We start from the raw sequence: 72,089 nt of genomic DNA, 5'->3' as shown, positions 1-72,089 counted from the left end.
AAAAGGGTTACTATTCTCCAGAAAAAGAAAGCTTACTGATGCCTGTTATGCAATTACATATTATAAAAACATACTAGATTTTAAGGTTGCTGTAAAGTACAGTGTACTGATTGATTTTCATAATGTTAAGTTTGCCATTAAATTTTGGTGGTGTAATAGAATTCAAAACAAACCAGAAAAGAAAAATGACATATTTCATTATCATAAGAGAGATGATTTTCTTAAAAGTAAACTATAGTTTTCACATGTAGAACACTTATTTTTGATTTATTATTTTAATTTTTAAAAAATCTTTCTGGAAACACAGACATTGCTAAGCTTGTCAAAGAGGTAAAACAGAAGCAGATATACTCTTCTCAATGATTTATGCATTAAAATAAAGGCATTTAAACATTTGTCTTTTACATGTTGGAATTGGTAACAATATTATTTTTTTGGATTAAAATGAATTCAACTAGACAGATAGAATTGATTTCAAAGATGTTATATCTTGTACATCACTTTGTTTACATTTTTACCATCAAAATTTGTCCTTATTTGAGAAATGTCAGATGATGAGAAATGTCAAAGATATGTCAGTATGAAAAACTTCAATATACAATCAATTCTCAAAAAGTTTCAAGCATTTTGTAAAGATATTTCTTCATAAATCTAATAATTATTTAAGCATTTAAAGTGTAGCTCAGTGGCACAAGTCTTAACTATCATGAATGATGCCCTAGATTCAGTGTCTAGCAATGCAAATAATAATTATGGCAAACTACTTGTTAGAAGACAAAGCTTTAAAAGAAAATACATTGATAGGTTAAAGTTATTTATCAGTTGTCTTTCATTCATGTCATTACAATCCCTTAAGTAGAAAACTATAACAAAGTCAGTCATAGAAAAAAATATATATATATACATATGTATGTATATATATATATAATTTTGATGTCATTTGTATGTTCTAATTATTTGAAAATAATAAAATAAAGCCAAAGTTATGCCTATTAATTTCAAAAAATAAAAAGAGAATAAGTTTGCTGGTAGTTTGCTGTTGCCTCCTTCACATGTCACAAAATAAGGGGAACAATGTGAAACAGAAAATTAATATACCAGAAACAATAAACATAACTTAGGGGACTACATATTTTGTATATTTCCCTTATGTATTAACGAGATTGACTTGTCTTCCAGGTGATGGATATTAAAATTTATTTATTTTATATTTATTTTTATATTAATGCAATACATTTTATTATAACCCATCTTTCCAATTTTCAAGATTCCCTTGAAAATTCCCTGATTTTCCTTCAGAAAACAGCAGTCCTTTAATATATGCATATATATATGCAAAGAAATTACATGTAACTGAATATTTTTTTATTTTATTAAAACAAGTACACACAAATTAAAACAATAAAAAAGCCTTGAATAAGGAAATCTGAACATATATAGTATTAATATAACTCTTCATTTATCTCTCAGAAAGTCCAATATGGTATTTTAGGGATAACATGTAGTTGTCCAAAGCTTTTGGTAGAAAGTACATTTCACATAAGTTAGCCTAATATTTATCATTTCTGAATTTTTTTTGAAAACTAGGTCTCAAGATATACCAAAAAAACCCTACAAATACACCATAACAATGTAAAAGTTGAAGAAGTTTAAGAGTGTCATAAAACCTGAGCATGACAAATAATTTATAAAATAAGCTTCCAGACAGGGAAATCTAAATGATGGAGATCTCTCAGTAGGGTAACAGATCGGAGGACAACAGCAAGTAAAGCAACCTTAACCATTTCCCCCAGTTACTTGGCCATAGGCAGACATATCTTAACACAAGGCTTTCCTTTCCAGATGTAGCAAAGTCAGTTACTATGAGAAGAGATATGGAAAACACCCAGTATGCCTAGAAGTGAGAGACTATCACCCTCTACTAGATCACCAACATTTGTTTTCTTTTCATGCTTTTCCTAATTTCTCCAATAATATCTCGCCTCTCCTTGGGTGTAAAAGTTCAGTCTCAAAAATCTTGAAATATAAAATGAGTTTAAAAATCAATCTTATTGGAGAAGAGGGTAGGAAGCAATGTCGTATTAAAGGCACTTTTCTCTGAGATTCTTCTCTGTGAGATCTCTTATGTATCACCAGATCAATGGGAAGACAATGGCTAGCTCCTGGGTGAAGGTTTACAGAAATATGGACACACGTGTCCACCTGTTTAAGCCTCCAATAAACTCAATGCACCACTTTCAACCGCTTCAATAGAGTAAACTGAAGATACCACGTTTCTATTGGTCCATGTTTTCTCTTTACTGACTTGTCATACTATTAGTGATGATGAGTTCGTGTTCATTGAACTTCAAATATTTGTAGTTGTGAAGGCATCTGTTTATTATTACAGTAATAATGGAGTCTTCATCATTTCCATTGAACATGACCTGAGACCAATATCCCATGATTATAGTGATATAGTCAGAATTCTCTTCTTCCTGACTCCTTCAAAATTGATATCACCAACCAGCGAATCATTTACAGTGACAAGATATTGATTGTTTTTAATCTCCGATAATGATTGCTGCCACTACTTCTTTGACTGTATCTGCTTTGATCAAATTTGGAATGCTAGTGGCAAGTACTACAAGATCCAAAGGATCATATGGTTCTTTGGTTGTTCTTTGGAAACTTTGGGTGTGATATCATGTTAGTGTCATCACCTCCAGGATGTTTATGGGTCCCAAGTTTGTGCATCAATATCTCAATGGGCATTCCCACATTTTTTTGGAGAGGTCAATATACAACCATATTCATCACTAAGGTTAGAATGACAGTTTGCTAGAGTATCTGGCAACAAAGGCTATGTACTATTTCAAGCACTCTTGCCCAACCTTAATGACATGAAAGTCATTCATGTCGTTGTCTGGAACAGCATCATTGCAAATGTTTCACTAGTGGGCTTTGGCAGCAGCAGCTGAACTAGGATGCTGCCTATATTTTCATTGTTACTTAGTCTACTGATTAAATTTAACAGTTTTTCCTCTAAACTGGAAACTGGTTTCACATTTGTCTCATGGTTGTTTCCAGTGTCCACAGCTGCCCTGTTGCCAATGAGGATGTATAAGTAGTGTCTGACAGAATTCTTATCAACAAGAATCATGCTTATTGCCTGAGCCTACCACCATCCCATCTTTTGCCAGAATTCTTGTTGGGTCTGCCATGTAGTTTATTCTTCCAGAAATATCAACAACATCTTTTGAACTAAAACAAGGTACAAAGGCCACTGGTAGAAGTAGCAGGCAAGCATAAGATGAAGCATTCTCTGTTACACTTATATAATGGAATTTTATTTAGCCAATAAAAGAAAAAAAAAGTTGCAGCATTCTTGGGGCCAGCACTGAAAACAGGAAAGTAGCTGCCACAGTCATGGAACAAGCTGTTCAGGGCAGAAAAGTATTAATGTACAATTTTCCTGTTCGAAAATTTCAAAAGATATTAACTTATGGAAATCTATATAGGTTGATTATTAAGAAAAGCAAAAGCTAACAATGAAATCCATTATCAATTCAGAGAACAAGTGACCTTAGACAACTAAAAGTAAAAGCTACATGTAAGCATGTTGTCAGAAACTACAAGTGAAACTGCATCTTTTAAAAATCATTAGGCTCTGAACATACAAGTGGATCAAAAGTATGTGTACAGAAGCGCTCATTTTCAAGGTTTTCTACCTTTCCAATATAGAGACTCAAACACTAGGTCCCCCTGAGTCATATAAAAAAGCACTCTCAATTGTTTTTTTCCATTAGTCCTTGTAGCTTTGAATTGGTCTGAGAATAGAGATTAACATAAGAATACATTGCCAACTTTGCAATTTACTTTCCTTTGTGTAATCTTGAGCAGATTAATACCCTTTCTTGGAGTTTACCTTTGCAAATTGAAACAATGCCAAATAAGAGGACTTAAAAAAATTAATGAACAAATTTATCTAAAAGACTCAGCATAGTATTTGTAAACTAATAAGAACAATTTGCTACAGTTGGTGTTGTTTTTATTGTTATTTCTATAAAAACCACTGGCTTGCTTTGAAGTCAGTTGATTTTAAAGGGTCTGTCACAAATCGTGTTACTGAACTGTTTTAAAACTTAGAGTAAAATAGTTTAAGGAATCAAATATTCAGTTTACATAATGCATGGAGTCAGGGCTTGTACTGATAAATCCTTAAATTAGCAAAAATGTTGTTAAGTATAACAATATGTGATAAAAAAATATAAAATTAAAGTAATACATATATAAATAAAACTTTTCATGAGCATTTATTTATGTTGGTATATATACATATATGTGTGTATGTATATATATGCAAAAATACATAGTATAAACTTCTGATAATGTGTAATTTTTTATATGTATGTTTTCAAGGCTGACCATTTAGTATTCGATAAACATTTGGTGTGCTCTCCTCTGGGGAAGACATTTTCTCTCATTATCTTCAGCATTCGTTAGCTGTAGCATTTGTGTAAGGTTGCAGCCTCTTGAGCTTCCTTCTGTTCATATTAGAATGTCATTCATGCCATCCCTTTCAGGCATATTATCAGAAACTAGTGAAACCACATGTTTAGACAGTCCTGTTAGTTAGACTTTATGTGTGTAGCATCTGATGTTACTAGGACCAGAATATCACAGCAAATCCTTGTTTCTCTGGCTCTTATAGTATTTCTATCTCCTCTTCAACAAAGATCCAACAGCTTTCTGTGCTGGATTTATATTGTAGATATATCTGTTCACATGGGGCTTCATAATTTTGCATCTTGGTTGTGGTCTTCTGCAAAGGTCTCCATTTGTAATAGAGTCTCCATGATTCTGATGAAAAGATTACTCTTGTAATTGGGTGTAAGTACAAACATTTAGAGAATCATTGGAGGTTATGCTGTATTAGGAAATTGGTGGTTGTAATTTCTCATACAAGATCCATGACTTCATTAGCCCTTAGTAATTTCATATGTTTCCAATACTAGGCATAATTCTCTCCTGTTGAATGTGTCTTTGGTTCAAATAGAAAGCTAGTGGTTCACAACAAGTTAGGTAAGCCACAACTTCACACTAGGAATTGTTATGAAATGCTAGTCATTGTTGTGGTTCATAGGCTCATACCAGCTTATGTTTCATGGTTATTTTCAATTTGAATTGATCTCATTCAAGTTATTAGACCAAAGGAAGGAGCCAGATTTTTTCCATGACTTTGCTACAATCATCCCTATCACAATCCTTGATAGAGGCCTTATTCCTCTGTAAAGTATCATGGGATATACTTCCATGTATATTTCTCTAAACATTTCCATTTCTCTAAACATACTGATCTTCCAAATTTCTCAAAAGAATGATACATTAAGCACTTCTTAAACCATTCCATGTCTTCTTGATTTTAAAATACTGAAGTCTTCCATATTCATTTCTCAAGCCAGCGACAACACCTATTATTACCACAGTCAGATTTCTTACAGCAACAATCTCATTACTAATATCAATTTTCTACACCTCTGTGTTGATGTAACAAAAGGTCTGTCAAAAGTAACTAAAGAATAAATAAGTTATTTTGACAAAAAAAGGTATGGTACCAACAGTATGAAACACTTGTTATAGTATACTTGCAATCAATGAGGATGATACTATCCATATTCAGGATATGTATTTGCTGCTCCAAGCTGTCTGGGAAAATCCTCATAAATACACTCTGAGGTGTGCTCTTATGTTGCTTCTAATTCCCTTCAAGTCGACTATGGAGACTAGCCACCGCTGGGTCTATTTATCTGGGTGTACATGTAGTGAATTACTTAAAAATTAATCTTAGCTATGAGAATAATGTATAGGTTTTAAATACTTTACATAGTTTAAGCACAAGATTCATGTGTAAATGTACAGGTATAAATTGTATCATGTCCAAATTTATTACGTTATTCATATACACCATATTCAGTTTTATTTGCCTACTTGAAGGTTATGTTTATCTTTTTCATGACATAATATCAGAAACAGAATTTTTTTCTTCAGAGTAGATACATTTTTCTAGACCTCATGTCTTTCATAAATATATCCTATTCTTTGGATGGTGCTGTGAAACCATGAGAATATCCATTTGTAATTTGTAATTGCTATATGGCTATAGGGAAGCAGAGTTTGCTGGCTGTTCCACTACTGATTGGCTAAATGGAAAGAAACTTATAAGCTGAAATGAGAGCCAAGAAACACATGAATAGGCCAGAGAGACTTTATAATACAAGAGATATGAAATGGCAACTACAAAGGACATAATTTTTATAAAATAAAACAATAATAAAAATCAGATGTGCAAAGTGCATTGTTTTAGTTTGACAGGTAATAATATGTGATCACACCTGTGCACTTCATAAAATCTTTAAACATGAATTCTTCATGAATTTGTGTGTTGGCAGGTAAGGATGACAAGGTCCAGAGGTCAGTGAGAAGAAGCAATCTTTTAAGTCTATTCACCATTTTAATAACTGGTATGTGTAAGCATTTAAAATAAAAAATCTAGAAATATATACAGTCCTTACAATTTCTAACATTTTTGTGGAAGAACACTGAACCTTAACAAACACTGTACAGTTGAATTTAAGTCTTCTAATGGCACATCTGATAATGATTTTGACCACCAGGACAAGATATAATATTGCTTTCACTTTAATGGTTAGTTACTACACAATCTGATTATGAATGATTTGTCTGCCTACCTGTTTGTCTACCTATCAAGATCTATGTATATCTATCTGTCTTTTTATCATCTATCTATCTATCTATCTATCTATCATTTATTAATCATCTCTATGCCATGCTTCACCTCCTCTAAATACCTACACATTGATAGCTATATTATGGAATATATATCTTCATATATAATGGAAAAATATGTCTTAAAAATTTTAACATTTCTAACATAAAATTTTAGTGGAACCAAACAAAGAAAAAAGTTTGGAAAATGAATCCCTTTTAAAATGTTCAAACCATTAAGAAAGCTCACCATTTAGAAGAGATTACCAACATGCTTTGTAAACTAAATTCAATCCCAAGACATATACATTGGAGAGAGATAACTACTTCCCATCATCTGGGCTCTGACCTCTACATGCATGCCCTGGCACACAAATACCCACTCATGCAAAAATGCACATACATAAGTTGATACAATAATTAAAAAATACACAGAGTTATATAAGCAGGAAAACACTAAGTGGTTTAGTGAATAGTTAAGCTGTCTATTTGACATTTGAAAGAGACAAAAGGACTCAGCCAGAGATAATACCTATGGAGTACATGACCTATATAAAATATCCATAACACAAAGACACAAGCTCAAAGAAACAACAAAAGAATAAAGCAGCCAGGGAAACCAGACTAACAGTGGGAATAAAAATAAATCTTTCTTTAAACTCAGTGAGAGTGAGAAATTCTAATGGAAAAAAATATTACTTAGGTAATGAATGTGGCAGTAGCCACAGAACGCTCAAGAGAATAACTCACAGGTTAACAAGTGAGAGTCAGATATTTCAAGATTTTATATATTAACTTTGACTATAGGCATACTTCAATTACTAGAGAGAAGCATTTCATCTTACAGACTTTTGTATAAACAGACCCCAGGAATTATTTTTCCAAAGGCACTGCCAGAGTATTTACTGAAAAGAGACTATAGCTTAGGTATGATAAGAGGGTCATTTGTTTTTGTGTGTCGAAGACTTGAAGGCAAGACAGAAAAAGGTCAGATTTAAGGATAGAAAATGTCCAAATTAGGGACACAGTGGATAAAATCAAGGGACATGACTTGTGCATCAAAGAACTGTAAACTAGATTCATTGAAAGTCTCAACAATGTCCACAAAGAGACAAGAGAAAGGAGATGATGTCCATTTAAATTGTGAAATGTAATCAAATATTCCAAGAAATTCAGCATGAAAAAGGCGAGAAGAATGCCCTGGAAAAGTCCTGCAGTAACAAAACTATGATATTGACTAAAGGAAATAAATGAATACTTACATGGCAATCGGAAAAATAAAATTGTTTTTGGCTAGCAAGAAGGAATAACGCTTTTGAATCGACTGACCTGGGCTGTATTGCAATGCAACATCCTGTCATGGAAAAGAATGAAGCTAATTGCTTTTCATGGGTAAGAGACTTGGAGGAACTCCAAGGCATCACTGCATTATAAGGTCTTTCTTGTGTTTCCTAAATATTGTTTCAATTTTCAATTGTCATTTACCCCTATAAATGTTTTATCATTTCAAAAAGATAATAAGGAGATAAGACATTTAGAGGATGGTTTGATACAATTATACATATAAAAGACCAACAAACAATAGGCTTAGATTTTCCTAAACCTAGTTTATTTAGAATTCTTAAAAACTTCAACATACTTTCTAGTTCATCAGCCAGATGGAGAAGAGAAAGAATGTTAATAGGAAAAGAGAATGTTGGACTTGTTCGTTAGTAGTTCTTTGGGGGTAATTCCACTCTTCTTTGTCATGATACCAGCAGTCCAGTTCAATAGCAAACACCAAACATGAATCAGTAGCAGGGGTATGCTGCAGACGAAGCCACAAGGCTCCATTGAATCAGGAGGAATCAACAGAAGTGACCAGAATCAGCCAGAGAACCACATGAAGTTCTTTGGTGCATTTCTCTCTACAAGATTAATTACAGTAAAGACCACCAAAGACCAGCAAAGAAGTGATGACAGCAAAGCATTACACGGCATTGCAATGCAAGAATATCCTCGCACTCTTGCCAAACATCAGATAGCCTCTTAAGCTTCCATCCTAACAAGACATTACATGACCTCTCACATGTCTGCTTCATCAAAGCATCCTCCCTCATATTTGTTTCAGCAATATATCCTCTTAACGAGGAAAACATCATGTGACACAACTGCAGTTCCAAAGAAACCAAAAATTTCCACTTCAGCACACTATGGCTTGTTGACCACAGCAAACTGACTGTCTAATTTTAATTACCATCAACACTAGCAAAGACTTTTGAATTGTGAGATATTTAGGGAAAAGTCACATTATGTACTGTGGTGGTTTGAGAATGGTCCCATGGGCTCATAGATTTGAATACTTGGTAACTAGGGAGTGGCAGCATTTGAAAGGAATAGGAGATGTGGTCTTGTTGGCATAGTTGTGGCCTTATTAGAAGTGTGCCACTAGAGGTAGGGTTTGAAGTTTCAAAAACCCAAGCTAGGACCAATCTCTCTCTCTCTTCCTCCTGTCTCCAAATATAATGTGGAACTCTCATTTACCATGTCTGCTTAAGTGCTGCCATGATTCCCACCATAAGACAGTGGACTAAATTTCTGTAATTGTAAGAAAGCTACAATTAAATGCTTTCCTTTATGGAAGTTGCCATGATTATGGTGTCTCTTCACAGCAAAAAAAAAAAAAAAAAAAAAAAAAAAATGAGTAAGATATGTGCTATTAACCATTATGTAAAATTTGAACTTGAATCCAGAAAATATATAATACATTGTCCTTAACTGTTATAATGAAATAAAGTTGAATAGTTTCAACTCTTGGAAATTTCTAAATTAGCATGAAAATTTCTAAAATATATGTACTTTCAGCCCTTGCCCCTCACATGAACAAAATTTTATTTATGTATATGTATATGTAGATATAGCTATAGATACATATATATATATATATATGTATCTATACATATATATGGATACAGGTATACTATCTATGTATAGCCAATATGTATATTTTAAATGGTATAAATTGATCAAGATTTATTGACTTTATAAAGTACTGGTTTATTGTATGAGATTCCTATTTTCATATTGTAGATCACATTTTTAAAAGAAACTTAAATTTCTTCATATAGAAATGACAGTGTCAACAGATATCTCTTCATGTGAGAAGAATTTAATAAATCTTTTCTATATAGCCATCGCATATAATTTGACATTATTTTTTTAGTATTTCCTACCCAATGTCTAATTTTAAGTAAAATTTAAACATTTGTATATTGATGTGCCATGAAAAATAATGACATTATGACAACCTTTAAAAATAATTGTATTAAGAAGATAATGAATCATCATCTACATAATTATTCAAATGACATTTTAAATATTAAAACATTTATAAAGGGCATACATTTTATTGTAATAAAGGTAGATACAGTTTCCAGCATAGTAACTGCTGTTGCTAAGTGGTTTCTTTTAATAATATTTCATTCAACATTAGTTATAAATTGTCTTATTTGATTTTTGCAGTAAAATACTTGGTAAACAATTTTTCATGTTAATTTTAAATATAGAAATTATTTTTTTTTTTTTTTTTTTTTTTTTTTTGGCATCTATAGGCCTTCTCTGGCCCAGTAATCCAATATAGGTAACTCATTCCTAACACTGGGCTTCTTATTTGGTCCGTTATCCTCCAGAGCTTGAGGTCAAAACTTGTTGCTGAAGATAATACATGTTTGCATCATAAAAGTAGAAATCAACATGGTATTGACACAGAAGCATCATCCTTGTTGACTAGTTTTTATAGTTCGGAAACATGCTATGTATGCTGCCAGAGGAGAAAAATGACCATCAGTCTCACCCAGAAGTGAGCCCTGAAAGCAACAATAATGATGAGCTTCGTAAGATATGCTCACTTGGGCAAGAGTGGCAAATGTCATGAGACTGAGAAACCAATTTCTAATTGAATTTAAAACCCACTCTACTAGATGGAACTACCTGACATAGTTATGTAGTCCAAAAACCTGTGCCTACATAGATCATGCAGTAATATGATGGGCAATTTGATGTATTGTTATAGATCAAAGTATTGGGAAAACCTAGTACTTTCATTTTGCTAATGGGACATTTCATCAAATGGATTAATGAGGACTTCTTGTTATACCCATAGATTAGTGAATCTTTCAAACCTCATTAGAAAATGTTCCTTTTCAGTAGATGAAGATTAACAAAGACCTCCGAAACTGGTAAAGTTACACAGGACAAAAGACTATACAGTGTTCAGCCTTACTTGTATGTAGCATCCATAATACCTCCCACTTAAGTATAATTGTAGAAAAGGAGGCAGAATATATTTAAAATTTTTTTAATTGTATTTAAGAGTGTAACTGTCATCCTGATGACAGTTTCCTCCTTCTCCTCTTCTCACAGTATCTCAACCATAGCCCTTTCTACTATCCATTTCAGAACAGGGCTGAACTTGATGGGTATCAATCAGCCATGGCATATCAACCACACATAGCATATTGACTCAAAATGCTATAGACACCTCCTCTTTTATTATCAATTGATAGGCACGGCAACTGAAGCAGAAGTATTTTAAGGTGTAGAAGAATTCTGTGTCTACAACATAAAGAAACAGTGTTTTCTGGACATAATAGAACAGCTGTACTTAAGAAATCATAGCAGATGTGACAGTACCAGCAATACCTGATAAAGCTCAAGACAAACAAAATTCCAACCTGGAAGGGGAAGGTGGGTAGAAAAATCCTACTTATAGTTGAGGAAGTAATGATGATTAATAGCTCTAGGGAGATGAATAGTTAGTTTCTTCAAGGATCTGGTTGCAGGTAATTCTAAAACACTCCAGGGAGAAGTAAAACATTTAACTGTATATAGGCAGCACTAGTGGCATTTGTTGCACATTTTAAAAATTAATTAGAACCAAAAGTAGTTTGGCTATGGAATCCAGGGTGGATCTCAAAGGTAATGCAGGAGGAACATGAGAAAAAAAGTGTATGAACTTTTCCAAAAATTATATAATTTTATATATATATATATATATATATGGAATATATATTATATATTATATTATATTAATATATTATATTAATATATATTATATATAATATATATATATATATATTCCACCATGATAAATCTAGAGATTTAAAAGACCTTACATTTGGCTCACAAAAGATACTTAGTTGTGAGGAGCCGAATTCGCCATTAAAAGATGGCGCAGGCTTCTGCTTCCTGGTTCTTCACGGAAGCTTTACTTGAGAATGCGCCTGCGTGTGACTCGAAAACAGAGTATGACAATTGGATGAAAGATTTGAGCCAATGAGGGATCTGCACGTCTCACAAAGCTCTATTTAAGCAGCGGGCTTTCTGAGCTAGGGGTCCTTCCTCCACCTCACTATTAAGAGAGCTGTTTAATAAATGCTGTCAGAAGAATCCTGAAGTGTGGTGTGCTCCTTATCGGCGAGGCTGCGCGCTACACTTAGTAATTAAGAGTCTGTTGCAGAGTCCAGTTATAGGAGAAGAAAACTTTTAAAGAGTTTTGAAATGTAGACTTATGATGAGACCAAATTCTCCAAAGAAGGAATGATCTAAGCTGTACAAAAAAGACATTAAAATTCGAATAAAGGCTGGAAATAGAAGAAGCAAAATCTTGTTGTGAGATGTATGATTTAATTTTGCAATAATGTCTTATGCTATAATAGGATTATATATTAATTACTCAAGAAATCAAAGGCACAAATCTACATATATAATTTCAGAAGTGAATATTTCCCTTTTGAATTAATAATGTTTCATTTGTTAGGGTTCTGTTTCAATGTTCGAAATATATTCTATTTCTCTCCAGAAATTATGCAGAGCATGAAAATAACAAGAGACAAATCACTGTCCTTTTGCTTAACTACTTTCCAAATATTGCAAAGTGGATAATAATTGGCATGTGGGCATCATTAAAATTGTTACTGGGAGCAAGTAAATATATTTGTCCAAGCAAAGGTCTGCTCCAGGCATTACGGACCCAGAACATCCAAAAACCGAGCATCTATCCCACAATTCTGTATAACATCAGTGTGCTCAATGGAGCCAAGTCTTTCTTCATATTAAAAAGAAAGCCATGGAGCTGTTTTCTACTTCCTGGCTTTATCTCATAAAGATTCACACTTCAAGGAATAAGGTGAAGGGAAGGCAGTTGTGATAATTACATCTCTTCACCCGTGGTGTGTTACTTTCTGTTTATTACAGTGAGAAATCTAATTCCAGAGTTAAAAAAAATATATACTACTGGCAGAGATATAAGATTATGGTTTTGTGTGTAAAACACAAACAAATGTGTGATGCAGAACCTGACAAAAACAGAAAAATAGAAAAATTCCTACAACATAGATGTAGCTTAGGTGCTCAGAAACACTGGCATCATTGTGCACCAATAACATGTGTTCCCATAGCTAACAAAAAGAATGTAATCTACTTATTGTACATTAGTAATGTGTTACATATCTCATTAATTCTGATTGCTCGATGGCTATTTATATTTCTTTCTTCCTTAACAGCCAGTTTGTGGCCACCTTAATAGGAGAATTTATTAGACTATGCATTCCATTTATTATTTTCTTTAATCTTCTTACTACCCTAGAACTAAATATTAGAAACTGTATTTAACAGGTAATATAAATAAAGCTAAGATTAAAATATCATTCCTTTGTAATGCAGATAATAATGTAGTAGTTCAGATAATGTAAGTCAGAACAAAGATTGATAACAAGATCTCATGAGCATTTTATGAAATAAATTTCTTAAGTCAAGTAGACTGTTAAGATTTTATTCTAGTTTTATAGTTGCAGTAATGCCTCAGTAATGTCTGGTTTTACTACATAAATTTATGGTGAATAAATATCCCATCATCAACTAAAATCCTCAGCAGTCTAAAGTAAAATGAAGAGATTAATACTTCTACCAAGTCTAGAAACAAGCTCTAAATGCTGCTACATTTGCTTTTTGGCTATGGTGAATGAAGGTATGCTGCAAGTGTTACATTAGTCTTGAGAGCAGGTGCTTATCATCATACAAGGGAGTTATATGCCAACAAAACAATCATAAATTGGAAATACCAAAGCAAAATATATTTAGGTAAAAATAAACCTAACGGCCAACCAGATTGATAACAAGATAGATTACTCTATGCGATTTTTGTTACCTTTGAAGTTGTGTTGCTCACTGAGAGCTACAACCCCAGTTACTGCACAGATGCATGAAAGTGAATTGGGCTGTCTTTCAGTAGCATCCATTCCTAGGATGTATAAAAATGCTAACTAATTATGAGGGATGATGAGCCAACAATCAACATTCTCTTAATCCCTCATATTTCCATGGCCTCAATATGCTTATGTACACACATGGAAGTCTGCATACGTGCAGAACACATGCATTCATGTGTACCTTTATCCATGTGCATACACACACACTCATGCATGCACACAAGCACTCGAGCATGCATGCACACATGCACACACACCCAGTCTTTGATAGCAGAGGACATTTAAGATATTCTAGTAATACAACTGTCACTTTTCTTTCATTCCCTGGTCTTGATGTATATGTGTCATTTTATTAATTTCCCTCCTTAGTTTACTAAATTATTTTTGTAGATAAAACATACTGGGGGGGATGGGTCTTCATAATTCTATTCCTTGTCATGTGTCCTTCAGCAGTAATGCTTTCCCAACACCGCATATGTAATTTGTGACACCAGTTTACACAATTTAGATTGCCATTCTATACTGTCTGTACCTAGTTGATGATTGTCAGTCTCCCTGACCTTTGAATGGCCATTGTTTCCTGCATCAGTTGTAGACAAGAACCACTATTTTTCTATCAATAAACTCTTTACCAGCTGCCCAATCTCTTACTAAATTCTGCCATACACAACAGACAGCCACTAATGCCAGATCATATCTTTTTTTTTTTTTTTTTTTTTTTTTTTTGGTCTGGTAGAATCTTCACATTCTGTCCTTTCAAAAAAATCTGAAAAGAAAAATCTTTCTTCAAAGTTCATTGTGAGGGTATTGAGTACTCCAAACACCAGACAGCAACATGTTAACTGGGTAAATTCAGAGACCACTTCACCTAGGGATCCATCTTATCTGCAGACACCAAACCCCAACATAATTACTGATGCCAAGAAGTGCTTGCTGACAGGAGCCTCATATAGCTGTTCTCTGAGATGTTCTACCAGCACCTGACCAAAACAGATGCAAATACTCACAGCCAATCATTGGACTGAGCCCAAGGACTCCAATGGAAGAGCTATGTGAAGGACTGAAAGAACTGAAGGGGATTGCAATTCCATATGAAGAATCCTATCAACTAACTGGACCACCCAGAGCTCACAAATACTAAACCACCAACCAAAGAGTATACACGGAGGGATGCATGGCTCCAGATATATATGTAGCAGAGGACTGCCTTATTTGACTTCAATGGGAGGGGAAGCCCTTGATCCTGTGGAGGCTTGATGCCCCAGGGTAGGGGGATGCTAGAGTGGTGAGGTGGGAGTGGGTAGGCGGGTGGAGGAGCTCCCTCATAGAGGCAAAGGGGAGGGGGAAGGGGGGATTGAGTTGGGGGTTTGTTGAGGGGTAACCAGGAAAGGAGATATCATTTGAAATGTAAGTAAATAAAATGATTAATAATAATAAAAAAAAAAAAAACCTAGACCAATGACCTCATCAAAGGAAAAATGGTACCTTGGGTGAGTCTACTTGGATCTGAAGAAAGAATTTACAGTGAGAGTTTCATAGGATCTGAGCCTGATACTAAGTCTTTTTCTCTTCTTATTGTTGTTTGTTTCTGTTTTAGTTTATCATCCATTCACAGTGGTGGGATGGGTGGGGATAAAGCAATCTGTAAAACACAATTTCAGTTTTTATTACACAGGGAAACAAATATTTCAAAGCAAAAGATAACAGTGGTTTGTTTGTCCAAATGTCTCTAAATTGATCTCTAGAAGGCTGAAAAAAAAAACTAAAATCATATTACATTCACATATGTAGAAACAAAGGTTTTTACCTCACATTCATGAGACCTAGGCAGATGTGATCTAATTATCTCCTAAATGATTCACCAATACTTTAGAGCAGTGGTTCTTAAACTTTCTAATGATGCAGTGTTGTGGTGACCTCAACCAAAACTTGTATTCACTGCTACTTTATAACTGTAATTTTGCTACTATTATGAATCATAATATAAATACTTGTGTTTTTGTAGTCAACCCATGTGAAATGATTGCTCAACTCTCCAAAAAGGTTGAGCCCCATAGGTTGAAAACCTCTGCCTTGGAGTTTAGTATACAACACAGTATTCCTAATGGAAGATCTCATCTTGAGGTTTATTTTGGTCACTTCAGGAGTGGAAGAACATTGAGTCATGGGCACAGGCTTGTCACTAGACTAGCCAGTGTTGTTTGTTCTTATCAGTATACTCAAATAGTTCAGAGTTGGCCTCAAGTGCTGTCAGCAATCAAGCTTTAAAAGATAACATCACAAAAGGGAAAATGGAAGGATGATGATATACTAATATTATAATTTCATAAACAAAATTATTATAGAAATGTATCATTAGTTTCTTTATTACAAATATTGAAAGAGAGAGCGAGAGACAGAGCGAGAGAGAGAGAGACAGAGAGCGAGACTGACTCCATGGGTTTCTTAAAGGAATAAGATGCTTCCTATCACTCTTATGCCTTTGAACTATCACTCAAGCTTCCGTGTCACCACCTGAATACAGCTGAGTGCAAACATCCAAAGTAATTTTTTAAAACCAATTATTTTATATAGAGGACTGAAGATACTAAATTATGTCAAGAATGGTCATTATTAAAGTTTATCTATATAGTAGTCAAGTAGTAAAAGAAAGAAGAAGAAGAAGAGGAGGAGGAGGAGGAGGAGGAGGAGGAGGAGGAGGAGGAGGAGGGAAGAAAGAGTGAAAGAAAGAAAGAGAGAGAGAGAGAGGGAGGGAGGGAGGGAAGGAAGGAAGGAAGGAAGGAAGAAAGAAAGAAAGAAAGAAAGAAAGAAAGAAAGAAAGAAAGAAAGAAAGAAAGGAGAAAGAAAGACATAACTCTCTGGGTTTGCTTTAAAGAACAGGAATTTTAGCCTCATGTTTAAAATATTATGTTTTTATTTATGTTCTTTTATGTAAGTCTACTCATAAAAAATACATGTATGAACCTTACCCTTGATCCTAATTATCTTTTATGCTCTCATATTTTCAAAGCAAATTTAAAAAAAAAAAAAAAAAAAACAGTTGTTTGCCTTGTGTCTGCAGGTTTTCGTTAGGCATTGTGTCAGACAGTTTTAATTTGAAAGGAAAATTAAAGGATCACAGTCCATTAAGTAGACTTAAACACGGCAGAACCGTGACAAAAGGAGGCTGACATCTCCAGGTTCTCTGTGTGATGAGGTGATTCGAAGAAAATGCATTTTCTTCAACAAAGTGCCACCAATACCCTTAAGCCTCTCAGAGGCCTAGAATTGTGTCCCAAGCTGGCAGTTAGAGCACAGAATAAAGACATGAGCCATGATGGCATGCTACTTTAACGTTAACCAAAAAGTACACATAACATTGGAAAATATCCACTATCTCGAAGCCTGGTTTAGAATAGCAGAGCCATGGGGGTTCTGGTAGTTTGGTTGACAGCTGTGGCGATGGAGCAAGCAATAGAGATTTCCACACCACACTTCTTAAACCAAACAAGAGCACACAATGGGATGTTCCCCACTTCATTTCACACTCTCACCCTCCACCTTGTATTGAAATTCTCTGATGCTGAGGAAGCCAGTGTGGTTAAATGAAGCTCATTCATACTTCCTGTGTCATTCTGCAACTACGTACACTTGAAAGTAACAGGAAACTGAAAATATATTTGGAATTCTCTAAGCTGTGACTGTGCTGTTTCAAACCATGTTTTTTTTTTTTTTTTTTTTTAAAAACTGTCTTCTGTTTTTGCTATTTTTGTTATTATCATTAAGTTTTCATTATTTGGAAAAACAGTGTATCTTTGATTTAGATCAAGTTAACCCAGGGTCCTAGGTGCTACTATTATAGCTCCTGTTTTCAATATCTGATATAAATAGAGAAAAAATCTACAATTTCATTAGTTGTGTTAATTGAATTAGATGAAGCAAAATATTGAAAATATTTTAAAATGATATATTCTGAATGCTGAGTATGTTCAATGTGATTGCTAAGAATATAAAACTAGGAAATAATTCAATAGTTAAAGCATGATATACTTTTTTCCATAGGTCTCAGGTTTGATTCCCAGAAACCATATGGACATTCACAATAACTATAACTCTAGTTACATTGAAACTGATGCCCTCTCACTCAGTTGCACTGAATTTGATGCTCTCTACTTTCTCTACCAGCAATGCATTCACATAGTACACAGAATTACATGCAGCCAAAGCACCCATATATATTCAATAAAAATAAATCTCAAGAGATTAAATAATATAAAACTGGAGTCAGAACATATGGGTTAAATTTATATTCAATTATGGCTGTAAAATTGGCCCAAATTATTTCTGTCATTTTTTTTTTTGCCTAAATACTTAGGTAATTGGAAATTATATCATGAGTTATAAAAGAATTAAATGGAGAAAAACTTAGAATTATAAAAAGGTCTGTTCTCTCATTTTTATTTAATAAAATTTTATTTGTATCCAGCTTGCTTATGTAACAGGAAACAATATTTCCAATACTTCAGTAAACCATTTGTTATTATTTTTATTTCCATCTGAAATGCATAATAAGTTGCACACAGTTATCTTTTTCTCAAAAGTGATTGCCTCCTTTCCTTGTTTCAAGATTTAGAATATTTTTAATCTGGCAAAATAATATTTTCTTATTTAAGAGTCTCCATCCTCTTACCTACTGTACTTCCTATGTTGCAGTCTACACAGACGAACCACATTGTACAGAACTGGTGCACATAGGAGACACTATGTGACTGCGTTATTGATTACAAAACAAAAAGGGAACACTTCATATTCAAGCTGGACCCCTTAAACCTATCCTATGTGCTTTGGCATTACCAACTGTGCTGAACATTGACATTGCAGCTGAAAGTTATACTTTCAGATTAGACAGGCACTAACTTAGAGTGTGTTCAGGACTTCTAATCCTGAAAAAGGACCACATATCTATCAGAGTCAATAGTTGATTGACAAATAAACTTCAATCTTATCAAACCTATAAAATCCTGGAACTTCCTGTTGGTACTCTTGACCGTTTTTTACTACACTAACTCTCTATCTGTATAAATATCTCACATACACAATTTCAAACTTATTTTTTCAAGATTTTAGTAAGTAAAATTATCAATTAGAGAATTCAGTTTCTTGTATTACACTCATAAATCAGAGCTTTATTTTTAATTAATTAACTTGTAATTAACTAACTAATTAATTAATGCATCCCAGATCACTCATATAGAGTGTAAATGACAACTTTGAGGAATTTGTTATTTCCTTTTACCTTTACAAGGATATAAGAAATTGAACTCTGGTTGTCACGTCTGTGTAGCAACTACTTCCAGGCACAGAGCAATCTCATCAAGCCCTGAATATTTTAATTTTATAGATTGTTTGTTTACTAATATAGTGACTGTTTCTTTGTTCCATTTATTTCCCCCTCTGTTTATTATTTGTTTTATTTGGCGCAGACTCTAACTATGTAGCTCAAGACAGCTGTACACCTACAACCATCTCCCAAACCAATCAACCAAATGATGGGCATACAGGTGTTTATGACTGTGATCTGCTTTCTTTTCTGATACTTTTAAAGAAAAAATCAGAATTTGAGCATTTAGGGAACATCTAAATCCCAAGTTTGAGGTGCCATTGCGAATGTCTTTCTGGTTTTATCTGTCATTCTGCATGGTTCTTGTGTCTGTATATATGGGATGCCTTTTCTTGGTTTGGAGAAATTTTCTTCCATGTCCTGTTGAGGATTTCATCCTTGACATTGACCTGAGTTATTCTTCAACTATTCCTATAATTTGTCTTTTCCTGGTATTACATATTTTCTGCATGTTCTCTTCTAGTGTTTTAATTTTTGCTCTATTCCTTGCTTAATAGGTACAGATTCTCTACTTTATCTTCGAGTAGAAATATTTCATTTTCTGAATGATTCATTCTATTTGTAAAGTTTTATCTTAATCATCACTGGAATAAAATAATTCAATGGCATGGTCTTTGTGTTTAAGCTAAATAGAATTTTATATTTAGTTCAGTTTTTTTTTTTTTTTTTAAGCTTTTCTGGGAACCTTGTAAGAAATCAGTTTTTTTTTTTTAATTCATACAATATATTTTATCAAATTGACCTTCTCCCAATCCTTCCCAAATCTTTCCTACTTCTCTATCCACCCAAACATCACATTCTAAATACCATCCTCAAAACAGAAATTTAAAAACAAATACTAAAAATAATTATATTATTTTTATTAAATTTATTATTTATTCACTTTACATCCCAATATCAGCTCCCAGTCCTCCCAGTACATCCTCACACAGATCCTGCCCTCTTTCCTCCATCACCTTCTCCTTTAAAAATGGGGAGCCCCCCACTAGGTATCAAGTCCCCCACACTGTCTTCCCCTCCATGCTGGGCATATCAACTCACTGCAGGAGTTGCTCATCCTCTCCTGCTGAAGACAGACAAGGTGGCCAGTTAGGGGAACAGTATCCACAGTTAGGCAGGTAACAGATTCAGTGACAATAACTCTAGCACTACTGGGCGTATACCCAAAAGACGTTCAACCATCCCCCGAGAACACTTGCTCAACTATTTTTATATCAGCTTTACTCGTTATAACCAGACACTGGAAACAACCTAGATGTCCAACAACTGAAGAATAGATAAAAAAAAAATGTGCTTCATTTACCCAATGGAATACTACTTAGCTATTAAAATCAAGGACATCATGAATTTTGCAGGAAAATGGACTGAACTAGAAAATACTGTCTTAAGTTTGGTAACCAGAACCAAAAGGACATGCATGGTATTTTCTCACAGATAAGTGGATATTAGCATAGGTACAGGATACTTATGTTATAATTCATAAACACAAAGAAGCCAAATAACAAGGAAGGCCCAGGGGAAGATTTTTGTATCTTTCTCAGAAAGGGAATTAAACTAGATATTAGAGGTTCATGGAGGGAGCAAACTACATGAGGATGAGGAGGGGAGTAGAGTGAAGGGGGATCAGATGAAGGGTAAGCAGGGGAGAGAGAAGGGAAATTGGCAGTGGGTCGGGGTGTAATCAAAAAATAATTTTTGAATACACAATAACAAAAGAAAAGCACACACACACATACACACACAAACACAACTATGGAGACCATTTTTGTTGTCCAACTGTTTCTAACCATGATAATTGGCCTAGAATGTGGTTGATATACCCAGTGACCTTCACTTGGAGAAACTAATTTTTTCACATCTAGTAGAGATCAATTGCAAATAGCTTCTTAGTTATAGACAGAAATTTGAACACCTGTCCTATTTTTAGTGCTGAGAATTTGTCTTATTTGAACTTATGCATATTTTGCATATAGTATCACAGTCTTTGTGAGTTCAATTGCATATAAGTCTTTGTTTTCAGACTATGCTATTTCCTTGGAATAATCTACCACCTCTGTTTCATACTGTCTTGCATCCCCAGCAACTTAGATCCCTGAGCCTTGAAATGATGGGTTTGATAAAGATATTCCATTTAGGGTGTAGATGTCAGGGAGTAGGGAAGAAAGACAGGTTAAAGAACAGAATATGGATGGGACAAGTAACACTAAAGTCTTTTACAAACCCATATACTAATACTAATAGAAACCTAATACTATAGATAATTCCTAAAGTATACACATATATTAAAGGAATTTAAATGAAGTTGTCATGTAATGGGGAAGACAATGCCCCAGCTAGACATCTGTGTCACCAAGTAAAACTTCCAGTGGCAGGAATTGCTTACATCCCATTGAATCATCTGCTAGTGTGGTCCAGATACTATCCTCTCCAAAAAACACAGGCTAGTGCCATGGCTGTTTGTTTCTCTCTATAACCTCATGGAACATTTCTATTGCTATAGACACAATTATGCCATTAAACATGGAAAAATAAAACTGGGGCTCAAATAGAAGCAACACCATTATTGGCTCTAGCATTCATGGAACTAGAAGGTACTTTGCATACTGTCAGAGAATAGCTCAGCCAATATACTAGCTACTTTTAGGTCAACTTGTTGTGAGAGAGATATATAAAAGAAGGAAATGTCAATTAATAAATGCTTCCATAATATCAGGATTAGAAAAGCCTAAAGAGCATTTTCTTAAGTAAAAATTGATATGGGAGGGCCCAACCCATCAACAGTGGGACCACTTTGAGCTGTTGCCCTGGGGTCTTTAAGTAAGCAGGTTGAGTAAGCCATGATGAGTAAGCCAATAAGCAGCACTCCTCTAAGGTCTCTACATAAGCTCCTGCCTCCAGGTTTCTGCATTGCTTGAGTCCCTGCCCCTGACTGTTTTGATGATGAATTGTTATATGGAACAGAGTAAAATAAACCCTTTCCTCCCCAAGTTGATTTTGGTCATGGTGTTTTATCACAGAAATAGTAACCCTATCTTAGTTAGGGTTACGATTAAACTCTGTAGCCTACAATAGCAACCTGTCTGTAAAATAAACTGGTAATAATGACACAGATATAATGGGGGCAATCAGCCTGTTCTTTTTATTAGATTTAAGACATACTGAGGAATTCATATCTGATACTACTAAAGTAGCCAAGAACCTGAGAGTAGGATCATGGGCCCTAGTGAAAAATCTATTGCTATTATTATGGCAGAATGGCAGAAATGAATACATACAAACATACATATATGTATATGCCATAATATATGTATGTATATGTGTATGTGTGTGTATATGTATATATGTGCATATATACACAAAAATGACTACTAGTGGCATATAATAATACACAAAATTGACTAATAGCATATAATAATAGATAAGAGGATTTCTCAATCATTATCAAAGAAGAGTCATTTTGTAATAAATGCAATAAACAGAGACCCACAAATTAATAATATGAAAAGAATAAGAAACTTTGGTTTCACATTTTAAAAGCACAAGATGTAAAACCAGAATAAATGGTGCTTGAAGCATGGCTATTTATTTGATCAGCAGTTCTGTGTTTATTGCTGGCTTCTTTAATGTATTCATCCTTAATATTCTCAAGTGTAAACCAGAGAGAAAGCATGTAAAAATTAATTGAGATAGTAAATGTAAACTACTTTATCTTGTGCTTGCAGCAGAGTTAATGCTTGACACTTTTGTTGTCTTGACATTTGTTACTTTGATTATAACTTCTGTTCTTCTCTCTTACTATGCTATTGGGAGAAGAGCATCTTCCTTGATCATCTGCCATTAGTCAGCAGTAATACCATACATTTTCCCAAGGTCTGTGAACACTTTTGCTAAGAATGTTCCTTGCTGTTTGTCCCTCAGAGCCCCACAAGAATGACTAGATAATATCTCTAATGCAGTGGTTAAAATTACTGTATTTGTTTTGTCTAACATGGCATTTTTGCAGATTAAAATTTATTCTATGGCCCCAATTTTGAGACTTTGTTTTTGCTTCTGTTCTGCAGATTGAGTTTAAAGAAGTTAAGTTGTGTTATGGTCTAACCAAGAACACCCTGAGCTTCAGCATTTGAATTAAAAAAGAGAGAATATTGAAAAAGATCACATGTATCTAATATTATTGTATAGCTGAATCCACTCCAAAAGTTTTAGAAGTGAATTCCTGCTGTAATTTACCTTCCTGAGATTGAAAGTAGCTGGAATTCCAAAGATGAAAGCACTCAATTCTGGAGCAACAAACCTAAATTATCTAGTACATGGTCTTGCTGAATTTGAGATGCAGAGGGAAAACCATATGCACCAATACGTATGATCAGTGAAAGCTGAATTTGTGAAGCTCATTAAAAGGAGTAAGAATTTAGGATTAGGACTGTTAGTAGTTGATTTATATATACCAACACAGTTAGTAGGTTAGTTTCACAATGTTTTAGAGAAATGGTTTAATTAATGTCTAAAGATACTAAGTGTCCTGGCTTGGGATCAGTCAAGCTTATATAAAGAAGCATAAAGTTGGCTGGTTACAGAGCAGTCTGGAACTTCTGGGTTCTTATTCAGGACACTGGAAGGAAGTGAGGAGTAGTAGGAGTCTCTGAAGTTAGTAAAGGTTAACAAATTTCTTTGTATTATACTGGGTTTCTTGGGTATGAGTACACACACACACTCACTCACACACACACACATACATATATATGTATATATACATATATATATAATATGTTTATTGTAAATTAAAAGGTGATATCTGTCACTGCAAGATGCTAGGCTGAAAAATTAATCATGTATTATTCATGTCTTAAGTCTGCTGTAACAGATGACATGCTGAAAACTTAGTTATCACTAATGGACAGGCACAGGCAAGACCTTTGGAAGTAATGGGATCTTGAGCAACTTCACTGTCTTGTGTGGTTATTCTTGATTCTCAACCTAACTACATCTGGAATTAAGCAAAACACAATCATGGCTCAGCACACTTGTGAGGGATTTTTGATTAACTGAGTCATTTGACGTGGAAAGACTCATTTCTAGTATCTTTAAGGTGTAAAAATACATATTTAATCTAGATATTTTCAGGCAGAAAGACCCACCTCTAAGATGGACCTTATCTTCAGCTATAAGCCTATATAAAAGACATGAAAGTGGGAAACTCTCCCTTTCTGCTTGTTCTTCCTCATACCCAATAGCAAGTCGAATCCTTCACTAGCATTAGAGGCTACTTCTACAGGATTCCTGCATACACTAAAGAGCAGTTGCAGTTGGCACATCTAGTGTGTGTGCGTGTGTGTGTGTGTGTGTGTGTACAGACAGACAGACAGACAGACAGATGGACAGAAAGACAAAGAGAGGCAGAGGGACAGTGACACACACACACACACAGAGAGAGAGAGAGAGAGAGAGAGAGAGAGAGAGAGAGAGAGAGAGAGAGAGATTCATTCTAGAAAAATTCTGTTATTATAATGAACCCCGACTAATATATAGCCTGAAGAGAACAGTCCATTCTTTAATTCATAACGTAGTAGGCTATTGGGAAGGTGTGTGATGATATCAACTTGTAGGACTAAGAGGAAGAAATCTGATAGTGTCAGTATGTCTTTGATTGATATACTTCGTCTTTGGCTCTTCATAGTTTTCCTGCCTCTGATTTGCTCGAAGCTGAGTACTTTTCCTTTTTGTTCATTCCCAGAAACAGTAGAGACAGAAGATCCTTTACCTAAGCTTCTGAACCCAGGAGCCAAATGAAATGTCCTTGTTGTTTTTCTTGTTTTTTTTTTTTTTGTTTTTGTTATATTTTTTTTGTCAAGTGACAGTGATGAGATATAACTAGCACTGCCATATCCAACTTACTGTATCATTTTTTTTTGAGTAGTATAGAGATAGTATTGGAAAACGATACTTGTACTAACAAGCAGTGAAATACCTCTGTTTACTCACCAGCTCAAATCATTCAAATATCTCAACCATACTTTGGAAATAGTTTTGTTAAACTGAGGAATGGAATAGAGCTTTCAAATCTCTACACTTTCATTTATCGTGTCATTTCATTAAATTTTCAACAAGTATTCAGAACAGTTGGCTGTATCTTCCATTTTGAAACATTCTCTATTCCACTGTTCTTTAAGCGGCTGGAGATGGGGGTGGACATTATTCTTCGTTTTCCTTTTGCCACTACTTTTTTTTTTTTAATCTAACTCATGGAAGATGAAAGATGGTGAGGTTTGTCACTGTGTGGCAGTCGGCATACATGCTACTCTCTTTGCGTAGTATGAAACCCTACCACACTACACAAGGCAGACCAATCCACATACTACAGACCAAGAATTCTATGTTAACAACATTTAAACTCGAAGTATAGCATGGCCTTGTGTATGTTCTTTAATTTATTTTTCTTGTAGCTTCTCTACTGTTAGCAAAATATGACAACATATATGGAATATGTGGAGAGTCTGAGTGATATAGCATGATGACATTTAAATTTGACCTAAATAAAAACAGATTAATGTTTATAGAAATGAAATAAGGTTACTGGCTCCGGTGATCACATGTTTAGAAGAATTTGAACTGACTGCTATATTTTCATTAGGAACTGTGACGTAAAGCACCAGGCATAGAAGAGGACAGCAGGAGAGCTAGATACCTCTAGACATTGAAAATAATGATGAGATAAAGGACATGAGAGAGTTACCTTCAAGAATGACAAGGTACAGCTCAGTTGTCTGACATTACCAGAAATCTTGGCTTCAAAAGGCTTCTAAAATTATCTATCACTATTCAATTTTTCATTTGGAGATACTGAAAAATTAAGATTAATCCAATGAAATGGAGAAAAGGTAAAATAATTGCAATGTATAAACTGAACTTTGAATCAAAAGAAAGATCATATAGAGTGACCAAGAAAAATGGCAGGAATCTACCTAGGGCAGTACAGTATTTGGAATAATGGAATGAATTAAGAAATCAAGAGGAGATTAGGCAGTTCTACTTGGTAGCTCATGTATCAGTGAAATAGAATTTTTTTTATAAAATGCAGAAATAGTTGGAAGAAGTCTTTTGAAGACAAACAATGCTCTATCCCTGAATGATTCCCTGATTCACTGGCCTTTGACGTATCTCAAAATAGCCTTCTAAAAACGACACAGTAATGCTGCACAAGGAAGTTTTATTATTTTTGTTTTGCTTTTTTGACAATGGCCCACCATGTAGTCATGGATGACCCGGAAGTCATGAAGTTTCAGACTCTCAAAAGTCACAGAGCCTCTGCCTTCTGAGTGCTGGAAATAACAGTTTATGTCACCCTTCTTCTGTGCTAAGCCATTCTACTTATTTATTTATTTATTTATTCATTCATTCATTTATTTATTTACATTTCAAATGTAATTCCCTTCCCAGTTCCTCTCCACGAGTTCCCTATTCCCTCCTCCCACCCACTCCTTCTCAGCGCCTCCGTAGAGTTCCCCTATCCTATGTTATCAAGTCTTCACAGGACCCAGGGGATCCCCTCCCATGGATGCCAGATAAGACAATCCTCTGCTACAGATCCAGCTGGAGCATTTGGTAACCCCTGTGTACTCATTGGTTGGCGGTCCCTGGGAGCTTTAGGGGGTCTGTTTGGTTGATATTGTTTTTCTTCCTATCAGGTTACAAACTGCTTCAGCTCTTACAGTCTTTGCATAAACTTTCCCATCGGGGTCCCTGCACTCAGGCCAATGTTTGGCTGTGTACATCCGCATCTGTACTGGTCCGGCTCTGGTAGAGCCTCTCAGGTGACAGATATACAGGGCTCCTGTCAGTAAGCACTTCTTGGTTTCAGCAATAGTGTCTGAGTTTGGTGTCAGCAGATGGGATGGATCCCTAGGTGGGACAATCTCTGGATGGCCTTTCCTTGAATTTGTGCTCCACTCTTTGTCTCTGCATTTCCTTTTGTCAGGAGGAATTTTAAATTAATATTTTTGAGGTGGGTAGGTGGTCCCATCCCTCAACTGGAGGCCATGTCTATCCACTGGATATGGTCTCTACAGGTTCTATCTTCCCTTTGTTGGGTATTTTGGTTAATGTCCTCCCTCTATTCTTAATAAAATGAAGATAATTGTTAAGAAAATGAACAAAGATTATAAAACTGGGATAGAATATTCTCTTGATCTAGTCACATAATAATTAAACAGAAGTTCTCTGCTAGAATTTCTTCATCTTTAAAATGAGAACAGTGGCAATTATTTTAATCTGATACACATTTGGAGAAAATGTATTAGAAATGGTTCAAATACTTTATACCATACATTAAACCGTAAGCCAAAACTTTTATGGCAAAGTAATTTGCCATAGAATGATGCTGTATATATTACTATTTTGTCAATTTTTATTCTATCGCTTCATAAACAGAACTATGAATAAGAATTAGAATTTATATAAAAATATCAAGTCAGTCTATGAATGAGCTTTTGAATAATGCTTTCACTCTCCAATGTTTTGCCAATCATATATTGCAGCAAGCAGGCTTTGTGTTCATCAGGAAAGTAGGAATAAATATTTTATCGTGACTTCTCAAGGGAGCATAATATCTCTATTTCCTGACAACTCAGGTATCCTTTTCTCAGGATACTCATAAGGAATCATTTTCCTTCCAATTTGCAATTGACAAGAGCTTGAGTTGCTAAATTTTATCCATGACGAACTAAATTTGAGATATGAGCAGCTATAAAAAATCTAGGGGATAAAATATCCAGTACTTGAGGTGTCTTTGTAGCCTAAGTTTAGCCCACAAGAATTAAGATAGAGAGCAGCATGGCAGGATTTGGTTAAGAAGCATTTTGGTTATGAAATGGTCTCGCCAAAAAGGCTTGCTTCTTGAGTTTCCTAAACTCAGACAAAGGCCCCAGACCTCTGATATCTTATCAATAGAAAAAGTAGGTTACTAAAATTGGATGTGCTGATAACCATGATGTTTTGGAAGCGTGTTAAACATTAATAAACATATGAGGCTATATTATATTATATACTGTGTAAGGTAGCAAATGTTTTCAATTTAAGTGAGTTATTATTGGGCATGGTCTGCTATCTTGTTTTCTAGTAATTAGATGTAGTTATTGTGGGATGTTAAGAAAGAAAGGAGGTATGTGTCTAGAATTCCTATTTAAGGTAAACAGTGTCTGAGGTCCCTTCCAAAATACAATTTTGGAAAAATACAATTTTTCCAATTCGTGAACGTATTTCTGAAGTATCAGATTGAGAATACTGTTCTATAGGGAAGGTAAAATGCACTGAAACCACTAGGGTGGGAATGTTACAGCATTATGTATGAAACTTTTAATATTTTGGGACCAAAAGTGACTTTAGTAAGCACAAGACAACTTGTCTGTGTATATGTGCAGAAATTTTAAATGTTCGTTTAGACATCTATCTAAAATTGACCAAATAGTGCTTTTCCATGTTGTATTATTTGCAAAGGACAAATTTACTTAATCAGGCTTATAGATGGAGATAAGCAATTAACCATATTTACCCTAACAAGAACAAAAAGGCAATGTGGCCCATGATATTCCTAAACTTAGTCATGCTTTGCTTTTTTTTTTTTTTTTTTAGCTCAGTTTATTTACAATGATTCTGTTCTTACTTTTGTTTGTAATGAATGCATTAATTATTCCATGTATGTAATGTTCATACATAAAAGAGTATGCTATTCATTGTGAATTGTCAACTTAGGAAAAGAGATAAAATATCCACTTACAGATTTATCTGGCCCTTTGTGGGTGGTTAGGTGGCACTATTAGATCCTATGGATGTAGTTAGCAGTTATGACTCATTTGTGTTCTCAAAAATTCTACAGACAGGCATTAGGAATGTGGTTAAGGGACACATGCTAGCCTACTATGGGCAAGACCTTTGGTTCAATCCTCAGTATGGTAAAAAAGAAATATGAACAGCAATCACTAACAGAAAAATGACATTTACTATTTAAGTACTTTTTCACAAAAATGGCTAATACTCTCTGGGATTGTGAAGATGTAGAAATGAGCTATGGTACGATCAAGTATTGCTGTAGGATCAAGCACTATCGTAAGCTGAGTAGGCAAACTGTGATAAAGCCCTAATACAGGGGAGAATTCATTGACTGATTCATTTATTGATTGATTAAAATAAACAGAAAAAAAAAGAACAAAGGTAACTTTGGAGATGAGCCCGAAACAAATCTAAGATACCATTAATAGAGGAAGCCGTGTAAAAAGAGAAGACAGAGAGGAAACCCTGAACAAAGAATTGTTTGAATGTGAAAACTGTGAGTGAATGACACTAAGAAACTATAATTGTTTCCAAAAGCTATATTGTCTTACACTCTGCATAAAATTAGTAATGCAATAGGATCTCAACATTTGTTAACTAAAATTTTATTTTTTTTACCATGTGGAATTTGATCATTACTGTAGGTAGTGGAAAGTATTTCCTATCATGAAAGTATCCTTAATTACCTAGCAGGAGGTATTTCTCACACCTGGATAAGGCACCTGTCTAACCAACTAACTAGCTTTAAATAATGTGATGTAATATTCTCCTTATGTGGTTCCTGTCTGGATTGAAATGACAGGTTTTTCTCCTATAATATCCTTTTGCTATCTTCCTATGTCTTCCCTCGGATTTGCACATTTATTTATTAGTTCTTTTGTTTTGAAGTTTGGTTCCTTAAAATTTTATTCATATACACTTCTCCAGTACCAGTAAAACATAAATTCCCTCCAGATATCAAGCAAGAAAATATTAATGCTATTGAATGTAGGGGGAAGAGTCATTTTTTTTCTGGATTGTCGTAAAGTAGAGTGTTTATCCAAAAATAGATTCCTTTCTATTTTGTACTTTTTCAATTCTTCTCTCAACAATTGTAATGTCAGTTATTTCTCTGTCTATAGGTCATTTTTTTCTTCTGAACAAAAGTGCAAGAATAAAAGTTCCTAGTGCTATCCTGAAGAGAACAAAGAAATGATATAAATTCCAGCAGATTTAAAAATCCGAATAAAATCTCTAAACAGTGTCCCTTCTTGTTAATCATTTTTGTTTTCCCATATTCCAAATTTTTGAAACAGGTGTGTATGAATGTGTTGACTATAATATTAGATTAACATAAAAGGACAGAGGAAATAGTCATCAAATTTATATTTAAGCCTTTGTTACTTGTCTCTTACAAAAGATCTAATCAAAAGCAATTCAAGGCTGTTAAGTTGTTGAGAACCGCACTAGCCCCACGTTCGGGCGGCCAAAAATGTCGCGGCCCGAACAAAATGTTGAGGCCCGGGCTGCCCCACGTTTGGCGGCCACTGTATCCCAGCCCAAGCTGCCACTCCGGTCCGCAGGTCGGGGTTCAGCAAGAGAGAGAGTGAGGGCGAACTCGAATGGAGACCAGACAGAGTGTGTTGCAATCCCGTTTATTCTTCAGTCTCTCTTCTCTCCAAGTCCCAAGTCTTGAGTTCCTAGTCCCTAGTTCCTAGTCCCTAGTGCTTCCAAGTTCCAAGTTTCTTCTTCCAAGTGCCAAGTGCCTAATGTCTAATAACTAACTCCAAGTTGTTCTCTCTAAAGTATCTGATTCTCTGTCTCCTCTGTCTGATTCTCTCGCCTTTATATGCCTCACTTCTAAGCCACGACTTCAGGTCACGTCTTGCCTTTAATCATGCCCTTAGGTCTTGTCTCTAAATCTGATCTCTAGGTCACACTCTTAAGTCACACACCTTTAATCTCACACACCCAAGGTATCTAAACCAAGATTATCGGAGTGTGCTCAGCTGTTGTAGGCTATTGTAATCCAAGTCTCATGTCAGGGTATATGGCTCAAGATGGCTGCAAAGCTGATAGCCGCTTTCTGCTAAAAGTCGGCCTCCAACATTAAGTAAGCAATTTAACTATTTATTTGCACTTATAGTACAATAGTACATCCTAGTGGTAAATCAAGGCAGCAGAAGCTTGAAGCCACCTGGCACGTTGCTTCTGTCCAATAGAAGAGGAGAGTAATAACTGAATATACTCAACTCACTTTATATCTTTCACACAGTTAAAGTCTTTTGTGCCTAGGGAATGGTGTCATCCACAGTGGAGTGCTTTAAATGAGAAATATCTTCCATGTGCTTACGAATTTGAACATTTTGTCGCAAGTTTTTGTGCTGTTTGTAAATTTATGGAAGCTCTGTGAAGAAGAACTTTGCCAGAGGCAGTATGTTGCTACAGGTGAGCTTTGAGGGTTTATATCCTTGCCTGAATTCCTGTTTTTTCATCTTAGGTGCAGAAAAAAATAAATGATATCAACCAGCTTCCACCTTCTGGCTTCCTCTTCCATGCCACGACTTCCTAGATGCCATCCCTCTGGAAACACAGTATAAGATAAAACCTGTCTCCCTTAAGCTGCTTTTGATGAAGGCATTTTAATTAGAGCAACACAAAAGTATCCCAATAGAGTTTTCTGCAGTACCAAAATATGAACCTTGATATGGCTACACAGGATAAAAAGAACAAAACAGTCAGTATGAAGCAAGTACATTCTTTAAATATAAGTTGTCTATATACCCATAAATATAAGTTGTGAATAGACCCATAGCAGTGTACATATTAAATATTAATTGTAATCAGTAGAATATTTTGAAAGGGCAATGCTTTGAGTATAAATCTCTTTGAAGGGATGATCAGTTACTAGTGTTTGGCAGTATATACTGTTCCGTTCAAGTTGAACATTTTACACCAAGAGTAATGTGCCCGTGTGTGTCTCTCATGTTTTCTTTATGACCTTATTTATAGGAAACTTATTAACACATTTTTAACTCAGTAACAAATCAAGGAAGTCTTTTTCAAGGCAACTTTGTTAAACCAATGACTGCTAAATCTTTTAGAGCAATACCAGAAGTAAGATAAGTAACAAAGTGGAGAGGATATCCCTTCCTGTATTTTACTAGGTAAGACCTGCTCGACTTCAGAAACTGTTTCCACTGCTGCTCCATTTAATAGACAATTAATGACTAGAAGGTCTTCAGATCCATTGTTCTTAAGATATTCCTTCCTGAAACATACGTATTATGAATTGAAAAGTATCTTTTATTGACTTAGCAGCCATCACTCTTGAAATATTCAAGAAATGCCATGACTATGACTTTGCACCTCTTTCACATTGGATTTTATTTATTGTCTAAATTTACCTGAATAACTTATATTAGAAGTGTAGAATCTATTAGAATCGATTGTAATTGATGCAGCATTGGCATTTTCTGATTCATTAATTTATGTATATCCATGCATGTGTGTTTCAGAATCACCGAGTCAAGTTACTTATTTCATGTACTTCCAAGTTTTTGTAATATTACATCTACATTTTTAAAACCTTTAACTAGGGAATATGTTGCTATTAACTGTAGTCACTATAGTTTACCAGAGAGCAATTGAGCTCATTTCTGTTCTATAACTTAAATTTGTGTCCCTGAGCCAGAAGTTGTTTTCATACAGAGGGTTAAAACAGAAAAAAAAGTTTGCGGTAAAAAGCATGTATGCTTAGTCCAAGTGAATCTAACCATAAATACAAAGAATAAAAAGGCACTAGAAATTCCATCCCTTTCAGTAATTCATAGTTAGTGAATTACTGTTCAGTCTTGGTAGGAAAAAGAATATTAATTGATGCACATTAAGTACCTTTAGTTACACTGAGCTTCAAGTTTCAAGGCTTTTTCTTTATTAAGCATATATTTTTTTTATCTACTATTCCATAGGCCCAAGTTATCTTCTTCTTTGGATGTAGCACAATTTCATCTGCCAGTACTTTTTAATAAATTTAAAGACATTTTCCTTTTCTGTGAATCTAAACAATGCTCAATATGAATCTTTGCTACTTATTTATCTCCTTAACAAGAATGGAAACTTTATGTGCATTGCCACAAAGCAATAACACAGAGCAAAAGAGCCCCATTAATCTCTTCTCCCACCAACAGTACGTGAAACTACCTCTTCTTTCTATGACTTTATGAGAATATATTCTCTCAGCCTTTTCAGCCCTTCAGATAAAAATGCCTTAATAATTTTTACAAAAGCCACATGTTGGAATAGCTTCCATGACTTCTTTCTTGGGAACAACAACAAAACACTGCAGTCACACGGCCTACTGTAACTTTTTGCATACTATGAACACAATCTAATGCGCCACCACACATTAATATTTAGTAACTTCCCCTTTCCCAACAGCATCGTGACTCTAAAGACATCGTGATTCTTTTTGTGTTTTTCATCTTTTTCATCACTAGCAAATTGAGCAGTTTCTGGCAGGTGGTAGGAACTTGCGTAATGAGACATCCTGTGAATGTTAAACAGATTTACTTTTAAAATTATTTATTATTTTATATTATATTATATCATCATTTCCCACTTCATTTTGCTTGCTTTGAACCCTTCCATACACCTCTCCTTCTTCTCTTTCAAACTCATGACCTTTTTATATTCATTAATTGGTGTCATAGATGTTGCACAAATATTTCCCTAACGTTATAAAAACATACTGCTCAGACCATATAGTTTTACGTGTATGTATGTTTGTGGGAATATTTGGCATTGGATAACCACTTTGGGAAGAGCACAGATTTTAACACAAACAGCCTTTTGACCTTTACAAATGTTTGTTTTATTACTTCTCCAAACTTTATTAGTTGTCAAACTATTACATTGATTTTCATGATTTTATTAGCATTGATATCAATATTATTGATATTAGGCTTTAGATGGTATATAATGTGTCTATTATGCATTATCCAATGTGTTAGATGATAATTAATGTGTCTATTTTATTCAATATGATATAGTTATTTTAATATAGATTCTAATGTATTTGAAATCCTCAAAAGAGACCACCTTGGTTCTATAATGTTTTTAACATGATCTTGCTTTGTATTCTTACATATAAGTGTGTGAACCATTCACTCAACTTGCAGATAATTCTATTACGATTTAGAGTTTCATTGATGCTAAATACTTAGAAATTGAAACATTATATATGTTTCTGTCTTCCTCTCTAACAGCACATGTCATATTTTCAAAATTATCTGTCTGTGTGCAGAAATGTATTACAGTTGTCTCTTGAATAACTGGAAAAGTTCTAGCCTAAAGGTATTATGCTCAGAATGCCATTGCCACGGAAATATTTCTTTGTTTTTTTTTTTTTTTGATGGTTTGTTTATTTTGTTTTTGTTTTAAAAAATTATTTCTGTATTTACATTCCAAATTTTACCCTCCATCCAGTCCCCCCTCACATGATTCCTTCTCCCATCCCCATCCCCTTCTCTTCCAAGAGGGTACCCCATCCAAGATTCCCCCACTCTAATGAATCAAGTCTCTGCAGGATTAGGCACATCCTTTCCCCAAAAATACCCAACCCTCTGCTATGAATATTATGAGGCAAAGTACGTTCTTTGGCTGGTAACTCAGGCTCTGGGAGCTCCCAGGTATTCAGGTTGGTTGATACTGTTGGTTCTCTTGTATGGTTGGCATTGCCTCAAGGACCACCAATCTTTCTCCTAACTTTTCCATAGGGCTTCCCAACCTCTATCCAGTGTTTGGCTATGGGTATCTGTAACTGTCTTAGACAGCTTCTAAGTGGAACTTCTCATGCAAGGCTCCTGTCTATAAGCACAATATAATATCACAAGGAGTGTCAAGAATTGCTGTGGGCCTATGAGATGACTCTCAAGTGGAGGTCACTGGTTGTTCATTCCTTCAGTGTCTTTTCCATCGTTGTCCCTGCATTTCTTTTAGGTAGGATCAATTTTTTGATCATGTCTTTTCCATTTTCTAACAGCTCCTCATTATATATCAAACTAATTTTTATTTTTTATCTTAACTATTTATTCATTGATTCATTCACTTCTCATCCTAATCACTACCCAACTCCTCCAAATCCTCCCCTCATACAGTCTTTCCTTCATCTCTCTTTCCTTCTCCTCTGAGAGGTTGGAGACCCCTTGTATGATTCCTAACACCCTGGCATATTAAGTCTCTACAGGGCAACAGATGCAGAGGCAAACTATATTCTAAATTAAATTTAAAAATCCTTGAGTTGAAAGCTCTCAAAACAATTATATTATAAGGCCATCACAAATTGTGATGTTTCATGAAATAAAACATTGAATGATGGTTTAGTAAAATAATCTTAAAGAATGTATTTTCCTTCATTTCATTTAAGCTTTTTCCATTTTCTCTACACATCACTAGATATTGAACTAATGAGTTCATTTATATCTATTTAGTGACTCTTCATTGTATCTGTTTATGAATGTACTTAATAAAACAAAGGCTCCTATGAAAAAAATGTTTACATAAAATTGACAACCACAAAAACCCACATTCATTTACATTTACCTTGAGACTAAAAGCTGTCTCTTCTTTTATTAATGGATAAATAATCATAGTAGCATACTGGTAACTCTATAGGTTAAAAGATTGCATACTTCAGATATTATGTCTAAGTAATTTATACTTAAATATTATATAACTATAGATAAATCATCCTTCCAAATTTCAGAGTTATTCTTCCTTTACAGAATAAATGTTCTCTACGTCTGTACATATTAGAAATATTGAAGATCAAAAGTGGATTAGAACAGACTAAATTAAGATAATACTACCTAGACTACAACTAGACCATAAGATTTTTCTTTACTCCTAATGGGAGAGAAATTATGTGCTATGATGTGTGGCAGCTATTAAAATGTTGATTTACTAATTGTTTTGTTATTTACTTTTGTTGCTTGCTTTGTAAATTTTCATTAAATATATGAAAATAAAGGTGATACTGCAATGTTTAACATTGTTGGGAGAAAGATAATCAGACAAATATTTGTGAGGGTGGAAAGGATGCTCTGTTAAAATCTGTTTAACACTCATCCAACATTCTATTTCATGAACTTCTAGCCTTTTAATTGCCCCTAAAAGTTACATAACTTTGTCCTTTGCTGGGAAATGAGAGAAATTTTTAAAAATGAAGCAAGTTTCACCACAGGTGTTTCTAAGCCAATCTACTGTTACTAGAGACTATGATTACCAAAATCTTTGCTCCGAACCAATATTGGAAAATCCTGAGTAAGAAGAATACTGAATTGTAGCCTTCTGAGTATTTCTAAAATTACCATAAGTTTAATATGTGATAGGACCACTGGGTACCGATTGCTGAATTGATTACAGTCTTTTTGATACTTCAGTTTTTTTTATGTGCTATTTTACCTCAAAAATGTAAACCATAATTCCTACACTGTTATATTGCTATAATCTGAATGAATCTTCCTGTGTAATTTTCACTAATCATTTTTATGCCCCCATCTGTGCAAAAGATGACTTGATATTATCAACTAGCCATCTGCACATTTATGGAAATCTGCACAGAGCCTGCATATGTGAAATCAGCCATATCTCTTTCTATTACATGCAGATTTCACCAAAAGAGATGGTACATAAATATTTTAAATTGTCTTTCCTATATTGTTAAGATACATGAAATAACTGTTACACAATTGAGCTATATAATATCAGCATCAAACATACTGTTTCAAAATGACATTGTGGGAGAAATGTTTTAAAAATCCACAAAATAAGAAAACAAAATGAAAGCAGAGCTGTACTAAATTGATGGCTTTGCCTCCCAACTTTCTCTTGGAAGACAAAGAAATTTCTGTCATTTTAAACTCATACATGTATATGTATGTCTGTGTGTGTGTGTGTGTGTGTTTGTGTGTGTGTGTGTGTATTTATCATTATACTAAGATGCTATTCCTCTAAAAAAATAAAGGAAAGATTTTCAAGATGACATCTATAATTTTGATAATTTTAAATGAAGATCTATGATGGAGAGTCATTCCTTGTTTCTTCCAGCCTTGCATACTTTTCTCATGAGTGTCCAGACTAATAAATTCAACACGTTTGTATTCTCCATGAGCTTTTCTATTTTGTGTATCTTTTTGTATGATATTTTCTTCTGTCATTTGAAATACTTGAATATAGTTGACAACCGACACCACTTATTTTTTCTAAAGTTTGACTATATTTTAGTCTGCAAGACTTTCTTTAATGAGATTTACTCAATAGGCTGCATAATTTAACAATCAGATAGTGTGTTAAGTTGATTGTGCTGCATATTTGAATACTTAAGGTTTTATGTATTTTTGATTGAGATTCCTACTATAATGAGCCACACAAATTGTTTCTGTGTTAACAAAGTACCATAACCTTAGCAGTGAAAGGTTATGAGAATATTCTGCAAGCTCCTCTGTGCCCATGTGTTTACATGCACTTCTGCATTGGAAGTGGAGTTTTGCTGCTGTCTGTTATATGAGTTATATAAGAGGGAATATAGGCTTTACATGTTTCCTTTGAATAAAATTGGTCAGTCTTTTTTTAAGGTTTAAAATCTTACTCATTTGTGAGGGGAGTCACATTTTAGTAGCTGATCTCTTACTTGTGTTTACAGGTATATGTCTGGTACATGGAAAGATGCAAGCAAGTCAACTTCACCATGATATGCTGACCTCTGCATGGTAAACTATTCCACTTGTGAAGAAAGACATAAATAGTGGACATGCATCTCACTCTTTCAACCTTGGCAGCTATGAGATCATATCTCAGGCTTGTCACAGACAAGCCAAACACTTAGACTAATCCAATAAGTAATATAAATATTTGTTATTATTTTTATCTATATTTATGTGGAGGGGTGTATCTGAGTACAGTTTCTTGTGGAGACAAAATGAAGTAGATTTAGAGCTGCATTTACAAGTGCTTATGATTCATCTCAAATGGGTGTTAGTAATCTAACTTGGATCTTCTGCAAGAAATGTAGCTGCTTCTAATTGGCAAACTATATCCCTGGCTCCTAAGAAACTGTTTTAATACTTCATTCTGCCAAAGATTTCATTTCTGCTCATGATCTCTGGAAAAGCAGTTTTAAAACATATGAATTTAGAAACTAGAAACAGAAAGATTAAGAGTTCAAAGTTATCTTTAGCTCCAAAGAAAGTGCTGGGCTGGTGTAAACTCTGTGAGACCCTAACTCAAATAAACAAACAATATGGTCATTTATTCCACAATCTAATTTTTCTCATTTCAATGAATGAAGATGTCATTTAGCAGAAACTAATTATTAACTATTCGTGGAGGTCAATATCATGTAACAAACTGTTTAAATGTCTAAACTTGGTTTTTGCCTGCTCCCTGCCCTGATAAATAAATACATCTATTGGTCCTCTACTCAGTACTGCCTTTCAGAGATGACTGGACATATAATACAATAATTTCAGTGACTAGACCCAAGTTCTACCCCTTTAATTAGAAACACTCTATAGAATCTTCCACCTAGTATGCCTTTCAAGAAATATTCATGTAAGTCTGATTTAACCTGGCATGTGCTAGGACTAGAGATTAATCCAATTGCAGTGTAAACACATATTATGTGTAATTACAAATATCATGGCAAGTTCTGTTTTCAACCTTGTCTAAGGAAGAATGAGGCTTAAATCTTGTGCATATATCATCACCCAATATATACAAATATATTTTATATATGTAAAGTTTCTATTTCTTATTACTATAAGTTCCTGTTATTGATATATTTCTGCACTGGATTGTGGTATCTTTTACTAACCAACTACTACATCAATAATGCTTTCTTTAGTGATTTAGTCATTTTCCACTTAAAAGGCACTACCTTTTCTCTGTTAGTACAGTTTTTTAGGAAACATTTACTAATGTTCCATTTATGTGGTATAGATTATTAGAACTATATGGATTCACATTGGTTTTAAATTGTTTTTTTTTAAGTATCTATACATGATACATGTATACATGTACAGATGATACATGATAATATAATGTTTGGGACTCATTGTTACTGCTAAAAATCTCAAATATTTTTGGATAACTCTTTATAATATAAACAATTCCTTAGGCAACTCATACTATTAACATTTATCGGTAGCTTAAAAGTGACGTTGTGAATGTTCTATGTATAACATTTGCCATTTTCATTTCAGAAGTATTTTTGTAAATGTCCAACACTTCTAAGATTATTATAAACAGTAATATTTCAGTTAATATGCATCCAATAAATTGTTGTTTTAAAGACATTATTGAAATGTTTAAATATGTACAAAATAACAGAATAATCCAGCTGACTTTTGTGTGTTTGATAATTATTATCATTCTGTATAAATATTTTAGAAGAAAGATGGCATTGTATCTTATAATCATTTTCTCTGTCTAGTAGCCAAGTCATGTGCTTGGAATTTCTTCAATAAGACAGAGTATGACTCTATGCCATCTAGTAAGAATTCAATCAAGTCACTTGCTTCAACAAGGGGAGTGATTCAGAGAAGAGGAGGTTCCATTTCATGTCTTTATGCTTAAGTGATAGCAGACGCAAAACTAGCTATCTAACATCTTGATTGACATGAGAATTAAGAGACGGCTATGCCAACCGACTTTGAGAGATGCTATAAGTGATGATCTTCCCTCTGCCATTGGATTAGGAAAAGCTACCCTGCCATGCCCAGCTTTAATCAATCACCAACACACAACTACTTTATTGTCATTGAGCCTACAATATGATGACTCCATTGAACACCTAAGTTCATGAAAATGTTTTATGAGGGTTCCTTATGCTTTATGCTTTAAGGGTTCGCTGATTTATTAGTTTTGAACATATTAATTGAACATATTAATTGGTATACACCAATTACCCTACAAACCTAGAATATCACCCATTCCACGATGTTATTTGAAGGAGAAAAGCAAATGATCTCAAGAGAATCAAAGAAAGGTGTGATGAGTCAAATATTTACATAGTTACTCTTTGAAAACAGAATGAAAAGGAGCTTCCTCATCTCTAAGGAATCCAAAACGTATATTGTGAGTAATTATAAAATATGCCCTTTTCACTGTTCTTTAGAACAACACCAGAACCTCTCCTGAAGAAACATGTATATCTCAAAACATTAAATAGTATAGGTATTTAGCAAAGCAAAAAGACTAAAATATAGCTATTAGAAAACAATAGAAGAATGTTATCTTTATCCACAAGTGATATAATAGAGGTCATTAAAATTTTTCAGCCTAAACTTCATCATTTGAATTAGTTACTCAAACATGGAGACTTGCCTTACAGAAATATAGAACCAAATAATTTTTCACAGGATATTGAATAGGGCATGTATTAGTTATAGAGATAAGGTTAACAATGACATACAAATTACACTTCTTAATTTAATTAAACAAGTTTTTATTTCATAACTTAAGAGTTTAATATTTTGTAAGATTATAATGTATTGTATTACTGCTCAATGACTTAACCTAGTAATATAAAACTGTATTAGTGTTTGTACTTTTCTGATAACATTGTAAGTAACTCTCCTCCAAATCTTAAAATATATTTTAAAACATTTAAATAAATGCTCAGAAACAGTCTGATTTGTATTTGGGCTAGAGGTTCTTGGCAGGCATCCTAGCTACACATATTATTTATCTTATTCTGAGTTAATTATAGAATAAGAAATGTGTGGTTAGTTTACAACATGATTAAAGGCATCTATGTTAACCTCCTAAAACCACGTAATATTGGACTCACTTGTAGGGAACAGTTTCTGTTTCAAACTGCAAGGCTATCTTTTGATATTTGGATGGGTTAAAAATAAGGAATTATGAAGATCTTAATACTTCAATTCCCTTTAAAGATAAGGTGTCTTGCCACAATATCATATTTGTGAGCAAGGTAAAAAAAAATAATCTGGTTCAGATACAAAAATTAGTTATTACTGACAAATCATCAGGTATCATAGCACCATAAGAATGCTGGATCACTGAATTCCAGTTTCTACATATCAACCTATAAGGGCTGATTGTTGGACATAAATACACTGAAAATGTGTGGAGACAGAAGAAAGCGAATGTTAGAAAAGCCTTAGACTTGCAGAGATGTATCTAGCTGTCTGTATGCTCTTTTCTCTGGAGAGAAAGAGACACATAATCTCCACTACCAAATCATTGGGAATGGACAGGAGACATCTGCCTCTCTGCTATGCTAGAAGATAAATAAACATCAATATATTAAGCTACTGATGGCTAAACACAGGATAATGCGGGAGTGTTATGTCTAGTTAGCTCCTGGTAAAGTGAAGACATTGTTATGGTATGCTCTTAGGATCTAGCACATAGATTAGAACTAGAAAACCTCCACCTCCAGTCCACAAAGAGGCAGACAGCTTTTGGGGCTGCTTGGCAAGAATCTGACATGGACCAAGGACAAAGAAATGGGCTACTTGGCAGAAATATCACTTTGGCCAAGGACAAAGAAGCAGGCTTCAGGCATGAATCTGACATTAGGCTAGAATAAAGAAGTAATTTCTGGCAGGAATCTAAATCTTAGGTTAGAACAAGGAAGTAGACTTCAGACATGAAAATGACTTTGGGCTAGGACAGGGAAGTAGGCTCAGATATTTTGGGCATCCTGATAAGCCCTTAGAAGCAGTGATCATGGGGGTGCTCACAGAACTTTATTTATTGCCTTCCTTGTTCTTTGACTATTTGTGTTTGCCTTGCTTGTTCCTTGACTATTTGCATCTATTACATTGCTAGTTTCTCAACCTAGAACTGATCTTCATACTTGCATGGAATTAAAATGATATAAAAGCAAAAAGGAGGAGGGGGTCAGATAGGGAGTTTCTAGGGAGGGGAAATGGGGAAATGGGATGACATCTGAAATGTAAATAAATAAAAATATCCAGTAACAAAATATAAAAAATAAGAAAAGAAAACCTCCACCTACACTCCACAGAGGTTTCCTTTATAAAGCTCATATAAACCCTGATTTTTCAAAGAAATTTATGCTGCAGTTAAGGAGGATATTTTTTTTTTCATTGTTGATTGATAAGATTCCTGAAGCCTAGACACAATCTCCAATAATTTAAATTTAATCAATATAATGAAATGAATATTGAGTAAATGCTGACCACTTATGTTATGAAGATGAATTGTACATGGTTCTTATTAACTAAGAGATCATGAGGGTTGGTATGTGGAAGAAACTTAATTGATATCTTGCAGTAAGAAGAAACTTTGATGGTGGTTAAAACTATGAGCAATAAAAGGTAACTTAAGTGGTGATTAAAACTACAAGTCCTGGATAGAGACTCTCCTCTGGAAGTATGGCTTATGTGCTTTAAACTTAATGAGTTTAAATCCTTCATTCTTAATAATGACCAGGTATTGAGAGTTGATCCATGAACAATCTTTAGAATATTATATAGCCTAATAGAAATCACACTGTACATTTTAGCTACTGTTCTGTGAAACATCAAATATTGCATTGATAAATTGCTTTTACTTTTGGTAGGAACACATCTAACTTATTGTGCTCTAAAATGTTCTTCACAGAACATAATACTATGTGAAATTGTCATACATGGGGTATGTGCAACTGTATTTAGTGAGTCATAGTATATACATAGGTATACTGATTTCTTTTTAGAGATGTTTTCATTTTGTTATGATTTAGAAAAACTACCATGTTCATTTTTGTTTTCTTGTATATAAATCACTGAAAAACAATCATGTATAATAAAGTAGAATCCCAAAAAATATAGAACGACATCACCTTGCAATAGTAAGATAGGGTCAAAGTCCTATGAATTTTCAAAGTGTATCTGTATTAATAAGCCATAAAGGGTTTCTCATGAGCTTTTATTTTTAAGTAAGAATAGCTTGGGAGCTATGATGAAATAATTTTTCAAAGGACCATAAATGCCATTGTAAGAAATTGAACATTTTTTACATTGTACTTATTTAATGTAAGAGAGAGAGAGAGAGAGGATGAAGGTGCCTGCAGAAGGTACTTGTCTCTGTTCTCCTGGAGCTGATAGTTTCTTATGGTTGTAAGATGACATCTCTGTGTGTTTCTCTCTCTCTCTCTCTGTATCTCTCTCTTTGTCTCTGTCTCTGTCTCTCTGTCTCTCTGTCTCTCTCTCTCTCTCTCTCTCTCTCTCTCTCTCTCTCTCTCTCTCACACACACACACACACACACAGATGTTTTTTAAGTGATGGTTTAATCAAGGCTTCAGAATTATAGCACATGGGTGCTATAATCCAAACGTGGGTTCTATGAAAGTGCAATGATCTCTCTTAACAGTTGAACCATGTCTTCAACCTGAAGGTTCTTCTTTTAAAATAATAATATCACCCCAATGGGAGTAAAAGAGAAGATACAGCAGTAGGTGGGAATGGAAGACAGGGCATATCGGGAAGGAGTTGGTGGAAGGGGGGTGAATAAAAGTAAAACCTATTGTATAAAATTCTCAAAGTATGAAGCAGAAAGGAGAAAAACATAAGAATATCCAACTTGGAGGTGGAGCTGGTTTTTTAATTTTTTATGTGTAAAAACTAGATAAGCAATATTATGAAATTATTGAGAAGACAATAGAACAGAATCAAAGAAGAGAATACATACACACGTATAATAAAACATTAAGAATAGATTTTATTTTTTTTACAGATAGCATACTGGTAAGTACATTTGGGCAAAGATGGTAAGAATAAAATCAACAGACTTAATGATTTAGATTGCAAGTCAAATATACAGTTTGACTCACTCAGATTAAAACATTTACATCAGCTGGTAATTGTTCACAGACTTCCAAATAATCCTCTAAAGAGCTAAGTATTTAAGGCAGTGATCAAAGTCGATCCTTCTAGATGCAGTCACTGTACAATTTACACAGAGTAAGGCATCTGCCTCCATAAAGAATTACAGAAACAGGAGGAAGGAAACTAGTGTTTTGTCTTAAAACGTGCAAATGACCTTATCACTCATAGCCAGCTGTGTATTCCTCTAATTAAAAGAATGGTGTTTGAACCCCTTAAATTTGTTAAAGCTAAAACAGTCTTCAAAACTTAAATGTGGTGAAAGAAAAAAAAAAACTCAGCAGATTCATGTAAATAAGAACTTTCAGTAAAAAGTAGAGAAATCTTTCCTTATAAAGCTTGAAAAACATCACAATAAAAGCCTGCCTGGCAATGTATTTATCAAAACAAAGTACTAAAATAGCTTTTTATTGAAAAGAAAGCACAATGTTTCAGAGTAAAGAATCTATCCAGGCTTTTAAGACTTAGCCTCAGTAACTGAAAGAAAGCAGTAATAAGAAGGTCTCAGAAGTTAGAATGGGCTTTATAGTCTCTAGAGCTACCTAGGGAATTACTTTCTATGGACAAAAAACCAAGAAGTTTGAAAACAAACAAAAAAATATCCCAAGGATGAGTTTACATTAGCCATTCAGTTCTAGGTCTAGAGACATCAATGACATTATTTGGTAATAAGTTGTCTTTGGGAATGGAGTAATGGCACACTGGATAAAGTGCTTTCTAAGCAAGCACAAGGGCTTCAGGTGGACCTATTAAATATCAGGAATTGTATAGTGTGTGTAATCATAGAAATTTCACAGTAAGATGAGAGAAGACAAGAGAACCTCTACGAGTTTACAGGCTATTTAGCTTGTGTGTGTGTGTGTGTGTGTGTGTGTGTGTGTGTGTGTGTGTTTGTGTATCAGGTTTCCAATAACATAAAATGCAATGGCCAGCATGCATGGACAACCAGCATGGTTGTCCTCTAGCCTCCATATTTATGATGTGGCATGAACACACCAGCTATGGCCTGAATACTCCTGCACTCACACACACGAATGTTCACATCTCTCTCTGTGTGTGTTTCTCTCTGTCTCTCTCTCTCTCTCTTTGTCTCTGTCTCTCTCACACACATGCATGCACACACACACACACACACAGGCACACATACACGTGCACACACAAACACACACAGATGTTTTTAAGTGATGGTTTAATCAAGGCTTCAGAATCTGTTCAAGAATTAAAATTGAGGTCTTTACAAGGAAAATAACATGTTTGGAGGCTGGCTCTCTTTGAAAAATCCTTTTCCATTTTAGACATTCTTTGTGTTATTTGGGGCTGAATACAAACTCAACAGCAGCTTGCTATTTTTCATTATTTCTGTAGGATTTTTTTTTTCCTGCTCAGGTACTTCTATGGATATGCTATAAGAAACTGGGTGGGAACAGAGGACATATTTTCATTTTGTTAAGAAAGCACTTTGCTGAAAATTCCAAAATAGTTCTGTGTAATTGCTATCCAAACCGAGACATCTAAGAACAGCTGTGAAGATGCAGCATAGTTAGAACCTGGAGTGCAGAATAAACACATAATGTGTGCATGGGCTATCTTTCTATTGGGCCTTCCCTGCTCAGAAGTTTTTGTTACTCTCTGCATGCTGACTCTTTTGGTGTGCTGCAAAAGGATGGACAGAGAGTACTGTTTGTGTTACAGAGAGGTCAAAGCAGCACTGGCCATAGACCATGAATGCAGGGATAGATAGTTTCCTTTGACTATGTAATACTTTGTGATATATATAGAGATGAGCTGGATCCTCACTGTCCTCCACATTTAATCACAGATAAAAAGCTTACATCCATGGCACATAGAGCCTTTTAGTATTGAGAAATAAAGGGAGGAAAGATAAATGAATAAACACCAGAGGGAAACCATTTACCCTTTATTTTAAGTTTTCCAAAGCACTAGATGTAATATGTCCCTAAGCTATAAGAACACGACAGCTAAGAGTTCAGGAATAACACAATAAATGTTCTGTCCACATTTATTGGAGAAGAAGAAAAACAGAAAGCAAAAATTGGATGGAAGACAAAATGACTGTGATTCACTTCACCACGGTTCAAACAAAAATGTTCAAACACTTTGCATCTGTCTCTCCCATTCTATTATCAATAGGGTGTAACTACAATTCTTACTTTCTTCACTTTTATTATATTGGTTTTATATTCAAACCAAGGTTATGTATAATTATACTGATTTTATACATAATTTATATTTCAGAGGATAAATAGTATCACAAGGAAGCAATTCAGCCCACTATTATTTAAAATACTAACCCTGTAATTTAGCATCTAATTAGTCAGCAACTTTAGCCACCTTACTTTATTTTCTTGATGGTTCCACAAGATTACAATAATAAAGAAAATCATCAACTGTGACATTTCAATCATTCCTTCTGAGTTAGAGTTTGGCATATAGAAACCCTCCATCTGTATTGTTGAAACAATAAATATAAGAATATTCAGTTTCCTCCTGATTCTGGTTAGAGTTCAAGCTGGTTCTTTTGTGGACCCTGCTCCTCTATTTGGAATACCAAGGAGACCAATATGCAGGCAGCATTGCAGAGGTTCTTCTCTGCCTGAGGGCCCTGGAATCACTAAAATCTGAACATACTGCTCAAATTCATAGCAAAAACTAAAATTATTCAGATTGACCAAGAAGTGGGAAATGATTTCTATTTCTGTGTTCAGATGGAGGCTGTCAGGGAACAGAGAAGAAATTGTAGGTAAAATAAGAGTAGGTGACTCACAATTTCTTCCTTACATCAGTTTCTGGAGCTTTCTTTTTGTGGTCTAGTACGTTGTTTTCTTCCAGTAACCACCTTGAAGAGTGTCTACTCACTACGATCTCAGAATTACACTGTGACTTTAGTATGTTGGCATTGCTATGCACAACTGAGATTTCACGTTGGTTCTCCTACGTCCTTTTTATAGTATGACACAATGCTTCTGCAACATTAAAGACAACCACCTTGACTAGTGTATTCATGAATTAAGTAAAGCAAAACCATACACATGGCTTTGAATATTTCAAATAAACTCCAGCTTACATAAATCAATGATTTAATATTAAACAAATAGGGCTAGTACAATGCCGAACTCACCAAAATTTCAAACTCAAAAAAAAAAAAGGTCTTCTATTTTCCAATTTTGTAGGAAGCATATTTATTCACTTCTGATTGATAATCAAAATAAAGTATTATCATGTGATTACCTTATTCCTGTTCTCTCATCTTCTGTGGCCTGCCTGTAATCTTTTAAAGCCTGTATTGGCACATGAAATCACAGTACAGTAAGACTAACGCTCCACTCTAAAAGAAATGGCTTGCTAAAGTAGCTGAGCGGACTAACAGTGTTTTTGCCCTTCAGGGACGTGTTCAGCTCATCTTCCTTGTTTTTAATGCACTCAAAGGCTCAGCCAGACTAATTCATACTCAGAACAAATTACATAACACTTGAAGACTGACACTTCCAAAGTTCATCCATTCTGTACTTGCTTGACATTAGAAAAGGGCAACTTTTGAAAGAGGAATAAAATAGATTTTCTCACTCTGCTGGTCATGTCTCAAAAACAGCTGAACAGGTTTTCTTGAAACTTAACTTTAAAATAATCCATCATTCTCCATTCCCCGTTTCAACATTGAAACCTTTGAGCAATCAGAAACATTTTTTTCTAAGATCTAATTACACTGATTTTTAAATAACAATAGAGTATACACAGCTCTGTAAGAATACAGACTCCATCTCTTTGGATTGTAAAATAGGCAACCTAGCCTAATCTTTTTCACTTGATGAGCATTTTTGATTGTGTGATCAGTTTAATGAATAAAGGAAAGTAATCTGATGATAGATGGGCACTGCATGATTGTAAAATGACCAGGCAGATAATCCTTATGTTATTAGTGCGTGGCAAATCTTATTTCTGGCATTGAGTCAATTACACTAACATTAATAATGCATGGAACCAAAAATAGGGCAGAAACATTCAAATGAATTTATAACAGCCATCAATCCTCTTGCAGTTTTGTCCTGGTATATTAGTCAGGGCTTCGTCATTTCAAGCAATTAAGAAATAAAACCATTTTTGAAACAATACAAAATGACTCCCAAGACATTAGAATGACACTAACACTAATGATTCTAACACTGGGGCTTCCAGGTTTGGGGTTGTTGTACAGAGGCAAGACCATATCTCTTCCCCTTTGGATTTTCATTTTCCTGTGTGTGTACTTTTGGGTGACAGTCTAAATAGAAGAGAGATTTTTCTGAGATTTTATCTTTACAATAAGTTCCAAACTAGATAGTGCAGTGTGGTGTTATATCTATTTCTTATCAATGATTGAATAAAAGGCTTAGGGTATTATCAATCCCATAACAGAATTCATATTTCAATCAAATTGGCAATAAGGCAAACACTATAACTTGCAGGAATATGAGGGCTGAGAGTCCATCTGTAAAGGCTGATATTGGTGACACAAATGATTTTAATTCACTAAACTGCTTGAATATCCTTGCTATACTTTGGAGCGTGTGACTTTGGAGCGATTGATTTCAAGACTGAAACTGATTCCTTGTTCTGAATCTGAGATGGCTTCAGCATGTGTTCCCCTCAATATCTTTGCTTTCTTTATTCTAGTCCCTTTAATTACCATAGGAAACACGTCAGGTGAAATTCTAGAAGAGAAGAAATCAGAGTCGTCTCTTTCAGAGGAGGGAAGTACACACCAGTAATAGCCTAGATGACCCTATAAGTAACTGAAGATATATGAGTAATATAGCTGAAATCAACAAATTTGAATGATTCAGATGAACCTAGCCTTCTCAGAAAGCACACTCACGGACCAGTGAGCAATGGCAAATATAAAAGCATTGAAGCTGCAGACCATCAGTCTGGTTTCATCCACAGCTAAAATTATGTTGAAAAAAAAAAAAAAACAAGGTTATTTGGTTGTCTGGAGTATAATTTCTTGAGTTCTTTGTGTATCTTGGATATTAGCCCTCTATCAGATGTAGGATTGGTTAAGATCTTTTCCCAATCTGTTAGTTGACGTTTTTATCTTATTGACAATGTCCTTTGCTTTACAGAAGCTTTGCAGTTTGATGAGGTCCCATTTGTTGGTGTTCTGTTCAGGAACTTTTCCCCTGTGCCTAGGTATTTGAGGGTCTTCCCCACCTTCTCTTCTATTAGTTTCAGTGTATCTGGTTTTAAGTGAAGGTCTTTTATCCACTTGGATTTGAGCTTTGTACAAGGAGATAAGAATGGATTGATTTGCATCCTTCTACATGTTGACCTCCAGTTGAAACAGCATCATTTGCTGAAAATGCTGTCCTTTTTCCACTGGATGCTTTTAGCTCCTTTGTCAAAGATCAAATGATCATAGGTGTGTGGGCTCATTTCTGGATCTTCAATTCTATTCCATTGATCTTCCTGCCTGTCTCTGTACCAATACCATAAAGTTTTTATTACTATTACCATGTAGTACAGTTTGAGGTCAGGGATGGTGATTCCCCCAGAAGTTCTTTTGTTGTTGAGAATAGTTCTCGCTATCCTGGGCTTTTTGCTGTTCCAAATGAATTTGCAAATTGCTCTTTCTATCTCTATGAAGAATTGATTTGGAATTTTGATGGGGATTGCATTGAATCTATAGATTGCTTTTGGCAAGATGGCCATTTTTACTAAATTAACCCTGCCAATCCAGGAGCATGGGAGATCTTTCCATCTTCTGAGATCTTCTTCTATTTCTTTCTTCAGAGACTTGAAGTTCTTGTCATACAGATCTTTCACTTGCTTGGTTAAATTCACTCCAAGATATTTTATATTCTCTGTAGCTATTGTGAAGGGTGTCATTTCCCTGACTTCTTTCTCAGCCTGTTTGTCTTTTGAGTATAGGAAGGCAAGTGAAAGATCTGCAATCAGCCAACCACTGATATGATCAGCGGTTTCCCAATGGAGAAGTTAGAGAGAAGACTGAAGGAGCAGAAAGGGTTTATGACCCTATGAGGAAAGCAACAATACCAACCAACCAGGGCCCCCCAGGGTCTAAACCACCAGCCTGGGAGCACATAGGGAGGGACCCATGACTCCAGCGGTATATGTAGGGGAGGATGGCCTTGTCTGGCATAGGTGGGAGAGGAGATTCTTGGTCCCATGAAAAACGAACACAGAGTGTGTGTGTGTGGGGGATGTGAGGGTGGGGATGGGGAGTGGGGGTGGGGGTAGGTGGGGGCACAGCCTCATAGAAACATGAGGAGGGGGAATGGGATGGGAGGTTTCTGGGTGGTGGAAGGAAGTGGGTAAGGGGATAAAATCTGAAATGTAAATATAATACCCAATTTTTAAAAAAAAAAAAAAGAAGAAAAAACAGACTGTTAATTTTCTATATATCTGTCACTGTGATCCAGTGAAATTTACATAACCATTTTCAATCATGCTGTATATAATTTTCGTCAAGATCACTAAGATAACTTATGGAAATAAAAATGGAAAAAAGTACAAAGTGGGGATTTGCTTAAGAGATGAATAAGAAAGGAGACAACAAAAGACACTGTTTAAGACTATTTTATTGAGTATTTGCTTAGTGCTAGGCACTATTTTTACATTGGAGATATAAAATATTGAGGAGAGTGAAACAGAAACTTCCTTCCATAACAACTGAATCACAATGTATTGAGAGTTACAAGATATTGAAAATATAAAAATGAAACAGAAATATATATCTGCCATGATATACCTGCCATGAAAAAAACTGTTAGTACTATGTTTAGGTAAAGGGTTCTATCCACTCCACCCCCCAAAATATTATGCTCCAACAGAGAGAGCTAAAATGCATGAGAAAATGGACAAGCATTATATCAGAAAGACTAGTGATGGCAGAGGCAAGAAAGAATGCAAAACTCTTAGGTGAGCATATGCTTGGATTAGTGGAAGGATAGAAAACAAATCAGTATATGCAAATCCTAGTACAAAAGAAATCAATGGTCGTACTTAGCACTAGAACCTTCACGCTAAAGGACCAAAGTACTAAGCCAAATGTTCCTGCAGCTACAATAGTGTCATGCCTGTTATGATGTCGCTAATCATTTTCTGATTAGGTTAAAGGCCTCCTACACAGTAGGCAGTGTCTTTCCTAACACTGGAAATATGGTTAAGTTCATAGTTTAGCAAGTAATGGACTCTAGAGTAGAGCCTGCTATTGTTCTTTTGGTCACCATTTATGTCACCAAAATACCTTCCAAATATTAAAGTTTATACCCATAGACCGCATCTACTCTCGACCTTGGTGAGAGAAGCTTCTTTATTACAATGATTAGTAGTCAGTGTCAAGAAACATAATTGGTCAAAGACCTGAGAATAAGAGAACAAGTGCTTAGTCCTAATTAGAACATGCTTACCAATTTCTCTGCCCATCACATGTTTACCAGGTTCTCCACCCATCACTCACAGCCAGGACTCAAGGAATCTCAGCAAAGCAGAGGCAGAAAGCATGTAAGGGCATAGGAGCAATAAACCAACTAATAAAACTTGTACAGAATGTGCTTATTAATATTGATTAAATTTTATATTTTTTATTTCATTTTATGTGTGGAAGTGCAATGAAGTGCTGTCTTCTGAACACAACATGGCTACCAAATTCATGAGTAATAGCAACAATACCAAACCAGTTGAAATTCCAGGATAGATAGAGGAGGGACTCTCCAGGCTGCAACCCTTACTAAGGAACTATTGGCAGTTGATAGATGCTGAGGGTGAAGCCATTGGTAAGTTTCACTTGCTCCAGTGGATGTTGCATACCCATATTCATGTTAGTAGTACAAATCAAATGTAGTTGGTTGTCAGAAAATAGAAACAATGTCAGGAATTTAGGAGGGAGACATGTTTAGGAGAATGTGGGTCAAAATTTGCAGAGGAAAATGAGAAGTGGATGTGATGACATCTCACTGGATGCATACGTAAAATTCTCAATTATAAAGTCAATTATAATTAAATGGTAAATAATGCTACAAATTAAAATATTGCTGTGTGGCTTTGAGGTTAGCTAGAATTTAGCACATAATTTTGGAATTCCTTTTCCTGCTTTTTTTTTCTTTCTTTTATCACATTTTGAAGACAGCTAATATAAGAAGTCAATGAAATAGTAGGACAAGATACATGTTAACTCTGCACTGACCTCTCTTTCAGTTATGATACAAGGTGAACCCAGGTTGACAGAGTACAGAGAAAAATCAGAGAAAGTTCTCTTTGCCCCATAGCATAGCACAGTTATAATGAATCACTTAATGTGCAACACGGAAGCTGCAGGAGGGGAATTTATGATGATAAAAAAGAAGCCACAGAATCATTTCTTGATACAATTTTATGAAAATTATATCATCTACTCATAGCCCCGCTTAAACATAATTCCTGAGTTTCCTCCAGAGAGTACCAAACCTCCTAAAGCTGTCCCTGTACTTTCTGCAGTGCAGTAACAAAGATGAGGCATGATTCATAAAGAACATAGCTTTTCACACTAACTAGATCATGATAAGAAACACTTTATGAGACTATGCCTTTCAGTTTAATCGAATCACAATCCAACTAACTAGTAAAACTTGTACAGAATGTACTTATCACTTACTGCTGATTAAATTTTGTGGTTTTATTTTATTTTATGTGTGTGGATGATTTGCCTGTGGCTGTGGCTGTGGCTGTGGCTGTCTGTGCAGTACATGCATGCCTAATACCCATGGAGGACTAAAGGTATCAAATACCTGGAACTTGAATTACAGACAGTTGTGAGCCAAAACATAGATACTGAGAATTGAATCTGGGTCATCTAGAAGAGCAGATTCTTGTAAACACTGACCTGCCTCTCTAGCCCCTGGTATATTTTGTATTTTAAAATAGGTATCAAATCTTTTATACTCAAAATGTTTTCTAGTATAGACTGTATGACAATTATACTTTGGAGTACCACATCTGAAATGAAATTAACATGAATGATACGTTTAAAAATAACCTGTTTTTCTGTTGAGTCCGCACTAGCCCCACGTTCGGGCGGCCAAAAATGTTGCGGCCCAAGCAAAATGTTGAGGCCCGGGCTGCCCCGCGTTTGGGTGGCCGCTGTATCCTGGTCCAAGCTGCGGCTCTGGTCCGCGGGTCGGGGTTCAGCAAGAGAGAGAGTGAGGACAAATGTGAAGAATGGAGACCAGACAGACTGCGTTTCAGTCCTGTTTATTCTTCTGTCTCTCTTCCTAGTCCATGTCCCAAGTCTTGAGTTCCTAGTCCCTAGTTCCTAGTCCCTAGTGCCTCCAAGTTCCAAGTTACTTCTTCCAAGTTCTCTTCCAAATGCCTGCTACCTAATGCCTAATTCCTACTCCAAGTTGTACTGTCTAACCTAATTCCTAGTTCCAAGTTGTACTCTCTGAAGTGTCTCCTAAAAGTGTCTGCTGTGTCTGATCTGTTCTGTCTCTGCCTTTTATACGTCTCACTTCTAAGCCATGCCTCTAAGTCACACCTATAATCATGCCCTTAGGTCTTGTCTCTAACTCTGATCTCTACATTTCTAAGTTACACATCTTTAATCTCACACACCTTTAATCTCACACACCCAAGGTATCTAAACCAAGATTATCAGAGTGTACTCAGCTGTTGTAGGCTATTATAATCCAAGTCTCATGTCAGGGTATATGGCTCAAGATGGCTGCAAAGCTGATAGACGCTTTCGGCTAAAAGTCGGCCCCAAACATTTTTCTATATGAGTCAGAACACTTGTAATTGAATTTTGTTAATTCATTGCCAAAATAGTGTGTGTGAAGTGAGTTTATCTGGGAATTTCTGAAAATTTACACTGAGAAATGAGCTTAGAAGTAGTAGAGATTTTGAAAATCTTATAAAGCTAATCAGAGCCCTTCTGTCTAAAGAAATATTGACCAAAGTTGAGTGCCCCATCCATTAATAAGAAATACTATATGCAGGGCAGAATTTTGTTCAAATTCAAATGAATAAAAGTCTGGAAGAAAGGTGGACAAATTCACAGAGCAGGAAGTTAGGCAGCAGCAACAAAGTCTGTCATTTCAAAGAAAGAGAAGGCAGCATATAACTAGTAAAAACTACTCAGACATCCAGGTAGAAGCTAGATATGTTTAAAGGTTTATGAAAGCAACAAAAGCATTAGAAAGGAAATGTTGTGTCCACTGAGAAAAGAGCTACAGCTTAAGAGGCCAGAATTCATCATCGTCCCCGGGCTCCTCCCTTCTTAAGTAGGGATCTCTTCCAAAGAGTTGATATGTAACAACAGTCACTCATTTGAATACCGGCCACTTAAAAAATGAAAACACCAAAGTTTGTTTTTAAAAAAAAAAGACAAAGGGCAATATTTTTAAAAATCCTACATGAAAGTTAAAAATTATTTGTACCAAAATGACATTGGAAACATTCACCTCTGAGTTAAAACACTAACAGGGATGGGCAAGACTATAATGGGCAGACTCTATATCACAATGGATGGAGAAGTCAGCTCTCTCAGAAAAGAATGAAAGCTGTAAAACAAATGGTTAAAAGAATGAGAAAATATTAAAGTCAACGAGGTTGAACAAGTGTCATTATGCTTTGAAAGAAATGGCTTCACTTTGGACTTCTTCTCCTTTCCCTCTCTCATTTCCCTCTCCCACTGCCTTCTTTTGCTTCCTTCTTCCTCCCTTCCTTCTATCTTTTTGTATGTTCGTGATACACTTAATGCATATGCTTCTACTATTTTAAATTTAATAGTGAATCAGGCACTCTTTCCACACCTTCTTTATGGTGTTTCCATCTTTCCCTGTCTCTTGAAATTGTGAAATCTAATTGTACAAAAATTGTAATCCAGCAATATGGCTGCTCTGGCATGGGATTACATCTGTCTGTGTGATCAAGCTGGAATGTAGACATGCCACACACCTTTGCTCCCTCTGGGTAGAATACAAACAGGCCCTTAGTTCACACTAAGGGAAAATTAGTTTATAGAAGGTAGCAGACATGTTTGAAAATACCTCTAGACAAAGTGCCACATAAAAGAAATATTTGACAGAATGAGTCAGAGATAGGCTATGTTTACAAGAACCACACAAGAAAGAGAAGCTATTTAAGAGTAGTGCAGGGAGAGTCAGTCAGTTAGGGAGTCAATGCAGTGAATGAAGGGCTGTGGAGTTGAATTCATTTGCAAATTGAGTTCATGGAGTTTGGTATAGGTCAGCAGAAGCAGTTTAAGTCAGAGAATAAGCAGGAGACAGAAAATTAGAACACATTGCCTAAGTTAGTTAAGACCAAGTAGAACAATTCAGTGAGAAGATAAGAGATGCCAAATTGAATCAGTCAACATGAAAAGAAATTTGAGCCAGAACAGCTTAGTTGAACCAGCCAGCCAGAGTTCAGAAAGAGCTAAAAACAGGTGAACCTATTCAGCAATAAGCGTATAACAGTTATCACAGGGAAATAAAAGTTACTTTTACATCTCACATTACAAGAGATATCAGAAAGACATTCCTTTATGCATGAATTTGTATTCATAGTATGATGAAGATTAATAACTAAAACTATATACACATAATTAAATTATATGAAAATACAAACAGATGAATAAACAAAAATCACAAATAGTCAATTACAAATATGATAAAACAACAACAGAAAATAAAAATTGGTTTGCACTTCTCTGTATTTACAGAAAGAAAATATGGAAAGATAAATCCATGAAGCTAATCCAAGTGGTTAACATAAGATGCCACCAGAAGAGGGGAAAAGAAAACAAAATCTGTGGCTTCAAATTTCTTTCAATGTTTTTATTTGCTCTTTTTGAGATGTGAATTCACATAGCCCAGGTTGGTTTCAAACTCATTATGTAGGCCAGGCTAGCCTTGATCTTTGATAGTCTTGATTGTGCTCCCAAGTGATAGGATTACAAACAGTGTGCTTTCACTCAGTTTATTTTAATATTATATCCAATTATTACCTAATTTAATGCACACACAAACACACCCACAAACATACTTTTTTGCTTCTGAGAAATAAATCTTGAGTTTGTATATGGTAGGATAGTCTATGAAGTATATTCCAAGCTCTACAAACATACATTGTGTTTTAATAGGATGGAGGTGGCTGAGAAGATATGAATGTATATATGTATGTATGTACACGTTTATGCATGCATGTATGTATGTGTATGAATGTATTATTTTTAATATAAATGTAAACAATGAATTAATTCAGAGGCTGTATTGTTTTAACATATATTAGTCCCCAATATCCACACAGAGAAACAAGATTTATTTGAAACTGCTTCCTAATAACTAAGCAGTTAAATGATCTACCTTCCCCTCCTATGCTAATCTGGCTACCACATAGCTGCACCCCATGATACTTGCATATTACTATTAATCTGGTTGTTGGTGCTTTTGGTGAATTTCCATGATCTCTTTCCAGATCCTTTCCTCATGACTCTAAATCCTCTATGTTCCTTTCTGATCTAAATCTCCCTCTGCCCTCCCTCTGGCTTGCTGATATCCCACGCTATCCTCTATTCTGCCCAGTCACTGGGTGGTCAGCATTTATTGACAAGGCAGGGAATAAATGGTAAGCAATGTTTACCCAACCTTGAGACAGGAAATTATTGGTATAAGCATTTTAAACAAGATATGAAGGCATAGAAATAAGCATTTGAATAACCCAAGGATTTACTTTACACAGTGTAAACATTATGCCTACATGTATGCATTCATGTAGTCACACATAATCCAGGCTGCCCTAGAACTTGTACTGTTTTTCCGAGTAATGGTATTACAGCATGTGTGTGATGACTACCTGCTAGTGAAAACATGACATAAACCCTATTTGTCGCCATTTGAGGACCTGGCCTGATATCAAAAAGAAGGCCATAAAGCACCAGCTCCAGAAACACACCATAAGTCCCAGGAGGTGGGCCATAAGGCACCAGTTCCAGGAACAGACCATAAAATCTATAAACAATGTAATGACCCCCCACGCCAAAGAGCAGCCTGGGGATAACCACAAAAACAGGGAAATATCTCAGAATGAGCTATCTGCTGGAGAGCACTACATCATTCTATGGCTAAAAGTTCATGACATAGAAATGCAGAACAGAGCCGGGCAGTGGTGGTACATGCCTTTAATCTCAGCACTTGGGAGGCAGAGGTAGGCGGATTTCTGAGTTCTAGGCCAGCCTGGTATACAGAGTTTTTAGCTAGGGAGTGGGTCCTGTTGTTCTGAGTTATGGCTCCCGAATGTCTGTCAAGGCTCAGGGTGGCAGAAGAGTGGGAACTTGACTGAGTTTACTCCACATGGTGCCAAGTGGACACTGAGTTATAAGAAGCCATGGGGCTCCACTCCAGGCATGTGGAAATCTGTCTGAGGTCCCTTGGGGGCAGAGCTCTTGGGTCGGAGGTCTCTGGGCTGAGGCAGCTGGTGGGAGACTGGTGGTCTCAGTCCTTGGGCACCGAGGCACAGCTGGGAGACCACAGAGGGACTGAGATAAGGGTGGGGGGGCATATGGGCTGGATCAGCCTGCAGCCTAGAGGAATGAGAAGCGTTGGCAGCGCCCTGCAGCATGGAGACTCTTGGTCATGATGACTTGCTTGGCTGGGTCACAGCTGACTCTGCTAGCTTTCATGAGTTGGTGGGCCTCTGTGGCTAGAACACAGAGAGGTCCTCTGGCGGGAGATTAGGTGGCAGCTCATTGGTTGAAGGCCCCCTCTATGGTTCTCCACAGCTACAGACCCCAAAGACAAGAGGAATTCCATGGTTTTAAAAGATTTATTGTCATGGCAGAAAGTGGATGAAGCTGTACCCCATGTCCTCAGGGCAGGCCTGAGGTTAAATATCTTTTGTGAGTAGGAGGCAGGTCTGGGAAGGAATGCTTAATTGGCTACGCTCTCTGTCCTTTAGGTAACTCATGAATATGAAGATCTCTTGAGGCTCTGCAACCTGAAGTCACGCCCTCTACCTGTGCTGTGTGACAAAAATCTCTCTTTGGGAGGGTCTGTAGAGAACTATCCTGAGTGAAAAGAACAAGGGGCCAGGAGTAAGGACGAACACCTACTGTCCTATTAGGGTATCCGGGGTTTGAGGCCTGTGCTCAACCAAGAAACCAGCTGCCTCTCACAGCTCACTACCCCACAGTTGTCTTTGCGTACTATCTAAGTCTGAGATCTTCCTTCAGGGAGTTTTGGACCCTTACACTAGAATGTATGGTTTCATAGTAAACTTTATTATACTATTATTATATAAAGTTTCATGGTAGTACGCATTTTTATGTATAATACTTTATGGATTCATGGGAGATTAGGAATTGATATGAACCCTAACTTTCATTTTAATCTCATTAATACTATATTTAACTAAATGAATGAATGAATGAAAGTATACAATACAGACTTATACTTTCCAGATAATGCCACCATTCAGATCAACAACTCTGTTGATCATTGCATTTCCATGTGTTGCAAATTCTGCAAGGTTGTCACCATCTTTGTATTTTGACAGCAGCGGCACCACAGCCATTTGTTCAGCACCCCTTTTTAAAGGACATTTGTAGAACAGACTTGAAACACAGACAGTGTCTCTCTTTGCTTCACTAGGCTGACCTGTCCACTATTCATCTCATAAAATAGTGTCTCTCTCCACAGTAATAGGCTTGCTTGTGTTCTGTCATAAAAGATTTAGGCTTCCTGAACTTTAAAGATCCTCTTTTGTAATGGAAACTACTACTTGGGCAGGTGATATCTTGACATATTGCCTCATGGTGTGAGAAAATGCAATCAGAGAACCACCAGAAGAAAATGGTTGAACTGTGGTTTCATAGTGTTGTTTGCCATGCATGAAGCCCTGGATTCCTTCCAACACAAAGGGAAATAAAATAATTGTATATTCGAAGTTATTTAAATGGAAAGAAAGAAAGTTATCTTTTATTTTCCTTTTATTAACCTAGAATCCCTTACTTGTAGCTAATGTTCACACACACACACACACACACACACACACACACAAATCTTTTGCAGATTATCTTGTCAGCTTTTGGGTTGCATAAAATCTCATGTATATTTTAGTTCTTGACATTTAGTCTTTTATATCTTTGTTGAATGATCTTTCTGAAGCCCCATAAAACAAGGTTACATGAATAATGAATATTAATTTAATCTTATCATCCTGAAGTGGTGTGTGTGTGTGTGTGTGTGTGTGTGTGTGTGTGTGTAATATAAAAGTATTGTAAGGACATTGAGTTACTACAGCATTTTATATGTTAAGAAATGTATGCACAAGCCACATTCAATTCCAAAATACACTGAAGGATTCATATTAAATTGTTTTCTTATAATAGGAAACAATTCATAAGAAAGTTGAAATGATAAACACACAGAAAGTATAGAAAAGTAACCTCTTAGATTGCCAATTGTGCACCAAATCATTTAAATAAAGTTATTCACCTTTTGGCCAAAGGTATTATAAAATTATTGTTTTTTTTATGATCCATGTACTTGTCTTCAAAGAAATAGAACAAAACCATTTTACAGAATAGTGAACTCAGAGGAGTTTCATGTTTATAGTATTGTACACCTAACCCTTAAAAATTCAATTTTAATATTGATGTATTTATTGATGATGTGTCAGGTAATTATTAAATGCCTCTTCTGAATTTTCATGTTTCCTGATTAAATAAATAAAAAGAACATGTTAATTTTCATAAAGTTTCAAATCATTTCCATATCTGAATTTTTTCTTACATAGATACTTTAGAATATAGGAAAATACTCAAAAAACAATGTTGTAATACATCCACTATATTTTTATAGGATTTATTCTTTAAATATTTTGTGTGTAAAACACAGCACAGAGGAGAATCTATTGAACCTCTAGCCTCAATTACTGTAAGACCCATTAAAATCCAACTAATATTTAATATAAATAAATACTGTTACAATTACTTTATAGTGACTGTGAATGTACTTTACTAGGCCAGTGAGTGGGATTCTTGAACATTCTTAGAGCCCACTCCTTTGATATAAGTACCACATTCCTTAGTTTTATGGGTTCCATTGAAATTTTATTTATTTCTTTGATGCTATTCAACTTCTCCCCAAAATCACACTAATGTCCATAACCTACCTTCTCTAAACATCCAACATTATGTTCTGCCCCTAACCCTACATCAAAGGTAGTAGATGAATGAGTATTTTTCAGAAACAGCAGGGCAGTTGTATTCATAAACTCAAAGTCATTGTGACAGCATACTAAGATCTTCACAAACTCAAGGGAGACTTGTAAAATGACCCACCCCTAACTGAAGAGTTATTAGCAATGAATAGCTTTTGTGAAGGGAAAAGTTTCTTTATGGTGTGTCAGTTTTCTTTATGATGCAGTCCCTGATAGAACATGCTCTAGTGAAAAGGCTTACCTAAGGAATATAGAAATAGCACACATTAAACATAATGAATTTATTAATATTATTTTCAAATTTATACATGACAATGCTTAAGCAGGATATCTTGTTTTCTCTCCTGCTGAAAGATGCCCATTTAAATCTATTCAGTAGTTTTGTGAATTGTTAACTAACAAAAAAAATTGAGAGAATAATAATTTAATGCTCCAATTCTACACAGAGGATCGGGAGTCTGAGACAGCTTATTTTTAATTTATCAAATGTTTATTCTTTAGGTTCTTAATAGTATACTATTTTGCTAAAACTGAAGAGATGGCCACTTTCTTGCATGCTCAAACTGATTCACTAAATTATTGCTCTAATGACTGAAGACCAATTATATAGATTCATTTTATTGCATCATATAATAAGTGAAAAAACAGAAAGTGGAGGATTAGTGAAAGAAAATGGTATAGAAACAGATAGAAAATACCAAATGGTGAGTAATTTTCTTTAAATGGATTGGAGCTCTTCACTGATGCAAACTTTCATTACTGATGTAAAATATAGTTCCTATATTTTAACACCATTATCAATATAGACCAAATCATATTAGGATATAAGTGCTTGTAATTGGATATTTATTTGTGTGTAGGACTGTGATAGGATGGCTGGTTTTGGTCGAAGCGCTGGCTGGAAAGCCCAGAGACCCAAGAGGTGACTATTACCTGTAAGGGATGGGCATCTATTCTACCGTGCTCCCAGAATCCAGGCTCCTAACACCTGGCATGGAACTCTATTGACCTGCACTGTTCAGTCACATTCAGGGCAATGCAGTTGAACCCAAAGAGCACAGGTAGAAGGCATGGCTACAGGCCTCAGGCCCTAGAGAGATTTACATACTAATGAGAAGCCTGAAGGCCAGAGGGTGGGGCCAATTAAGCATTCTTCACAAGACCCTCCCCCTATCTCCCTCCCTATTTAACTCTGGTCTGCCCTGAATTTCACAGGGGTGCACATCCAGATTCAACCAACCTCTGTCATGCCAATAAAGCCATTTTGAAAACCCAAGGACTTTCTTGTGTCATTGGGGCCCTGCCGTGAGGAACTGTGGAGAAGGCCTTTAATGAGCCACTGTAGCCACAGTTGCTGTGCCTAACTTCCCACCTGGAGGAAGCCCCTGTGTTTCCAGCCATCTTATCCACATTTGTGCATGATACATAGTAGCTAAGATGTCCTCTATTTTTGTCAACTACAACTTTTCTAGGACAGGATCCTTTTCCAAGTGCATGTCCTTATTGGTAGTATTTTGTTTGAATTGTACTAAGAGCGGCTGATGTCTTGTCCTTTTTATTATTATGTGTTTGCTTGTTTTTGATAGCTGAAAACCCTCTCTAATATGAGAGCTTTCTCCATCAATATTTATAAAATGAAATTGCAATACAAACTTTTTTTTAAAGGCTTATAGTTTACAGTTTTAATTATCTGTGAAGACTATGTTTGAAGTAGGAAAATAGAACTTTAATCCAGATATTTTGAGCTGGGAAAAGACATGCCTTAATTTAGATCTTAAGGCCAGAAGACAAAACTTTAATTCATATCTTTAATCCACATCTAATCTGGACCACACTTTCTACTGAAAGCCTATATAAGAAAATGGAAGAAAAAAACTTTTTCCCTTTGCCTACTTGTTCTTGCCTCACTAGCAAATCTACTACTTTACTGACATTAGAGCCTATGCCTTCAGTATTTTAGCATCTACTAAAGACCAACTGAGATATCAGGTTTGTGGACTAAACAGCTACTGGATACTTGGACTTTTAGTTCACAGCTAGCCATTGATGGATTAGATGGGCCACAAATGATAAGTAATTCTAAAATTTTCCCCTTTCTGTATGTAAAGACATTTATTTTACAAGTTCTGTTCCTCTGATGAGCCTCAACTCATAAATGACCTAAACACAAAATGCCCATCTCTTATCCTTTATGATATGTTTTCAGGTTTGAAACAAGTCATTAAGACCATATCACCAATGATAAGATATCCAATTTTTGCCAAGAAGCATTCCTCATCTTGACTATCAAAAACCTCAGAGATGTTGCTAAAATTTTGTATGATGTTAAAAATGAACCCCAGGTAAATATCACTGATACAAATAAACAACTATGATATAGGTAATTATCTGATGGATTCCTCACACCAGGCTGTGGGTAGTTGGCTGGGAATGCTCTGGGTTCCTCCAGGGGGAAGTTAGGCCCGGCTGCTGTGGCTCACTAAAGGCCTCTCCACAGCTCCTCATGGCACAGTCCCAATGACATGAGAAAATCCATGGGTTTTTACAGGCTTTAATGTCATCACTGATGATGGATGGATCTGGATGCACCCCCTCCCCTCCCCCAAAAAAAACCCAGGGCAGACCTAAGTTAAATAGGAAGGGAAATAGGGGGAAGGGGCTGGGGACTAATGCTTAATTGGCTCCACCCTCTGTCCTTCAGGTACCTCATTAGTATGTAAATCTCTCTGGGGCCTGAGGCCTGTTAATCATGCCCTCTACCTGTGCCCTATGTGACTGAAGGGTACAGGTTGAATGGAGATTAGACCTCATGTCAGGAGCCTAGTTTCTGGAGGTGTAGCCGAACACCCACAACCCAAGAACCAGGATACCCTTCCATGGCTCAACACTATGATATGAATTTGTTTAGTGGCTCTGGTTATATGAGCAGAAAGAATTAGAGTTAGGTGTATCTTTTGACCAGGTTACATTTTATATTTTATATTATATGTTTACATTTTATATTATATGTTTCTTCACAATTTGCTCTTTCATCTAAGTAACATTTGCTCCTCAACTGCTATTACCCTTTAAGAAAACTAATAACCTTTAGTAGGTATATTATTCATTATTATTATTTAATAGCAAGTTTAAGTGTTTATGTTCTTAGTGAATAGAAGATGGGCAGGAACTTATTTATCATCATTCCCTTTAAGCAAACTCCTTTAGAAAGTCTTCTTGGCAATTCAGTTTGAATATGAGAAGCTTGTTTGTGCTTGTTTCTCTTGATATTTTCTCATATCACTTTCTTCCATCTAAGCATTCTAGACTATAGCATATAATCTGCCACCCCAAGTTGGCGCTAGCCTTGTGTCTTCTCCAGATGTAAACAATTATCTGCGCAGCTGCTAGGCAGAAAGGCGTGCCAAAGTCACTGAATGTTGTGTGGTGAGCGAACAGCCAATCAGAAGTGAATACGTCACTCTAGACTGTACTTAAGCCAGGCCCCTTCCACAGCTCTGCCCTTCCGCGCCCTTCCACGTTTTTCCACGTGTGTGAGACAGATTAAAAAGCCTCGTTTTGCAGTAACTACCCAATCTCTGCGTCTCGTGCTTTCTCTCCCACGGATGCTAGGCTCCAGGGTGCGCGTTAGACATTATCAGTTTACATACTATGGTGGAACAATGTGTCCTGGTGGAGATATCTTTATGGCAAAGAGTTAAAGTCTTTTGTTCAACAAACCCATAGTCTTATTGTGTGATTCTTTTGCATTTGAATGTTAAAATGGAAATGATAGAGACCATACTATCTATAGTCTAAGTGATATTACAGCAGGAAACACACTAAAACTTGCCTGAAACCAAGACGAATAAAAACACAGAGATAATAAACCTGTGGTGTTATAAACCAAGGTGCTGATACAGGGATAGATACATTCTACAAAGATAAGAAAGTTGAAAACACAGACATAGAAACTCTTCTTATCTAAAGTACAATGATTGAAAGGAACTTCTGTGGCAGTTCTTTGAAGACCTTCCCTGCTAAGGCCCCCCTGCATTACAGTCTTCCTATTCAAAATCATCACTTTTTGCTTTACCTATCTGTATCTCCATTTTAAATACTAATCAAATTCCTAAGCCCGCTTGACCTGACACAGGACATTCTTACTTATTCTCTTAAGATCTCCCAAACACAGGTAAGGAAGGCATTCTTGTCAGATCAACCTAAGACAGGCTCAGTCTTCTTTATGAAATAAAAAAGGGGAGATGTGGAAAGCTTTTGGGGATGCTTGGCAAGAATCTGACCTTGGTCGAGGACAAGTAAATGGACTTCAGGCAGGAATCCGATATTAGGCTAGAACAAAGAAGTAATTTCAGTCTGGAATCTAACTCTTAGGCTAGAACAAAGAAGTAATTTCAGGCAGGAATCTAAATCTTAAGCTAGATCAAAGAAGAAGGCTTCAGGCATGAAAATGACTTTGGGCTAGGACAGAAAAGTAGGCTCAGATATTTTGGTCATTCTGATAAGCCCTTAGAAACATTGATCACAGGAGTGATCACAGGATTTTGTTGATTGCTTTGCTTGTTCTTTGACTATTTGTGTTTATTGTCATGTTTGTTCCTTGACTATTTGCATCTATTATATTGCTAGTTCCTCGTCCTAGAACTGACTTTAATACTTGCATGTAATTAAAATGATATAAAAATGAATTGGGAAAATAAATAAATAAATAAATTGATTAATTAAAAAATTATCCCAGCTAAAATATGTTGTTTGCCTATCTACCTCTATTGCCAAACATTTGTCCTTTCTTAATCCCATCCTCAAAAGTCATGGCTTTCTCTTTTCTATCTCTGTTCACCAAACAGTTGCTGTCTACTCAGGGATGGTACTGTCCACAGTTTGATAAACCCTCATTTATCTATTAATAAGAGGAAAAAGCCTCAGAGACATTCCAAAGGCCATTTTGGCAGGTACAGTTTTGATTTCCTCTGCCTTGGTATATACAGCCTTATGTCAAATAGGTAAAAACAACTATTATAAGAGATAATAATTTTAAGTGCTTGTTGTTGTCACCTTAATAGATTTCAAGAGGGAAAACATCAAAGCAGGCAAGATGTGAATTCTATTATGACTACGTGTAGAACCCTTTTCTTCCTACTGAATTACTTTGTCCAGTCTTGATGTGATGGTATGTGCCTGGTGTTATTGTAGCTTATTATGTAGTGTTTGGTTGATGTCCCTGGAAAATTGTATTTTATCTGAGGGGAGGAGAAAGATGAGGAGTGGATCTCAAAGGAGGAAGGAGAGACTAGGGAGAGGGGAGGAAAGGTAAATATTATCTAGATGAGAGAATATTTTTTTAAAGGAACAAAAAGAAATAAGAAAAGAAATGGCAGACTTGAAGGAGCAAACAATGTCCTCTGTGAATGTATATTGTTGGCATGGGTACAATCATATCAAAGAATCCAATGTCTCAGTTCTGTTGGAGTGACAAATCCTTCTCTACTTAAGGCTCAGTGGAATGCTAAGCATTTCTTTGAGGGTCAAAGTGCAAACCATTGACCATTGTGCACAAAACCTGAAGCTTCTTTCTCCCGATGAGTGCATCCTGAGACTATTTACCTATGGAGACTTTGCACAAAGCCTAGCCAACATTTGCCCTGTGCTGTAATATACTGATGTTCTGGAGTATGGTGGAGGGAGTATTGGCATACCTCCCTCAGAGTGTACAGAAACTACCTGATGTCATGGCCTGAGCTGTCCCACGTTTGGGGGCCCAAGTGTCTCGGGCCATTCTGTCAGTGTTGGAATCCAAACTGCCAAAAGCCTTGGGGGCTCAATTGTCCTGCACTGTCCCAAGCAGCTCCAGTCCATGGGTTGCATTCAGCAAGAGAGAGAGTGAGGATGGACACCAGGAATGGAGACCAGACAGAGTGTGATTCAATCCCGTTTATTCTTCAGTCTCTCTTCCTAGTCCAAGTCCCAAGACTTGAGTTCCTAGTCCCTAGTTCCTAGTCCCTAGTGCCTCCAAGTTCCGAGTTTCCAGTTCCAAGTTCTCTTCCAAGTGCCTGCTACCTAATGCCTAATAACGAACTCCAAGTTGTACTGTCTAACCTAATTCCTAGTTCCAAGTTGTACTCTCTGAAGTGTCTGATTCTCTCTTACTCCAAATTGTTCTGAACTCTCCTGTCTGCCTCTCACCTTTTATATGTCTCACTTCTAAGCCACACCTCTAAGCCAGACCTTTAATCATGCCCTTAGGTCTTGTCTCTAAATCTGATCTCTAAGTCACACCCTTAAGTCACTCACCTTTAAGTCTCACACACCCAAGGGAAAATTCTGGGTATCTAAAGCAAGAAGTAATCAGAGTGTGTTCAGCTGTTGCAGGCTAACAAAATCAAGTCTCTTGTCAGGGTATATGGTTCAAGATGGCTGCAAGGATGATAGCTGCCTTCTGTTGGCTCCCCACAACCTGACCCAAAATATTTTGTATTGTACATCTGGTTTTTGTTTTTTGTTTTTTTTTTTTGTTTGTTTGTTTTTGTTTTTTTGTCTGTCCTTTTTTCATTCCTTCAGTAACCCTAGTCAAGTTTCCAAGATCAGGCCACCCTGGAGGTAGCCATCAGCATAAATGAATGAAAAGAATATGAAAATTTATAGGCTATTATTAAATGAAAATGAATTAATTTTTGAGGTGAAGCACGGATGGCAGAAGTATAGGGAATATATAGATAAAATTCTAAGAATTGTGTCAAGCATGACAGAATGTGTAGGGAAGGGATGTTTATTCACAGGGAAAAAATGGTCTACCCTTCATTTCTCAGAGAGCAAGAAGAAGTACTATCACTTAATTATGCTGACAATTTTCTAAGGAAACAGTTTTATATACCAGAGAACACAATCAGTGTATTATCGAGATAAAATCATTTGAATGTAATAAACTATAACTAGCAGATGCTATATAAAATGATACTACCTATGGAGGAGTGATTTCTATCCCCTTGTATTCTATTGAGAGAAAAAATACCCTTCATCAGTGTTATGTCCTACATTCTATATTGTAAACAGTTTTTAACATGTATGGAAGCTCAAGAAAGCGTGTGCTTTTATCTTCTATCAGAAATAATTAAGTACAAAACTGATTCAATTCTGAATTTGCAGCTATATAAAGCTAGAATGGAACTTTGAAGGACACTTCATAGTTTAACTCATCCTCAAACACTGCTATTTATCCATGCTATTATCAATTTGTGTTACCCCGTTATAAAGAGTCTGCTTTATCCTTGCTTTTCGATCCCTGGGGGCAATGAAAAATACCTTCCTGGATATGAACTCAAGAGGATTCTTTCTTGCTCTAATTCTCTGTGTCTGTTGGCTCTCTGCCCAGAGGCCCCAAATGCAGGTCAGCTGGCGAAATGATCAGGTTGTTTATGTCCACAAGAAGCAAATGATGCCCTTTTGCTGTGTATAAAGTCTCAGGGCATGTTAAAACCCATCTGAGTTAGAAGAAGACAAATGAAAATTGAAGCACTCATGCCCAAAGTTCATAACAAACTGAAAGTGTTTTCAGGTCTCGTGTCTTCCTCATTCCTAGATATGAAGGCACTGTATTTAGAGAACAGTGAAAAGGAGGACAACAAGAGGACTACACTGGCTGCACACACTTATGGCAACTGATTTTGTTCATACAATTCTTCACAATCTTAGACTGGTCAGCACTTCATGATATACAGATACCCGGAACACACTAATATGGCCAGTATATACTATCTAGTAATGTGACTAAGAGAATATCCTCTAAGTAAGATCTAGCCTTGTTTCTGTTTTACTTTTATGACTGGTACCATAAGTGTGTGTGTCTCTGTGTGTGTGTGTGTGTGTGTGTGTGTGTATGACAGAGGATGACAGAGAGAGAGAAAGAGAGAGAGAGATGGTTGATTTGTTTGTGCTTGTTTGTTTGCACTGTCCTTAGTTTCTTTTGTATCGTAATAAGACAGCATGAGCAGGGTAAGTTAGAGAAGAGTTTAACTGGGACTTAGAAGTTTAGAGGATTAGAGTTCATGGCTATCATTATGTGGACCTTGGCAACAGGAAGACACACATGGTGCTGGACCAGTAGCTGAGAGCTAAGGAAGAACGACAAGATCCTTTTGAAATTTGAAAGTGGGCCCCCTTATTCAAAAAGGCCACACCTCTTAATTGTTTCCAAATAGTTGCACCAACTAGAAACAAAGTATAGAAACGTATGAGCCTATGTGGGACATTTTCATTCTAACCACAAAAGGAACTTTTATTGTGCAGAAACTAATTTAGAAAAAGTAATTTTTTAAATAATAATCCTTTTCACAAATGATTTTCACTGTAAAAGTAAGACAAATGCTTTTTATTAATTTTACTCAATATATTATATCTTTCACAAGAAAATGTGATGCAGTTGAAGATTCAACTATGTAAAAATGCTTCATTGGGGAAAGACACAAAAGAAAACTGACAGTGCAAAGACTCTAACGAACAAACTTTAGTCTGCTACTGAAATAGTATAATTTTTGATGTCTGCCTACCCTTGAAGCAACTGTTTAGCCAGAAGTCCTTCCTTAGATCTGCAAATAATTATGGATCATGTGAATTATAGATTATTGTCCTGATAAGTAATATCTGTCGTTCTAAATAAAAATGACAGTTATCAAAATTGAGAAATATCTAAGAATACATAGATGTTAACCATGCAAGTTCCATTTGTGTAAACAGAAAGTGACTGGATAAATTTACGCTTTACTTAATACAGAATACATAAAAAACCCTTTCTCACAAAATACTTTCTATAAATTGATGCTTTGAAACATTGTATTTTAAAAGTTAAAGTCAATGAGAATGGCTAAGATCAATCACTAAAGTGGCAACAGTGCTGGGGAGGATGTGAAGAAAGGAGAACACTCTTTTTTTTTTTTTTTTTTTTTTTTTTTTAGTTTCAAACAATTTATTTTGTGAGGTTTTTTTTTTTTTTTTTTTTGTTTTTTGTTTTTTTATTAGATCTTTCATTTACACTTCAGATACCATCCCGTTTCCCCATCCCCCCCCCCTTAGAAAACCCCTATCCCATGCCCCCTTTTCATTTTGCATTTATACATTTTTTTAAGAAATGTTAATCATAGGCTTTATAAGTTTGGTATTGTTCAATCAGAGGTGTAACCCACTACCCAACCTAGATATATCAACTATCTTTGACTGGTGGAGATACATGAACATCTGCTTCCCTGTCTCCCCCCTCTATCTCTCTTTCATCACCTAGCTTCTCCTCTCCTTCTTCTTCTCCTCTTCTTACTCCTTTTCTTCCTCTCAGTACTCCTCCCACCTTAGCTCCTCCTACACATCCCCCTTCCTGTTAAAAGGAAACTTTTCTCTCAAAATACAATTAGAGCATAATTATGCCTATTTGTACCAGTGAGGTACAAGATAGTCCTAATACCCAGTCCATCATTTTGTTGACTAACCAGCACCTCTGTCATCTATCCTAACTAAAACACTTAGTTCTGAACCTGGCTTTTTCCTTGGCTTTAGGATGAATGTCAGCTGATGACCATACACTCAGATCTTTTCTCTCAAAGTAAATAGCTATAAGTTTTCAACCCCATCAGAAATCCAGAATGACTGAGTTGACTATAATTGTGGGAAGCACAAAGCATAGCTTCTAAAACTTAGCCAATTTATAGAGACCTCTGAACACCTGGACACTCGCTCTACTTCAAAACGTTGGAGCATCTGTTCTTCTGCCTTCTGGCCCAGGATCATCTGACAGACCTTAGTGCTGCAGAATTATTAAGGGCTGATTACTCTGTCTAGGCAGATATAATCAGTCGACTATTCTGCAAGTGTGTCCTTTTCTGGACAGTAATTTGTCTGTAGAAGGAAAGTGGCAATTCTTGCCTAGTGGCTGTCTCACCACAACTGGAGTAACTCCAAGGATGCTCAATTTCTTCTTAGAATTTAACATAGGAAGCTGTCCGGAGCAGACAGGTCTCTAATGAAAATGAACATTAATACTGAAATGTTTGTCATGTCAATTCTAAGGATTTCTGATGTTTTGAAAACCAGCTATCCATGTAAGGTAATCTGGACTGTTGCCTGTTAACTCCACTCAGCTATTTCTAAATAAAACATAGAGAACATCCTTATAATAAACTCCAAGTCATGAATTTGCTATAGTCCCTTAACTCACAGGCTGACCATCTCAAATCAGTTAAAAAAGTTAAAGAAGGACTGGGTCTAAACTTTGTATTCCTAAGTGTGTTATACTGGTACAATGCCTATGAGAGTAACAATATTCATCTCACTCTTATATCACTAAGAAGCTCATGCCAATGAAAACCTTAAAATTTGTAAACAAAGTAAATTGGTGCCATTTAAGAATTTATATCTTCATCTTGATATTAATTATACAGATTTCTACTAATAGGTTATGGCTATGCAATAAACCCTAGCTAATCCTCTCTATTCCGACAAAACCACTACTTTTCCCTAGGGAGACAGCCCAACATTTACCACCTTAGTCCCCATGCCCAGGGAATAGGGGCGCTGACTCATCATTAGCTTCTTCAAGCTGATTATGGGCGTTGAGATATTAGAAGAGGAGTGGGGGGGGAGAGCAAGTTGACAATCCTCTGATGCTGTGTCTTCGCTGCCTCCAGATGGAATTCACGGACCTCAGAGGTTTGAGCAGGTCTGCCCAGCTTGCTTGTTGAGTAGATACACCAAGGCTGATCATTCTGCAATATACAATTCTCAAAACAAATTTTAGTATCAAGATAGTTTTTTTTTTTTTTAAAGAGGGCTGACATTTTATTAAGAATGTTGGTTCTAACCGCTTTTCTATTTTTCCCCTCTTTTATTGGATATAATATTTACATTTCAAATTTTATCCCCTTACCATATTTCCCCCACCACCCAGGAACCCCTTATCCCATCCCCCCTCCTCCTGCCTCTATGAAGGTGTTACCCACCTACCCCCAGCCTCCCTCCCCACCCTCAGATTCCCCCCCCCTCAGTGCTCAGCCTTCAGGGTATCAATGATCTTGTCTCCCACCTATGCCCAACAGGGCCATCCTCCCCTACATATACAGCTGGAGTCATGTGTCTCTCCCTATGTGCACCTGGGCTGGTGGTTTAGACCCTGAGGAGCTCTGGCTGGTTGGTATTCTTGCTCTCCTCACAGGGCCACCAGCCCGTATGGTTCACGGTTCCCTCAATTTACTCTCTAACTCCTCCATTGGGAACTTTGATCAGATTAATGGATAGCTGTGGGTATCTGTCTCTGGGTATGTCCGACTCTGAGAGACCTCTAAGGAGACAGCCTTATCAGGCTGCTGTCAGCTTTCCCATTCTGACATCCCTATCAGCGTCTATTTTTGGTGACTGCCTATGGAATGAATACCCAGACACAATGGTCTCCCTACAACCCCCCCTTATGATTCTGACCCACACTTTGTCTCCATATTTGCTCCCTTGGTTATTTAGTTACTCCTTCTAAGAAAGACCTAGGCATCCTCACTTGTTCTTTCTTCTTCATGAGCTTCGTGTCTTCTGGTAGTTGAATCTTTGTTGTTTCAAACTTTTGGGCTAATCTCCGCTTATCAGTGAGTAAATACCATGTGTGTTCTTTTGTGATTGGGTTACCTCACTCAGGATGATATTTTCTAGATCCATCCATTTACCTAAGAATTTCTCGAATTCATTATTTTTAATAGCTGAGTAATATTCCATTGTGTAAATGTACCACA

This window comes from Arvicanthis niloticus, chromosome 22 (genome assembly GCF_011762505.2).
Source record: "Arvicanthis niloticus isolate mArvNil1 chromosome 22, mArvNil1.pat.X, whole genome shotgun sequence".
NCBI classification, from domain to species: Eukaryota; Metazoa; Chordata; class Mammalia; order Rodentia; family Muridae; genus Arvicanthis; species Arvicanthis niloticus.
This window is presented reverse-complemented; position numbering follows the sequence as displayed.